General features: G+C 30.0%; 1 protein-coding gene across 1 annotated transcript; it reads right to left on the reverse strand.

Annotated features, from left to right (window-relative positions):
- Positions 1-12455: 12455 nt before the first annotated feature.
- Positions 12456-55183, reverse strand: LOC145327611 (uncharacterized). The gene is made up of 23 exons (XM_080171150.1): positions 54649-55183; positions 54245-54393; positions 27797-27817; positions 27602-27664; positions 27199-27255; positions 26719-26827; positions 25862-25929; positions 25696-25763; positions 25414-25442; positions 25219-25311; positions 24726-24757; positions 24324-24441; positions 21025-21231; positions 20896-20922; positions 20493-20553; positions 19647-19714; positions 18432-18551; positions 18187-18251; positions 16862-16931; positions 15213-15354; positions 14713-14839; positions 13117-13397; positions 12456-12504 (listed from the first exon to the last, which is right to left on the reverse strand). The coding sequence occupies exons 1-23, from the start codon at positions 55181-55183 to the stop codon at positions 12456-12458; spliced, it is 2559 nt and encodes an 852-aa protein (XP_080027276.1).
- Positions 55184-72089: the final 16906 nt, after the last annotated feature.

Here is a 72089-nt window from a genome sequence, read left to right on the forward strand (position 1 = left end):
CTACTCTGCCTATTTATTTTGGGCTGCGCCCTAGAGAGTTTTGTTGATATGGGCTTTTGCCATATCAACTAGAGGTTTAAGCAAAAAGATTTGATCCTTCCCCTAAGGGTTTCTAAATAGTATTTCTTGTATTGATTTTTATTTTATTTTCAATAGTATTTCACTTACATTGTTGACTAGTTCGTCAAGCCGTTGGGCGACAACGCTGGGTCACAAGAAAGAGAGTTTTTATTTAAAATTGAAGTCACAACTGAAGGATTTATTCTTTTACTTCATGTTCTTTAAAACATGAGGAATTTCGATAACATTTTATGAAAAATAACAAAGATTTTGTGACAAAAAGCAAGATTTTGTGAGAATAAGCAAATTTTTGTAAGAAATAACCAAGACTTTGAGAGAATTTAGCATATTTGTGAGAATAAGTGTGTAATTTTGAAAAATTTCTAGAAATAAAAAAAATGTAATAGTAATTAACAGTATAAGGTAACAGCAGGGATTTTGAGGGATAGTTAAAAACCAATAAATTGATACATATATGTACCTCTAATGATGGTACATAAAATTTTTCTTTCTGTATTTCACAATAAGTGGTTGAGATGTTTGGAAACTCAAATTAATAAATCAGACAACCAGTTTTTATTAAAAGTTGTATATTAATGAAATCAATCTTATTAATAGCAAGGATGACATTATGGATATCTATCGAAGCACAATTAAAACATGAATAAGAAAGCTAAAAAGAGATTTAGAGAGCATTTGTTGAAATTAAATAATAATGGATTTCTGGAGGAAAATTACGAAAACTCTTTCAATCATTTTCATAGTTTTTATATTTATATCTTGTATCATATCTGACTGAAAATCAATTTCTGGATAGTAACAAAAATTGTGAGTCAGATTAAAATCACCAAAGTTATGGAATAAAGACTGAAAAAATATAAATATAGCTCAAAACCTGCTAAAATTGCATCTACAAACACAAAAATCCCTTAAGTTGACAGGAAATTTATTTTTGATAATCTTATTCTAAAATTTAAGAATTGAATCAAGAAAAACCAATATTATGGGGGAAATATGTTGAAAAATACAAACAGGCGCCAATAACCTGCTAAGAGGTAATCTGACCGCTAGGATTGTTTATAATTGATTTGCTCTTTAATGACGGGAAATGTTATCAAAGTCTCAAAGAAGTTATGTTTTCCCTACCCATTTCTAACGGACAGACGGAAAGACAGTTGAAATAATATAGTATCTTCGATACTAAAAAGATTTAATCATTAATTTTACACATTATTTAGATTAGAAACTTTAAGGTTTTGATAACTGTAAAAACTATAAATTTTTATCTCATTTTAAAAGTTTCATGGCATAAATGTTAGAAAATAAATTGACGTTAAACAGTACAAAACTCTAGAAATTAATCTTGACTTCTGATCCAGCCAAGCTATAAATAACTCTGGAAATGTAAATCGCAAGAAAACTATCTAAGATTAAGATTAAAAATAAGCTAAAAAATCAATAAATTTTTGTTGTTTTATAAAATATTTGCAATACTTATTTTGGCAATGTAAAAATACATATATTCGCGCAGATTTTTGCGTGTGGAGATCTGAATGAACCAATGGGAGACCGAGAGTTAGAGGCAACACCCAAAGTTTCAAATTTTGAAGGCGGACACCATAGCGGACTTCATGGCAGTCCTAGTCCTGGAATACACAGTTGAGATTCAACAATTGACTTGACAAGACCTTCCTCACTCGTTCCCCCATTTGTTCCAACAGCATCTCAAAATAGTTTAAAATGCCTAATTAGTATATTTAAAATGTCTTAGTAAAAATAAAAGGAATTTGGCTAAAAATAGCTCTTTAACATATTTTTTTTTATGATAATTTTAATTTGTGTCTTAGTTGTTGATGAGTAGGTAATAGGATGTTTGATTAGTAGCTAAAGATTTCTCTCAAAAATAATATCAATATGTCTTGGGTTTCAAAGATTTGTAAGTAGCAGGATGTATGACTAGTAACTAAAGATCTCTACCAAAAATGACATCAATATGCCTTGGATGTCAAAGATTTTTCACAACAAAAAAATTAAGGTTTATTCATTCTGGTGAGAGATACACTAACCAGTGTATAGGATGAATAATAACCCAAAAATAGCCGTAGGATCTTAGGTGAGAGTGTCTGGAGGTAGCAGACAAGGATCTTATGATGCATGTGGTTCCGTTCCAAAAGGTAAGAATTTTTTTAGATTTTTTTCTTTTACTACTCTATTAGATTTTTTTCTCATTTAAAAAGGGTGAGGGCTTTTTGCAGCAATTTTATTTTTTAAACACCAATCCCCTCTCCAATCCAATCCTTTTTGTTACAGGATAACAAGTTAAAGTACAATAGTGTTTCTACAAAAACAAAATCTATGGAGTAGCAAAAAATAAAAATCACAACAAATTTATTTTAACTAAACCAGTAGACCTATCATTATTATTTTTATGTTATTCTCAACTCACAAAGCTATCTATAACATAATATAGTCATACGTCAAAAAATGGATAAAGATAATCCACCTTTTAATTCGTCCTACGGGACAACACTAGGGGCAAGAGCCCCTGAAAATAAAAATATTGAGTTAGTTCCAGCATAGGCTGGTCAAGAGTTGGTTGGGTAAACATTGATTTTTGAAGAACAAGCATATTTCTAAAATAGGGCACATTCGTCTATTTGATTAAATGATTATTGCATTTTTTGTTTTATTTTTCATAAACATATCCCCTCCTACCTTTTTTTTGCAAATTGTTCTTGAAATACCAGTATCTACTAATGGTGTGCTTACAGAGTATATAACAAGTTTTATAAAATAGTAGCAATTTTAAATCTATAAAATCTTTACCTATTTTTATTTCCTACCATTTAGACTTATTATAGTAACCATCCTCTTAGACTAATTAAAATTCATTAGCAAATTCACCAACTCAAAATTACCTAAAACTTAAGTCTTAAGTATGTCTGAAACTAGACTAAAATTAAAAGTACTTGCCTAATCTAAATCTCTATTTAGATAGAATAAGTGATTTTAAAAAACTTTTATGTGTTTCCCATGATTTGTTCAATTTCTCATGATATTTTAACTTTACTTGATAAATCAATATAAAATAATTATCTCCAGGAAAAAATATATGTCTATGTACATGAACACCTTTTTCTCAGACGCGCGTTGGCTTATGTGCAAGCGCTCGCCAGACTGGACTGGACACTTTTTGTACCAGGGATTAGGGATAGAAAAGAAAAATTAGTAAAATATCTTTTCATTAAAAATAATAAAATAAGTCAAAAAATTAAATAAAAAGCTTACCAAATAAGTAAGTCAAATGCCTAACATTATGGCAGTAGATTCCAGTTTTAAAGAAATTTAATCTTGTTTAATAGTTTTATAACTAATCAATCCAAAATTTAACTTGATTTATAATCCTCGTTGAATAATTTAAAGAAGCATGAAAATATCTCCAATTGACGTATCCCTGTATCCGTGTTTTTTATGGCAATAGGCTGCACAGATTTAAAAACACATACTTTGACATTGCAATACAAACACACATACACACATGCACAAACTCACAAACAAATAAATACAAAAAAACAACACACAAATAAAATAACATTTTTTTAGATTATTTTTTTAATTTTTACACATGAATTATTAAGAGATAACTTTTATAAATTCATCTCTTTGCTTGATATTTAGATAAACCATTTTTTAATCTATCACCTAATCTTGTTCATCTATCTATTATCTGTCCATTATACATATATCTACTAATCTGTCATCGAATCTTTCAAACAATCTATTTGTCTAGCTCTCGATTATCTGTCATTATAAATACTAATCGGTTTTCTAGTCTATCTATCAATCTGTTTGTTTATCTTTCTATTATTGAAATATCAAACTACAATATTCATCCAACTACTAGTTTTTTTTTGACTAAATACATATTAACCTTTAATCTATTAAGTTACCGTCCTAACTACGTGCTTATATTTTTGATTACCTATGTCTATCCAGTAATCTTTCTAGCCTTGTTTACCTCTTTGGCTATATATCCATTAAACTACAATATATCTTTCTAGCTATTTGTTTAACTTTTTGGTTGTCTATCCAAATTATCTAATTAGTCATCCTTTCATCTTTCCGTCATCCATCAATCGATATATCTATCAAGTTAACAAACTATCGATAAGTCTATCTATCTTTTAATTTATATAATATCTGCACACTTACCCATCTCATTTATTTTAAGTATGTTTGTAATCTATCTATTTAAACAATATCAGATTTAAAAACACATATCTTCACTTTTAGATATTTAGAATTAGAAGCTATTATCATACTATTAGTTGTGATTTTCTATTCTTTGATTTTGTGAGCAAAATTTTCATTAAAAAATAATTGGATTTTGATTCTAAACTAACGTGTTTAAATTTTTCAATAAATAGCTTTATTTGTTTGTATGTATATCAATTTAAAGTTCTTTATTTGAGTCATAATTAAATTTTCTAATAACATAAATGGTTTTACTTTCGTTTAAAATAACAATATGAGATATTTTGATAATAAAAAATGTGTTTTAAAGTTGCTACCACTCGGGTGAGAGACGAGTTTTTCGCCTTAAGCATTTAGATTTTTTTTGTTGATTCTTTTATAGAATTACTTTTTTCTATTACCTCAGTACGATAAAATTTTTCTTAGAACAATTTCACCTACTTTCAAATTAAAACAAAAATTTTGTTTTAACATAGTTATTTAAATAAAAGTATTCTATAGACTTAAAAGTTTTTTTGACAGTTTTATTCTTAAATATCCTATACCTTTATTATATCCATGTTTTAACCTTTCTGTATTCTTAAAATTAAGTTTATAGTAGCAAAGATTTTCTTCCATTCTAATCATTATAAACCCAAACAAATGTTTTTTATTCATAAAATAGTACGCACAGCTTAGAATGACCAAATTGATCATTATCTTTTGGACTAGACGGGAGAAATGGTTTTGGTTTAAATCATCAAATCAGGGATTAGGGGACAATACAATACATAAAAATTATCTTTTAAATTCATATATCTCTATATTCTTACTTTTAATTGTAAATTAGAGCACTTAAAAAATATTTTAAATATTTACTTTTTGTACTATCCCCAATATCCCTGATCGCAACAGTAGCAAATGTTTTTTTTTAGGCTATACAAGTCAAAACGTAGTTCAAGGAGTAAAGCAAATATTAAAATTATAATCTACTCTAAAAATATCTTTTACAACTTCTTATTCTTTCAATTATACCTAAACGTTTTAGAGTAACTTAAACAGTTAATTTTCTTACTTTATATTTCTATCTATCTAATAGTTTTTTCCTTTTCATATAATAGAAATATTTTTGTATGATTACATCTAACTATTTCTGCTACTATTTATATATCTAATTTTTGTCTATTTCTCATCTCTAGATCCAACTATCTATCTATCTTTTTATCTATCTAACTTTTAATCTATCTATCTATCTATCTACCGATCTATCTGATTCTATATATACTTTTATGCGTCTATCTATCTATCCATATTTTCGTATATCTAACTATTTATCTATCTATCTATAGATTTATCAAACTATTATCTATACTTCTTTACATCTATCTCTCTATCCATATTTTCGTTTAACTATGTACCTATCTTTTCATTGATCTATCTATCGATTTATCATTATATCTATCTATACTTATATACGTCTATACATCTCTCTTCGTATTTTCGTACATCTATCTATCTCTCCTTTTATCCATCTATCCATCTTTTTATCTACCCATCTCTCCTTTTATCTATCTGTCTTTTTATCTATATCGAATCATCAATCTATATGTCTATCCATCGAATTATCAATCTATATGTCTATCCATCGAATTATCAATCTATATGTCTATCCATCGAATTATTAATCTATATGTCTATCCATCGAATTATCAATCTATATGTCTATCCATCGAATTATTAATCTATATGTCTATCCATCGAATTATCAATCTATATGTCTATCCATCGAATTATCAATCTATATGTCTATCCATCGAATTATTAATCTATATGTCTATCCATCGAATTATCAATCTATATGTCTATCCATCGAATTATCAATCTATATGTCTATCCATCGAATTATTAATCTATATGTCTATCCATCGAATTATCAATCTATATGTCTATCTATCGATTTAACTATCTTTCTATTTTTTTATCGATCTATCTATACATCTATCTATAAACTATCTAAAGATTTGTTTCCTGTTTTAAATATCTGAATATCAATGGTCAATTTTATATTTTGTCTTTCTATATGTCAAACTTTTAGCAATTAATAATCGATTTTTCTCTCCAATTTTCAATATACAAGCCTATTTTACTGGTCTATCTAACTAAAATATAAAGCTATAATCCAACTATGATGAATATCTTAAAATTTGTCAGAAAAAAAAAAACTAACTATCTTTGGCTATAATCGACACAAAGAGGTTATTATATAAATGTTTTTCATGAGAAACTAAAATTTTGCACCTTTTTATCTAAAAGTGAGTCTAATTTTTTTTCTCGAGTATTTCTAGTAAAAAGTCTAAACTCTTTAAAAAGTAATATAATAGTAAGTTATATGCTTTCGATAAACTATTTTTTTCACTCAACAACAAGATCATAAACCAATAATAAGTCTCAAAAGTAAAGAAAATAATGTTCAGTTTTTACAATCATAATATCCTTCTTTTAAAAATAATTGATAACAATATAATCAAAAGATTTGAAAGTTTAAATACATGCTTTATAATTATGTAACTGTTGGGGAAAAATAGGGTTGTAGATTAAAGTTTCACTAGCGATTTACATTTCCAGAGTTATTTATAGCTTGGCTGGATCGGAAGTCAAGATTAATTTCTAGAGTTTTGTACTGTTTAACGTCAATTTATTTTCTAACATTTATGCCATGAAACTTTTAAAATGAGATAAAAATTTATAGTTTTTACAGTTATCAAAACCTTAAAGTTTCTAATCTAAATAATGTGTAAAATTAATGATTAAATCTTTTTAGTATCGAAGATACTATATTATTTCAACTGTCTTTCCGTCTGTCCGTTAGAAATGGGTAGGGAAAACATAACTTCTTTGAGACTTTGATAACATTTCCCGTCATTAAAGAGCAAATCAATTATAAACAATCCTAGCGGTCAGATTACCTCTTAGCAGGTTATTGGCGCCTGTTTGTATTTTTCAACATATTTCCCCCATAATATTGGTTTTTCTTGATTCAATTCTTAAATTTTAGAATAAGATTATCAAAAATAAATTTCCTGTCGACTTAAGGGATTTTTGTGTTTGTAGATGCAATTTTAGCAGGTTTTGAGCTATATTTATATTTTTTCAGTCTTTATTCCATAACTTTGGTGATTTTAATCTGACTCACAATTTTTGTTACTATTCAGAAATTAATTTTCAGTCAGATATGATACAAAATATAAATATAAAAACTATGAAAATGATTGAAAGAGTTTTCGTAATTTTCCTCCAGAAATCTATTATTAATTTCAACAAATGCTCTCTAAATCTCTTTTTTAACTTTCTTATTCATGTTTTAATTGTGCTTCGATAGATATCCATAATGTCATCCTTGTTATTAATAAGATTGATTTCATTAATATACAACTTTTAATAAAAACTGGTTGTCTGATTTATTAATTTGAGTTTCCAAACATCTCAACCACTTATTGTGAAATACAGAAAGAAAAATTTTATGTACCATCATTGAAGGTACATATATGTATCAATTTATTGGTTTTTAACTATCCCTCAAAATCCCTGCTGTTACCTTATACTATTAATTACATTATTACATTTTTTTTATTTCTGGAAATTTTTCAAAATTACACTTATTCTCACAAATATGCTAAATTCTCTCAAAGTCTTGGTTATTTCTTACAAAAATTTGCTTATTCTCACAAAATCTTGCTTTTTGTCACAAAATCTTTGTTATTTTTCATAAAATGTTATCGAAATTCCTCATGTTTTAAAGAACATGAAGTAAAAGAATAAATCCTTCAGTTGTGACTTCAATTTTAAATAAAAACTCTCTTTCTTGTGACCCAGCGTTGTCGCCCAACGGCTTGACGAACTAGTCAACAATGTAAGTGAAATACTATTGAAAATAAAAAAATCAATACAAGAAATACTATTTAGAAACCCTTAGGGGAAGGATCATATCTTTTTGCTTAAACCTCTAGTTGATATGGCAAAAGCCCATATCAACAAAATTCTCTAGGGCGTAGCCCAAAATAAATAGGCAGACTAGCTAACTGCTAATATAAAAAAAATGAAACAAACTGTGAGAGAAAAAAGTAAACTCATCACACTTGTTGGGAGGTATCCTATTCTGGAGCTATCCCGGGCCCACAAAATATATCTAAACAAAAACATATCAGGGATAAAACATAAATCCCGCATCATAAAATATATTCTTATCTTAAGCAAAAAATTCAGTATCTCCTCTATAAGGCTGATTTATCTTTTATCCTTTTGTTTTGAAACATGTATCAGATCCAAACTAGAATCAAATAACAAACAAATGAATCTAATCAAAATAAGTAATTCTAAGTTTGCGACATTCTTTTCTACATAAATTTTTAAAAATAAGCCAACTGATTTATATTTTACTAGTAAACATTATAATTTTTAGAGTAATAAAAGATTTTACTCCTTTTTTCACAGATAAACATTTCAAAAGTTAAGATTTTAATTACAAAATTTGGAATTAAATATACTGATCTTCAAAATTATGATAATATTTGTGGACAAACTCTCAACAATCACTTTTGAATTTTTAAGCAAACATTAGAAATTTTAAAATGACGGACGGAGAGGACCCGAAAAATTTTATTATAATTTAGAAAGCAACAGGTAACCAGACACGATGACCAACAGTCAACACCCTACAAAGATGAATGCCAACCATGCAAATGAATAAATATTCTGAGATATTTTTGGAGAACAAGATGGTTAATAACACTACATTTTATTATAGGAACTTTTAAGTATCTACTTAATTATTATAGAAATTAGAACTATAGTACAGGTATAATTTTTAAAAAAACAACCTAATCCATGGAAGTAATATTGGAACTACTATTATTGGAGTTCTGAGGGAAATAAAATAGAGAAACTATTGGCTGATTATGTCAATAATACTGCCTTGCGCGCCCTGCCATTATTGTGGTTGGGGGATAACCTCCCCGATTGGTGAAGGATGAGTATCAATACAGACTCAGCCATCAGAAAATCTAGTTTATTCCCTCAAATATTAAATTACCACAACAATAACAAATAACTAAGGTTTTTTTTCTGTTAAAAAATTTGGATAAATTTTTTTTATTTTAATATAGGATACTAGCGGCTACGCCCCTAGAAGCCTCTAGGGTCACTGCACTGGTAGGAAAAGTCCTATTTTCGAGTTTCCAAAGAGTAATAAAAATTATTTTTGGGGGGAGAGGGGGGTTAAGACACCCTCTCGAAAAATAGTTTAAAACCTTCCCAGGACCTATAAGAAGCTCCACTGTAAAGGATAACAATATCGGTTCAGCGGTTAGCGAGATCCTTCGGGACAGAAAAAAAACTTACTACTTTATATAATAGGATATATTCAATTAATTATGCATTCTACAAGTTGAGTAATATAAGTATTAATGGGATAACTATATTCTAGTTTTAAACATCTATTAGAGCGATAAAATTAAATATATTTTTTTTGCCTAAACTAAATTGTAACAAATAAGAGATAGTTGTCTAAACTCATATGATAATCATATAGGTTAAAAATATTTTTTTAGACAGCTATCCCTGAACCCCAACATTCATAAAAGAGAAAAATTTAAGAGAATAAGAGAAAATACTCTTATATAAATAAAATGAATTTTTGACAATTTTAATTGTTGATAAATAAAAAAAATAGCTGCCTAAAAAAGTCATGTGTGTGAGAAACATGCAGTAAGGCCTTTAGTAAACTGGGTAACTATTTTTTTTTAGCCCAAACATTCATAAAAGCGAAAAATATAAGAAAATAAGAGAAAATACTCTTATATAAAATGGATTAACACCATATCTATACAATGTCAATAAGTAAATAAAAGATTATATCATTAATAAGTAGCGAAAAAATGCAAAGAATGTGTGTTAAAATTAGATGTTGTTTTTGAGATAACACATACAAAATTTTCTGCTCAATTTTTATGCATTATTCCAAAAACAACATCAAAGGTTTCTTTTTCCAAAAAATCTCGACCCAGGGAGAAGGGAATAAGAAGGTTTGGGTCAAATGTGTGAGTGTTTTTACTAACTTTTAAGAGATGCCCATACTTTATTACCTCAAAAAAGCTATGTAAAAGAATACATGAACAATTATTTTTCTATGTTTTTATTTTTATTATTTTTAGTAACTAACCTAAAGAATTTTAAGTGACATATTGACTAAAAATATATAGATATAAATGTATGTATTTGTAAATGCTTTTCATTATTATAATTCTAGTTGTGAGTAACCAGAAAGCTACGGAATCCTGTGCCGGAAAACAGCACCTTTCCAATGGCCAACAACTGTACCATGTCCTCCGTCACGGGCGCCACAGAGTTTACCTGTATAGACTGCTATCCGCTGAGAGAGACCAGAGAGATTACCTGAAAAGAGTTGGCAAATACAACAGCCAACAAACAGCTGCCAATTATTCCTGGCACACCGTACCTGGATCAACTGTTACCTACTAGAACATGGGGGGTGGAAATGTACCGCCTCCTACAACATATCTTGTTATTGGAACAACATGGTGGAAAAATTACTCCCCCTACAACAGCGAGTTATACCTGTATCCATGATATTTCTACCTTAACATCACCTTTGAATATCATTTCCTCCTCTATGCTGCTGTTCTATCCACCATCCAAAAAGACCTGCAAAACGAAAATCCAACATTGCAGACTTATCTAAAGCACTAGAGGGATACAGTAACCAACAACATCCTAAATCCAGGACATGTATTTTTAAATTATACAATATACCTCTATTAAAACCATGAAATCTCTTTCTCATTAAGTTCACCAGCAGTATGTCTATTTCCTGAATTATTAATCCTGTGGCCGCGAAATGTACAACTGACATGGGGCTGTTAAAATAAGAATGAAAAACTCATGACTACAAAAGTGAAGAAAAAGAACAAAAAACATATTTTTATAAGTTAGTTATAGTAATCAATATTTCATACATTAATTTAGTGTTTTCATGATCTTTTATGTTTTTTTTCTTGGCAAATATAATTAAACCTTTTTAATTTCACTTTAAGTAATAAAAAGTAAAATTTCATAAAGTACTTCACAATTTTTCATTTCTATTTCTTAAGAAATTTTTAACTCAGCATTCAAAAATCTTAAAACAAAGACGACTTTAATTATCCTCATATTGATTTCTCTCTTCTATTATTAATGTTATTGGTTGTAATGATTACAGTACATAAAGTATTTCAAAAAAACTTTACAGAGCAGGAAAAAAAATCATTAAAATAGTAAAAGCAAAATAAAAAATACAAAAAATATTGAAAAGAAAAAATTTCATATCATTACAACCAATTATACCTTTAAGATATATATATATACATAAAAAGCCAAAAATATTCAGGGTGAAACAAAAGGCCACAATTTACTGGGAAATTGTGTCAATCATTTTAAAAGGGGGGAGCATGCTTTATAATTTGCGTTTTTTTCTTAATATGGGCATTTGAAGATTACGCAAACTATAAAGCATAATTTTAATAGTATAAGGCTAAATTTTAAATGTAAAGAGATACCTTTTTCTTTGTCTGTTTTAAGTTGATCAAAATAATCTCAATGTACTTAAAAAATGTCTGGTTTTAAATGAAGGGGCTTTGAAATGCTAAAATTTGTACCTTTATAAGAGTCAAGGCTAAAATGTAGACAAAAGATTTTGGTTAACCTATGATGGAACAGAGAAAAAATATAAAATCACTTTAAAGCAGTAAAGAAATATTTATTCAGTTTTATCAAAGTAAAAGTTTATTTTGGATTAAACTATACTCTTTTTGAATCTAAATTTTTTCTTTTAAAAAATAAATTCTGCATTTAACTATAACATGAAAATCTTTTAAGACATTTCTTCAAATCTCCATATCTTTCTCTTTTTGTAATTAAGATTCTCAAGAAAACTATCTAAGATTAAGATTAAAAATAAGCTAAAAAATCAATAAATTTTTGTTGTTTTATAAAATATTTGCAATACTTATTTTGGCAATGTAAAAATACATATATTCGCGCAGATTTTTGCGTGTGGAGATCTGAATGAACCAATGGGAGACCGAGAGTTAGAGGCAACACCCAAAGTTTCAAATTTTGAAGGCGGACACCATAGCGGACTTCATGGCAGTCCTAGTCCTGGAATACACAGTTGAGATTCAACAATTGACTTGACAAGACCTTCCTCACTCGTTCCCCCATTTGTTCCAACAGCATCTCAAAATAGTTTAAAATGCCTAATTAGTATATTTAAAATGTCTTAGTAAAAATAAAAGGAATTTGGCTAAAAATAGCTCTTTAACATATTTTTTTTTATGATAATTTTAATTTGTGTCTTAGTTGTTGATGAGTAGGTAATAGGATGTTTGATTAGTAGCTAAAGATTTCTCTCAAAAATAATATCAAAATGTCTTGGGTTTCAAAGATTTGTAAGTAGCAGGATGTTTGACTAGTAACTAAAGATCTCTACCAAAAATGACATCAATATGCCTTGGTTGTCATAGATTTTTCAAAACAAGAAATTAAGGTTTATTCATTCTGGTGAGAAATACACTAACCAGTGTATAGGATGAATAATAACCCAGAAATAGCCATAGGATCTTAGGTGAGAGTGTCTGGAGGTAGCAGACAAGGATCTTATGATGCATCTACCCTGATATTGATCCTCCAGGAGATCATGGTGGTGTGCATCTTGAACTATGCCCTAAACCTGGGAGGGTTCTTTCTGAGGGAGCTGGGGGACATAGTTACTGTTTGTTGGAGATGATGGTATGGATCAGTTGGGAGAGTCGCCCACACTCCCAATAAGTCAGTGGCCCCAGCCCTGCCAAGCCCGGGAAAGGCCCAGAGCCCCTCCCACCACCAGCAACTGAAAGCAAGATTTGCTCTCGCTGTACAATCAACTGTCTGGCCAAGGCAACTCTCATGAGGCCACTGTCAGCCACAGCCATTGACCCCATTTGTTCAGAGCTGACCGATGACCAGGATATGAGTAGCATGGAGTTGCTGGCCATTCCCATCAAGGTAGGGGCCTAGAAGGTGAAACTGGAAAACTGGACAGTGGCTATTGTAAGTTGTACATCCCCATTTTGTTCAAGGTGCCTCAAGGAGGCACGAACTACATAGGGCTGGGTTTACACATCAAACTGCCCCCCCCCCATGACAGAGATTGTGGTCAAGACAAGACTGTAATACCAGCGAAAGGGCCTGACTGTGGGAAACCAAGGTACAAATCCAACAAAAAGCTGACTCTAATGATCACAACAACAGCCAGGTTTAGCAGAGGGTATCCAAAGGGGCATCCATTGCCCAAGCCCAATATACAAATTACTGTCGTCATGCTGTAATATACAGCCATTCCATGTTGGATAGTTTTGGGAATGGGTTCGTATCATCACTTGTGTTAATACATTAAGGCACTTCCTATTAGAAACTCCAGGCAGTCTGTTTGGTCAGTGGAGCAAAGCTACTCTATTTTGAGGCTCTCCCATTACAATTACACTAAAATATTCAAAGAAGAGTGAAGTTTGTATCAAGTTATTTAGTGTAATTTTACTAAAATCTTAAAATGGCCATATCTGGCAAGAAGGAACGGCTAGGATTTTGTTCTCAACTGATTCTAACTACCACTTGGTCCTATTTGAACACCCAATTGTCCAAATGTTTGGGACATTTTTTAATATAAAGTTCGGTTGAGGAGGGGTGTGGCTATTAGTTCTGTTAAATAGTGTTGTAATAAGCACATTACTCTCAGAGAAAAATATGTATAATAAAAATATAGCCAGTTTTGTGTCATCTTTTCCTGTAGCAGGTACTCTGCTCTGGGATTAGACACGGACTAATTGTATTCTATAAAAGTTATCAAAGTGTAATATCTATTCATTATAATTAATACATTAAATTGTGCTTTATTCAATATATATCAAAGTAAATTAGACTTGTGTTAATACTCGGATTCGCAACAATAGAGTTATATGGAGACTACTAAAATAATTTGTTGGAAACTAGAGTTTTTTTTTAAATAACCACTGAACTTAGTTTTAAGTTAAGTGGTTAATTAAGTTTTCTTTTTTAATGAAGGATTAACAGATCCTATGCAGGTTTTAGCCTATTTTCAGGTTTAAGCCTTGGGATTGTTTTTGGCTATTTTTCTAACCCCTTCTAATACGATTGGATACAGGAGCCTATATGCTACGGACAAAGCTGCCAGCATTATGTATATATATAAGGTTTTACATCTGTTTCTTAAAATTTCTATTACTACTGAATTGTTGATTTCTTTATTGAAGGGAAACTTCACATAGGTCTTCTAAATTAGAATGAGAATAATTAGAATTCTTGTAATACCTTTATATCTCGTGTAGAACCTGGTACAGTTGGTAAGGTTGTAGAGGTCCATCCTGTAGCAGCTGTACCACAACGGCGGTTACCTGGAGCAGACTGGGCAAGCTTGGTCCCTGCAGGAGGGAGAAACCTAAGAAAAAATATTTAGTTGTAAACCTATAAAGAAGAATTTTAAATTAAAACATTGAAGGTAGGCCTTAAATCAGATTTTAATTTGTGTTTTAGTCTGAGTTTATTTTGACTTATTGGAGTCAACATTACTCCTAGTCTGGGATGATGCCATGAGAACTATTATTTTGTTGTTTCAGACTATTTAAAAAGCTTCTTAATACCTACTCCTATACTATCAAATATTCTCAGGGACCAGGAATTTAATTGTCTAAGTCAAATACTAAATTTGCTTTATATGGATGAGTTTAATATGACTTTTCCATTATTACTTGCAACACTATCCCCTGTCTCTTGTCTGACATTTAATGTCTAGATTACTAATACTCATATACCTGTACCAAGAGGCTCCTTTCCACATTGGGCTAATATCAGATCTTCCAGTTTGGTCACAATTATACTTATTATTAATAATTCCACTGGATATTCCACGGTCTGTTTCATTGAGAGTATTATATTCATAACACTCTTTTTTATCTTAATAAAAATTTGTTTAAAATGGGTAATTACACTATGTTGAACTACATTCTTGTAACTTATGCTAGCAATAATTTGTTTAAAGGAGCTAGGAAATCTTCTACAAATCCTCCTAGAATCAATTATATGAAAGAAGTGTTACAACAATTTTGTGAAATTTTATATAAAGATTTAATAAATTAAATTATCTTTTTTAAAAATAAGTTATTTTTATAGTTTTTTATAAAAAAAATTAATTGATTAATTTTAGGAAAAATCCGCCTTAAGATGTAAAATGTCATCTTTTTGTTGAGAAAACTTATTCTAATTCATCATAAGTGTCGCTATTCTTTTTTTATATAAATATTTCTATATTCATATTATAGAAAAAAATGGTAAAATTTCATCCGTGCGTTAAAAGAATGTTTTATGTTTGTGATTTGTTTTTAGAAATATGGCCATAATAGTATTAGAATTTTGGCAACATTGACCCAATAAATGATTCTTTTGGTTATATTGATTAATGCTTACTACACTCTTTCATAAAAGCGTTTGGGGAAAACTTAAGTAGAAATTTTATTAGTTTTTGATGATATTTAGGGTATTTTAGATCTAAAAACAATAAAATTGAGTTTTTACAATATTTTCCTTTAAAGTGCCTAAACAAAAACGTTTGTAAGCCCGTACTTCAGTGTCTGCATACAATGGAAGTCAAGATTAATAAGGGAATACTTTTGAAAAGGGTTTTAAAATACCTAAGCCTTAAATTATAAAATAACACATGGGAAATATTTAAAGGGTGATGTTGATGTCAAATAATTATTGTTAACTGCTGCAAAATTTTCAAGTTAAAAATATGGGTTATTATTGTTTAAGCCTTGGATTTGTGTTCTTCGTTTAAAACTTATTACATCTATTGTGAAATTAAATAAAAGGGGTGTTAATTTAGTTTAGTTGAAAACTTAATTGCAGTGAAAGAAATAACAGAAGACTAAAATTTTAAATGTTTTTAAAATTAAATTGAAAATTTTGATCTTCAAAATTAAAATACTTTCCTAAGAAGACATATACATAATTAGTATTGCTCTTTCGGCGGTTTTGATCAAAAATATCTAAAGCTTTTTTCAGATTGCGCAAAATTGTCTAAATGTGTCGATAAAATTTTTTTAAACGTTATTTTAGATATCTACATAGAAAATTTCTTCACTATATTGTACAAACATACAAGCAGGGATAAGGGATTTGTAGAAGATTTCCTAGGTCCTTTGTAACTTTAACCTACCCAAACTAAATATTTTTGGATGTTACTCCAAAATCATCTAGTAATGGTAATAACATATTCTACAAAAAACACTCCAAGTGAAAGACACTTCATAATTCTTTTTGTCTGTCTGTCTGTTATTCTGTAAAGCTATTTTGAAAATGCAATGCTTTGTGAGTAAATCAATATTTATCCATATTAAACATGTCAAAGGTTTTGTGATTACTTCCAATATACTTTGTTACTTATATTATGATCTTTTATTACCGTTTTTAACACACAGTGCAGGCCTTGTATCCGAACATGGGGTGTCCCACCATTTATAAGGGCTTAGAGTCTAAAATGATATACTAATTGTGGAAAAAAACAAAGAATTGGGCTTTGTCGCATTTTCATATTAGCTTAGAAAGGTTAATTTAGGTTAGATAAATGTTAATGATTGCCCTGCAGGGTTAGAGCCGCTTGCAGAGGCTAGAAACTGGATAGAATACAACAAAAGCTACTACTTTCTTTACATTATCCAAATTTTACATTACTTTTCATAGGAGAAAGAGACACTAGACAATATATTATATTGATATCCAAAAGCAAAGTGTTCCTGAATTTGTAATTTTTAAAACAATATGGTAACAATTTATAAATCTTTTTGAAAAAATCCTAAAATATGTCAAAATTAATTCAAAATTCATAAATAAACTTAAATTCTTTAGTCTCAAAAATTCTCTCATTTTATTGAATTTGTTTGTTTGCAGAGTCTAAACCTGATATACAGGGTATTTCTTTTAAAGGTATATCAATTTATCATCTCTAAAATTGTTATTTTAAAATAGAAATAGCCAAATAATGCAAACTTGCATTTGATGGATAACAATTGGCTGATTTTGTCATGTAACCTTGTAAAATTGGTGTGCAATGAAATAAACTGTGAACCAAAAAAAATAGGCAAATTAAAATTTTCAGAATAGCAGCTTTATTATTCAATTTTGATAATTTTTCTGTAAATATGAAATGTAGATGTCTCTTTTGGTTACAAGTTTCCACCATTGATTAATTTCTACCCTATACAATCTTTCATAATAACTAATGCATAAATCCCTTTAAAAACCATTAATTTATCAGAATCAATCTTTAAAAGAGAAGAAAAGTGAAAAAAAAATCACTTTTCTGTTGATTTGTTTTGGATTTACATATCTTTTTGGTTCACTAGTTTTTCCCTTAAACGCTATTTTGAGATCTTGTGCATCATTGGTGCTGATTGATGAAAAATTAACGGTGTATTTACATTTCATATTACAGTAAAATCATCCTAAATGAATAATAAAGCTGCTATTCTGAAAATTCAGATTTGCCTATCTTTTTGGTTTGCAGTTTAATATATTTAGTTAGGATTTACAGATAGTATAATTTGTAGTTTAATTACTATTATCAAGTAGGTTTAAAAAATAAATTTGGCATTTCTGAAAATGCCTGTAATATATAAGGCATTAAAGATTCAACTCTAAATAATCAGGTTTCTCAGAGAGAAAAGAATATCATATCAGATAGACAAAAGGACTGTCAATTTTTTAACAAACATAAATAAAACTTCTAACTTGTTGGGTTCCACATCTTTCCACATCTTCACTAGGTTCTCCAGGTATCCAATTAATATAAGTAACTTAAATAGAACAGAATGACTCATTGACAAACATTCACATTGAGTAGCTGTACTACTTGCAAGGTAATTATTACTTGAACTTGAATTGACAAAAAAATTATGATAATTCTAATTTGGACATTACACCTGGTTTAAATTTTGAGAGATTATTAATTTCTTTCCCATTGTTCATTTAATTACCTGGAAACTTAGCAGACCATTCATAATTTTTATTATCTCCCACAGTATTTTTTAGTCCAATCCAAACCCCGCATTTATTGTACAAGTATAAACCAGGACAAGATCTGGTCTGCAGAAAATCTAAAAAATCAAATAGTTTGATACAGACTTGTGGAAGAATGAATTGATAATTCTATATCGTAGTTTTAAAAAAATTTAAAACTCTTAGAAACATGAAGTCATACTTGGAAATTTTTTATAATATGAGTTGGAAAGCATGATTTTATGCAAATATAGAAATTAATTGGGGGGGGGGGGATCCTGCAGACATAAACAAGGAATAGAATGATAAGAGGGCAGCTAACCAATTTTAGGTAAGTCCTAATTTTCTAATGAAATTAAATATTTAGAGTTAGATAGGTTTAAGATCACAGACAAAAAGAAATAGCAAATACATTGAACATTCCTTTTTGAAATTTAACCATGCTTGCTGAGATACCCCACACCACTACACATTATAAAGAATAATTACACCCCAGAATTGAATATAGTGTATACATTCTACCCCTAGATGAAATCCAAGTTTTTCAATTAATTACTAGTTGTAAACCTAAACCTAGTAAAGATATCATTGATATCGCAACAAAACCTTTTATTCAATTTGCAGCTAATTTAGTTAGGCGCCTCAGACACGTTTATTACTTGAGTTTTAGTATAAGTAAGTTCCCACATAAAATTAACATTGTTATTTATAAGTCTGGTCAATTAGGAGAAAGATAGGTGAAATTATACAAAGAGAAAAAGGCTGGTAAAAAGCTGTTTAAAGAAAACACACAAAAGATGTTATATTCTTAACTCTGTTTCATGATAGGAATGTGTAAAAATCAGACATCTAGTTTTGATAGTAGCTGAGTAAATACCATTTCCTCCAGTATAACAGAAGTATAACAGAAGTACAGACATACAAAAGGATTCAAAATGCAAGGACATATATTTTTTAACTCTTATTTTATACATCTTAATTGGAACTGATGATCTATTTAATAGTAAAACAATTGTATTCCATCAATAAAAAGTTAAAGAAATAAACTGTGTTTATATATATAATAACATAGTAAATTATAGTGTAACTTACTACTTTATATAAAGAATAATATAATAATAATATAATATATTTGTTGATATAGGGCAAACACTGAAGTTTTTAGCTATCATTGAATATTTAAAAATACTTACTTGTTATGATGAATTCTTGTTCTTGTTGGTTTCTGATATAAGCCAAATCAGCTTCTTCATCCTCATTTCTTCATGTAATATAAAAGAAGCTCAAGTACAAGAAAATTGTTTTTATATAATAACTTTGAATACAGCTTGCTGCCAAACAGTCTATGTCTTAATATTAGATTGAATCAGAAAGTTTTAAAAAACATCGAATATTTATTTACTTTTAACTTAAAAGAATAACAATTCTAGCATTTTTTTTGTGTTGTGCACATCCTGTGTTTCTTTTTGGTAATTGGATATTCCAGAATTTTTAGAGCATTAGATTGTAGTTCTATTAGTTAGTGAACAAAGAATGTTCTGCCTGCCTTTTGGCAGCTACCTACCAGCATATAAAGTTATTTTGTTGAAACAAAATATTTGTATTTTAAAAATCAACCTGTTTGGAAAACTTTTTTTGATGCATATTTTGTCAAGGGTAAATGGTTAATAGTAATAAATTGAATGAAATTTGTAGAAACCTTGGATTTTCAGGGAAGTTTTAAAATCAAATTGTAAATTAAGCTAAATTAATGTTTATAATGTTATGAAAACTACAAATCTCAAACTCTAATGTAAAGTTAATAAAAACATTAAGCCATATCTATGAACATCACAATTTCTCCATAGGTTTAAACATGATGACAAGCAAATGGGCCACATGTTATATTACATTTATGGGTTTTATTATTAGATGTTAATGGTGAATTTTTAAGAATATGAAAAATAATCAATAAATGGTATACTTCTATACTATGTAGATTTCAAACATAACAAAAAAACTTTGCAAAGACCTGTGGAATAAAGAAAAAAAAGAACAACCTGCAAGCATTCCCAGCTTGATCCCATGTCAAGTCATTCTCAATCATTACATAACAAAGTCCTACAAAAAGTATTCTATCATTTGAATCATTGAAAATGATTGTGGTCAGTTTGACCTATTTTCTAATAGCAGCAGGATTCTTTTTTCAACTAGAGATCCCAAGGGCATCAACCACTTGTGATGGGATGCACCACTGTATTAACCACTAGTGGATATTATGTTAAGTAACATCCAACAAACAAACAACCATTTTATAGCATAACCTTTGTCTTGGAAGTCCCAACTGTACATTGTAATGAACTGTACATGTTTATGGTCCAAGACATTCACCATAATCTAACTAGTTATGTCGCCTACCTGACATAGCAGTAGTAGGATCCATCTTTAACATAATATTATTACCTGCATCTGGATTTCTAATCCAACCACCTAAAAAAGTGTTATCATTATTGCTTTTATTAAATAATCTAGAGATTTTTTAATTCCCTAAGTTGATATTGTAAATTTATTTTGTAAATTTAATATCATTACTTGGACAATATGGCAGTGGAGTTTTCGTTGTAGTAGTAGTTTTTGTTGTTGTTATTGTAGATGTTATTGGTGAACTGGTTACAGTAGAAACAGATTTGGTAGATATGGTAGCAGTAGTTAATGGTTCAAGTTTAGCACAATATTTGTAACCTGATATTCTCTTAGGATACTTATACATTTCATCATAGTAATTTAGAAGAACACATTCTGGAAAAAAAATATTTATATTATCTAATTAATGTCTAATTAAATGATATGTAACAATATATCATTGATATAGACAGATGTTTCTACTTTAAAATGTCAAGAAAAATAAGAAATGTTGTCATAAATCTGTAATTTAAAATCCAAGAACACCTCAAATTGCATCTTAAAATAACATGTATTTTTTACGTTTAAAGGTTTTTCTAACTTGGGGCTACGAGGTGCGAAAAGTTATTTAGGCCCTGATTAAATTCAAGTATTCATAATTCAAGATTAGTTCATAATTCTGGGCACCAAATAGCCCGAAATTAGAAATTCAGCTTCAAAAACAGAGGGTAGAAGGCTTTATTAATAAATAATTCTCTATAAAAATATGCATCGAAATTGTTAATATCTCTGAAAATAACGGCGCATTTTAAAGCATAAATATTTCAAAAGATGCGTATGATGCTTTTTTCTGGTAGAATTTTGTGCCTTAAGGTTGGTTTTCAAAAATTTATTTACTTGAAAACAACATCTTAATACGGCCAATACGATTTTCTACCAATTACACTAAAAATTCCTTTTAAAATTCTCTCACTGAAAACAAATATTCAGTTTTTCTTGTTGTATACTTAAGAAACATGACCTTAAAAATTGCTCATGTTCGTAAATCCCCACCTTTCATTTATTCCTATAATCCTTTAATTTGATTGACAGGTTAAGATATAAACTCATAATTTATCCATAATTTGTAATTAAATGCTTTAATAAAAAAAATTCAAACTTCAGTAACATTTTTGTCTTTAGAGATTTTTTTGTCAAATAAAAAGGAGTTTTTTTCCTTTTACTATAACCTACGTTTTTAAAGAAGATTCTTTTACTACAAATGCATCACAATCAAGAAATGTGAAAAATTGACAAATTGCAGTTTCTTAAAAATGCTTTTGTGAGGAGCTAAAAAACATGTCACCTTTAAAACTCATTAAGGTACTTTTCTTATACCTTTTTCTAACTTAATATTGAAATTCTACGATTTTTTTTATACATAACAGAAGAGTTATTTTAATTTTTCTTGCACAATATTTTTCACATAAAGCATTTTTGGAAACTATGTACCTATCATAGAGGCCGTATTTTTAGAGATAATGAAAAACATCTTTTATAAATTTGATGTACTTTTTTACAGAGAATAAGGACATATAATCGTTTTTTCTTTATTCCATATGGTTGTGTCGGAAAAACGGAAAACGCAGTTTTTTCTGAAATACCGTGTATATAAATAAGTCTTGACAAAATTTTGCCTAAATTTGTTGCAAAAGTTCTTAAATATAAAATACTGTTTAAGGATATACGGACATTGTAAGGAATTGATTATAAAGATGCTTCGCTTATAATATTGTACTTATAATATAAGTTAAAATTCAACATAAACGTATGGACATTCTGGTAATGATTATAGGGTTGATACGCTTTCCAAATCGTACAGAACTAATACAGGAATCAATAGACCAATTCTAACATGCCTAAGTTAACGAAAAAGCTAACGTTACGGACGCAGGGACGTACGGACAGACCCTAATTATAGAAAAGCTTCGCTGTAATTTTAGAAAGACAGCTCTTTTTTTGGGGGGGAGAGAGTAAAGATTTACCTCATTGATGGTAATCTACACTATGTGAAACTAACGTCTGAGCCCCTAGCATCTAGGGTATTCGAAGGGATATAGAATTAGAGAAAAATAGCTTAAAACAATAAAAATGAAATAGCCTAAAACCATCCTATAAGAAGCTTCCCTCTAAAGAAGAACGATATCAGTTCAGTGGTGAGTGAGATCCTTCGCTACACACAAAAAAGCTTTATATTATAGGATATACTGAAAATATATATACAATAATTATTATTAATTGTTTTAGGAACAAAGCTGCTCAATTTTTATAAATAGGTGTATGTCTTCCTTTCTGTTTTTCTGAAACATTTGAATTAAATTTTATTTATAAGCCACTATTTTTTATGTCAGTCCTTTAACTTGTTTAACTCTGTTTAAAATACTTGATTAATATTGTTCTTTCCTTTCAATGGCCTTGGTTTCTAAATTTAATACTAGTCCATGAATCCACATTCATTTACTGTAGGTATTACTTAAACTCTCCATCCAACTATTAAAATTTGAAAATAACAAGAATGACAACATCCATTAAAGCAAAGCTCTGAAACGGTGGGACAAACGAACATTAACACTTATAAATTGTCATAACTAAATAATCAGAACATAAATGTATAAAAGTTTAACAGAATTGTAAGTAAATTTGTTGAAAAACTGAATAATTACAGGATAATTTTTAAGGACATTGTAAAAGGGCTTGGCAGCCTGTATACCTCAGGCAAACCTTTTACAATTTTAAATATCAACTAAAAGGTCAAACCTGACCCAAGTATGACAATCCCTCTTATCAAAGATCTTTTAAAGCATCAAAATGGGTTAAAATATCACGTCTAGCAACATTTTACTTTTAACTGCACTAGATCCAAAATCTCAACATCTTATTCATCTCAGGGATAAGGTAGAACAGTTCATATGATTTTCTGAGCTGCTGTCGAGCCCTGTATACTTTTTATTGAAAGCATATAATATGTATATTAATTATATATGTACATCTTAAAAACTCTCCAAAAGCTTTAATTGAGGTCTAAGTCGATGTTAAAAAACTTTTTCTTTTTAACAGAATAATATAAGAAATTTCGAATTTTTACCCATATGAGTAGATTAGTTCTAGGGACATTTTTCTTATTAAAATCACAATAATATGTATATAATATGTTATATTACATAAGCTATAACCTGTATATGAAAGGTTTTAACTTTATTTTTACATAGAATAAGCTTTTGTTGGCATTTGTGACTCATAAAGTTAAAAAATCCCCAAATCAGCCAAAAAACCCACTGTGCCCCCCCCTGACCATTAAGGGTTAAATATTCTTTGTAGGTTTTGTTTGTATGATATTTTAGTGCAAAGTGTAAACTATGAAACCAGGTTTGAAAACTGTAATTTTAACTTAAACTTTTATATCCGTTCAATTTAGAAACTAGCACTCTTTCAAATAAAAATGTACTTACTGTTGCCATTATCTGGTTTAAACAACCAGGCTAAACATTTATCATTGTTCTTGCAGAAAAGATAACACTCATCGACATTGGAATAGTATTTATAATCAGCTGTCCTGCCACCTCCCTCCTTGGATAAGAAAAGTATGTATATATTATCAAGTATTAACTCTTAGTAATTAAAACCATTTTTATAAAAAGAACAATATATAATCTTAATCTTTAATAATTGACAAGATCTAGCAGGCATATTGGTTCACACCATAACCATGGAGTTAAATTGGCAACTTTTTTTTTAGATTATGTTTTCTATGGATTTCTATTTTCTATTTGTAACATTCCTTGACCTTACAAGAAGTTTATGAAATCCTTGTAACATTCAGACTAACACCATACCCCCTTTACTTACTGTACCAAAAAACTGACATCAGAAAAACTACAGTCAACTAAACACATTATTATTGATTAAAACATACATTTTATTCGGTATTATCCTCTTAGAAATTTTTTTTTCAATATTAAAAATTTGAGTATCCCCCCCCCCCCCCTCCCCAATAGCAAACTATAAACTCTGGTCGCAGCGCTCAGCTCCCTAGCCTGCCTAGCCGCAGCACTCGGCCCCATTGCCTGCCTAGCCGCAGCGCTCGGCCCCTAGCCTGCCTAGCCGCAGTGCTTGGCTCCCTATATAGCCTAAAACCTAACCTAACCTAAAATAGTTGTTCGTCGGTAGTCGAGGGGGGGGGGAGGGATACAAAATTGAAAAAAAAAATTTCTAAGAAGATAATGCTTATTATTCAATTTCAAAATATAAAGATAATTATGTAATTCATTCATGTTAAAGCAATTTAAAAATTTGGCTTTATTGCAATTAAAATTTTTCCATCCTAAAAATAAAAAAAATGTTTACCAGAAAACTTAGCAGTTACAGAAGCACAAGATTTCTTTGAACTTGGGGTAGCATATTCAGGAAAGTTTATGAGTTGATTTGATGCAAATAAGGCTAAATATTTTTAAAAATATAAATATATATGTGCACTAGTTTTTTTTACCTTTAATATATTTCAAAGAATATTTATAATTATTTTTCAATAATAAACATTACCACTGTTCCCCTCAATCATCCATCCCTCTCTGAAATATGACATTAAACATAAAAAAGTGCAAAATAAACTTGCAACCTTAAAAATGTCAAATGGTTCCTCCAAGGATTTTTCTTTGTGAAATTTTCTTTCTTTAATATTCAACAATTTCAGTTGTAATGATTTCTCATGCTTTGTTTTAGGAGTTATTTGGAAGGCTAAAATTTTTTACCACTTTTACTTAAATGTATTTGAGACTCTACATTTAAATAAAACACAGTTTGCAATAATTATTTTTAACTTACTTTCCAACTTTCAGCTTAGTATCTGGCTCCTCCAAAGAATAAAATGTTCGAGATCTGTACATATTAGACTGAAAAAAGAAAATACATGTATTAGTTCATGCTATTGAAATTACTATGAATTATCAAGAAGAGAAATTTCAAAACTAACCACAAGTTAGTTACCAACCTCTTGGATATAACCCTGATCTGACCAGGTGTCTACAGCAAACAGATGGTCACCTACAGTTATTATTCCTGTAACAATAAAGAAATTAAAATATGCATTCTTAAGATTATTAAAGGGGTAGTTTCACGAAATGCATTTGAACTTAATTTAGTGAACCGCATATTTTATCCTGGTTAAATGGGTAAACTACATTTATATGGCATATATTTGAAATGAATTCAATTTTCTACCACGTAGTTTTTAAAATATCAAGACCTTAAAATTGTCTTTTTTGTGATATATGCAATTTAAAAAGACGATTTTCAAGTCTTGACATTTTAAAAACTATGTGGTAGAAAATTGAAATTTTTTCAAATATATGCCATATAAATGTAGTTTAACCATTTAACCAGGATAAAATATGCGGTTCACTAAATTAAGTTTAAATGCATTTCGTGAAACTACCCCTTTAAAGCTTCAAACTTCCTATATCTACCACCTTTGATTGAAAGACTTTCATAAAACATATCTAAAAAACAATGCCAGGTAATCAATGGAATGAAAATTCATGCATAAATTTTCAAAAATCTTAATCTTTCTCTTGATGTTAAATAGGTCAGTTAAGCTTTTATGAAACATTTGTGAGGATAATTTTATTAGTATTATAATGTATAACTAACTATATAGAATATGTTACATTAAATTTACAAAACTAGGTTTTTACAATTTTACCTGCTTCTAAAACTAACTATGGAGAAAATATAAGAGTGTAACAACTTTTATTCTTTAACAAAAAAAATCATTGTACCTAGTTTTACTAAAACTTCAGAAGAAAGGCTTCATTAACTTTTAATCTGCTTTTAAGGAAAGAAACTTACTGCTTCTGCAATCTTTGCTGAAGATTGGTTCTGTGACTTTTGCAGGATCAGCTCCTCCACAAAATATTGTTTTTAACTGACACCTTCCTGTTTCAGCTGCTTCTGAAGACTTCATTAAAAATAAATTAGAACACAACCCAACTTCACATAACCTTATAAGGTGCATAGCCACTAAGATTGCCCGCAAAATATGCATTTTCTGAGACCTTTTTTATTGATAAATATTTAAATTTAGCTATGAATTTAATTATCTTTAATATAATTTTGGTTCAATCTTTCCATTGTATAATACCCAGGTTTCTAATGGTATAGTAATTAAAAAAAATTTAGTTTTGGCTATAGAACTTCTCTTTACAATATGTAGATTTATATATTACATTCATGTTTAACTAAAATCCTTACATATAATCAGGATTAAATGTCTTGTGAAGCATTTTACAAAATCTAAAACTTTTTAAAAAATCCAACAACAATTCTTACTGTTAAAGTGAATCCATCACATCCTGGTTCCCTTATACACTTAAAGCTGCAACTCATCTTATAAATATATTGATGATAAGATAAATTAAAGAATAGAAATTATAAAAATTATTATTTTTGTTTTTAGATATTTCAGATATGTTTTTATTCTCTGAATGGCCAAGAAAAGTACTCATGTGTCATATTTTTATAATTGTGTATCCAAATAATAATTTGTACAACTTTCTTTACTATAACTACATAACTTTTGCAATCAAATTTTGAAAGTATGTTGCTTTAATAAGATTTGTTGAGGCAATTAGAAAAATATCTTCAATCATCATCAAATATTACATTTAACTCACAGTTATTCGGTGTGAGCTCAAATATGAATATGAGATGAATATAATTTAGTTAAAATTACCTGATTAAAGCCATCTCCAATCTGAACTAAATCAGTTACAGAAGATAACAAAAACTGTTGTTTCTGAAAGCAAAATCTTAGTTATGAGTGTGTATCAGGTCAAAAGGATGTAATACATTCATAAGTTTGATATTGATCGTTGTTCTAATAAAAGATCTTTTGATCTTTCCAAAATGCTGGAAATAGTCAAATTACCTCATATTGTGCATACTTGACCTTCAAACAAAATTTGATAATTAAAATTTTTTTACAAGACTTTCTTTCTGAAACTATGAACCAAAGTTCTATCTACTAGTCCAAATTGAAAAATGAATGTCCAGTTTTACTTGATTTGGCTGTATTTTTTTGCTATTTTTGTGAGCATGACACATGATACCACTATTCAAGCATTCTTTATTACATTACAAAAGAATAAGTACAGGCAACCTGAGTAACAGACTAATAGTGCCTTTAGAAGAAGATCTACCCACTTACCCTAAGAGATCTTCAATTTCATGATGAAAACAGATGCAAGTAAAAGTATTTCTTGCATAATAGACATAGAAAAGTTATCTAGGACATTAGTAACATACTTATCTTAATTTAAGAATCAGGATCTACTGCAGTTCATGGTAAAATATTGCTGGTAAGCAATATTTCTAAAAATCTAGGAATTTTAAAGGCTGCTAGCTACCAAACGGCTGAACGTACAGATCATGCCCACACACTGTTTTAAGCAGCATACAAAGGCCTACAAATAATCTGGAATAGCCATAAATCAATAATGCATAATTATCTCGCAGTGCAGAGAAATGCGCGAAAAAGACCTATTTTACACGGTTTTTTCTTCATTGAAGCTTTCCCTGTGCATAATTGGATCTACATAATTGCTATTTCAGATTATTTGTAGGCCTTCTTATGCCGCTTAAAATGGTGTGCGGGTATGATCTGTACGTTCAGCCATTTGGCAGCTAGCAGCCTTTAAAATTTATAGATTTGTGGAAATATTGCTTACCAGCAATATTTTACCGTGAACTGCAGTAGATCCAAGAATCAATAAATTGAAAGGGATAAATATGATGAAAGAATTATCAGATTTTTGTTCCTGAGAATTTGCCAATGAGAATGCTAAGAACAGCAGAAATTTGAACATTGTTAACCTAAAAATAGGGATCATTTATTTATTCATAATAAAAATCTTTCCGTAAATAACAGTTATTTAGATAACATTAAAGTGACACATGTTATTTAGGTGCCTAAGGTTTAATATTACTAATATTTCTTACCTTCTTTTCAAAGTTGTAATGACCAACTAACTTAGTTCATACTTAAAAAGTCAATACATCAATATTAATCATATGAAAAATTTATGCATTAGGAGTGGTGATTTATCAAACTAGTCTGTTTTACCATCAGAAAATGTTATAATACATTTTATTTTGTTAATTTTTACAGAAAATCTTAATGAAAAAGGAATCTATACAGCCAATTTTCAGATTGATAATAAATATTTAAAGTCTTATTTTAGTCACATGAGCAGGATTTCAAATTTGAAATAAATAATTTTTCTTGGGATTACATGCTGTATAATTTGTAAATTATCATATCATAGGAATAATATTTTTGTGAAATATTAAAATCATATTCATCTATATTAAGATTATACCCCTAATTTAATTTCGACTTTTAATAAATTGGAACAAATTTATATGTCCATATTAACATGCCTTTCTTAAACAGGTCATTTATATTCAAACAAATTAGATATGATTAATAATGCCAATTTTTAACGATGATGTTAATCATAAGAATCATTATTTTTATAAATTCATATAAATTTATTTTACCCCACATTCTTTACTGCTATGTATCATATTAAAGATTTATAATCTATCAAAATTTAAATGGCTAAATTTTATGTTATTTTAAATGCACCTAGCAATAAAATCAAGGACCCTAGTGTGAAATGTAATAATGAAATTTCAATAGAACTTAAATACATACACACTTTAGTCAAAACCTATTATCATTATATTTATTGTTATTTTTACTTCACTTGAACAGCAAGTATTTTAAGTTAAATTGATTAGTCTTTAAAATTTTTGCAATTATTAGATCTCAAATTTAAGTGTATTATGATTATTCATAATTAATCTTGGCAGGATTAATCACATAAAATTCCTTAGAAATTTTGTTTAAAATTAAGATTAATGGACAGTTATTTATTTTAAGCTAAGAAAAATTTTCTGAAATATATCAGAAATAAAAGGATAGGTCAATGATAAATTTTTTTCTTTTATCCAAATCTTAAATTTCCTAGGCTATGGGTTTCTTATCCTTTCAAAGAACATAGAAGAATTTGTGAGATTAGGAAAAGTGCAAGTGAAAATAATTTTAAAAGATGATATTATTTTTAATGTATTACTCTTATTTTTTTTTCTTTTGACTCTAGGGGCGTGGTGATGCTTCAGGCACAAGTCCTCTCCACGTCACCATTGAACATACACTGCATTTTAAATTGCAGTGTAATACGCTCAATTGTTTAGGGTATCAACACCCCCAGACAACTAACCCTTGAACGACCTTTGTCTGAGAAGACCTACCTGTGCATGGTAATGAGTTGTGTCTGTTTTGGGCCATGGCATTCCCCGTACTCTAACTATTTATGTTGTGCATATGACATAGTAGCAATGGGAACCATTTTTAATGTCTTTAGTTATGAGGCGGTGTCAAACTGAGATTCAAACCTATCACCATCCTGACAACGAGCAGTTGTGCTACATGTTGAGCCATGGTTGCGGGTTGTCACTCATATTTAAAAGGACAAATTTAAAAGTCAGGAATCTTAAAACCAATTTTTTTCAGGGAAAAGAGTGCTCCATAAAAAAAAATCTAATTTTGATTGATTTTCCACTACAGTGTCCATTTCTCTCTGAATTTGAAAAAAAATATCATATTTATCACTATCAATATGGTAAAATTATATATAAATCATCCTTAAAACACTATTAACATATAATTAGGAAATACCATTCTTGTCCACTGTTTTATATATTGGTTACTGGTATATATTAAGGTCTGGCCGGATTTCCGGCAATATTCAATATCTCGCTGGATACCGGATATCCAGCAATATAATCTTTTATATTTTACAACGTAAATCTCTGCTTTTTAAAAAATTTCAAATGGCTGTAATTTTATTATTATTAAAGCTAGAAGAACACTATTTTTTTATTAGAAATATCAAAACATAAATTTTGGGGATGGCAGCTGTACTTGGCAGCTGCCAGCCGCAGCAACTTCATTTGTATTGTATGACGTCATGCTTCTAAATTTTCATATTGAAACCTATTAGAGCACATCAATTAGATTTTGTCTGAGTCTTCAATTAAAAAAAATAGTTTTATTGCAATAATTTAAAAAAATATCTTATATTTATGTTAGAAACACCCAGCGATCTAAGGGGATAAGACAATGGCCGATTAATGTACATACCCAATGATGATACACAAAATAACCTCGTCTGTAGATTACAATTAGTGGTTGTAACACTATGACACTCAACTTATTCAACTAACTCAAATCAAAATCCAATAAAAGTCAACAATGTTGTTAAGAAAATGAATGAGAAAGCGTTATTATAAAACTTTGGGGACTATTGTAATAACTCATCCCCAGTGTCAAACTATTCAGAGGTTTTGTGATTCTGTCCAGGGACCATAGGGATAAGACAATAGACGAAAAGTTAATGTAAACCCCTTACTAAGATAGATAAAGTTATCTTTTTTATGGATTATTATCATTGGGTGATAAGTTTGGCCACAACAAAGCAACATTACATTGCAACAAAACCAAGCAATCAGACACACATTCATTTTTTAATTTTTGAAAGATTCAGGACATTAAACTAGTCCCCAAAGTTTTCTTATTAGTTGGCTTAAAAACTTTGGGGTCTTTAGTGAAAATTGATTGTTTGCTTCAAGTGTTCAAACAATTAAGCCAGTAATGTTATGCTACATAAAGAGTAATTTTGTGTATCATAAGAAATAAATCATAAAAAATATTTAGGGGGCAAATATAGAGGTCGTCAATTTTACTATATGTTGCATTCCAACGACAGTTGAAAACAATGTATAGGTTTGGTGATTTAAAAAAAATTTATTTCGTTATTGGTATAAGGTGACTAAATATGCTGCTGTTTTTCTAAAATATTTCTAGTACCGAATCTACTCTAAATTCGAAGAGTTCGTCTTTCTGTATATTTGGTGTTTTCAAAGTTTTGAGGTTAATAGTATCAAGATTAATTTCCTTTGTTCTGAGCATCAAGTATGTAATTAACTTTGACCGTTAGTCTGTCAGTCATCATACAAAATATGATATAAAAATATATATGAGGTTTTATGATTTTTTTCTCTCCAATAAATCTATTCTTGATTTTGATAAATGATCTTTAAATATCCTCCATCCGAATTCTTATCCATGATAATTTTATTCTTTGCTACTAATGGATGTTGTCATCCTTGATTTTTAGAATTTAGAATTTTTTATTTTCTTTAGAATTATTTGCAAATGACAGAAATAAATAATAAAAATAACATCTGTATCTTAATTAATTCCAATTAGGTCAATCCAAAATTGCAGTTATAAAAAAATAGATAATATCATCCATAAAAGCAAAGCTTAACAAATCAGAAAGTCAGACAAACGAACAGTAACAAACTTTAAAATATTTTGAACATTTGCATGTACTGTCCTTTCAAACTATTGAATATTTAGAATATTTCTATGTACTGTCCTTTAGAACTATTGAACATTTAAAATATTCAAATATACTGTCCTTTTAAACAATTGAATATTTGATTTGGACTGTTCTTTTGAACTATCAAATATTGAATATTTAGAATCATTAAATGAACCGCCTTTTTAACTATTGAATATTTAAATCTATTGTCCTTTTTAACGATTGAATAATTAGAACATATGAAATTACTGTACCTTTTAACAATTGAATATTCAGAATATTTGAAATTACTGTCCTTTTATATTATTTAATATTCAGAATTTTTACATGTACTGTCCTTTTAAAATATTGAATATTTACAATATTTTCATATACTGTCCTTTTGAACTATTGAAGCATTGAATTTGAAGGTAATGTAAAAGCAATATATCTGAATACACATAAGTATTATCAGAGAGATCTGAAGGAAAAAGACAATGGGCAATAATTTAATGTGCATCCCCAATGAAAATATATAAATGTATGTCTATAGATTTCAATAAGTGGTTGAAATGTTTGGACACTTAATTTAATGAACCGGGCAATTAAAATTCAACTAAAGTCCCCATAGTTTGTTAGCAATGAATAAGAAAACTGTGTTTTAAAACTTTGGGGGCTAGTTTAATAAACAGACCAATGTCCCCCTCCCCCTCCCTGCTTTTAACCACATATAGTTCACAGTACAGTTTAAAGTATGTATATTGTGTAAGTATGTAATTTAGTGGTTACGCCCCTAGTAGTAGAGTTTCTTTAGAAAAATGTTAAAGTGCAGATGTGAATTTGACAGTAAAACTTTGTTTATGACAGTCAAATCAATGTGTTTATGACGGTAGTATCACTGTATTTTTTCTAGTGGTAAATCTGCCATGTACCCGTTTTTAAGGGTGTATTTTCTTAGGGGCGGTGGTCTTAGCGAGATCATTCGGTGCACACAAAAAGACATACTGTTACTTTTATATATGGATAATAATATCTCATTTATATTTTATATTTTATCTATCAATATATTAAATTTATTGTATGCATCTATTTAAATTGTATCTGTGTATATATATATTGAGTTTAAAACATGTTCATGTGTAAGTATATTTTATTTCTAGAGTGATACAAAAATATAAAAGGATAACAGCATTTATAAAAGCGAAGCTTTAAAACGGTAGGATAAATGAAAAATAACACTTGTAGAGTGTCATAAATTAATAAAAAGAATATGAATGTAAGAGTTGAATCAATATTTTAATTAAATTTATTGCAAAACTGCTTAATTACTGGATACTGTCTAAGGCCATACTTACATTTTTAGGACAAGTTATAGAGATGCTTCATTTTACCTTGTTTTTATAGAAATCAGTATTCCAAAATCAGATGAATAGAATAATTATAAAAGAAAATTTAAAATCAACATGTTTTAAATGGACTACAGACATAATGTTAACAATTATAGATTTGCTACATTTTCTAAATCTTTTACAGGAATCACCATGTCAATTGTTATATGCTAAAAATAATGATAAAAGCTCTAGTTACGGACTTTTAATTTTAATAATCGTGGAAAATAGTCTTTAATACAATGCTTTGCATGATTATTTAGTAAGGCTACTGAGAACTGGATCTAATACATTGGATATTAATCGGTTTTAATGCCATGCTGGTAATATAATTTTGAAGCACCCCCAATAGTCCATTTTGTGTTTATGGGTTTCCTATAAAATTACATTTTCTATAAGCTTTACATACACATGGCCTTTAGTGCATTGCTAAAATAGAGCAGGGATTTAAAGGGATAAGCCAATCATGATTCACAAAATTACCCCATCTGTAGATTAGAATTAGTGTTTGAAACGTTTAATGACTGAACTTAATAAACCAACCAATCAAAATTCCATAAAAGTCCCCAAAGTTATTGATCCAACAAATATGAACATTTTATCAAACTTTGGGGACTAGTTTTATAAACATTCTAATGTCCACCCTCTCCCTGACATTGCTCAAATAAAAGTGAGGAGGGAAGGGAGGGGCTATTGGAATTAAAATTACACTGGTCCCCTAAGTCATATTAACATGCTATTTTTTTTGTTGGCTGAAAACTTTAAAATTTGAATATTTTTTTAGGTTGATTTAAATTAGAAGTGTCCAAACTTTTCAACCAATAATTTAATCTACCAGAGGTAGCAGTTTGTTTATTAGCATTGGTAATTATCGTTAATTGTCTTTTTCTTTAAGATCCCTAAAAAGAGAACTTTATTGTCAAATAATAATAATAATAGACAATAAATTGATGTAAATTTTCAATGATGATGCACAAAAATACCTCTTTAGACGGTCAAAAAAAATGTAAGACTAGTTGCACATATATCTTAGGAATGTTCACTGAAATTTAAGCTGTATCTTTAATAGCAGCCTAGAAAATTACATTTTCCCTAAAGCATTACAGACTAACTGACGGACAAAGTAAAATAGAGAAATAAAAGTTTCAAATTGAATAATTCCTTTCCTAAATGAATAAGATTAAGTTCTTTGAAAATGAAAAAAAAGTTATTTCCTGGCGGCTCAACTCAAAATTATCCAATCAAACTTTTGTTTTGATGTTTCAGACGTTTTTGAAATAAAACAAGGATGACATTGTCATAAGACAGCAATTCATATTTGAAAAAAAGATGGAAAGGAAAATAGTCTGTTTATTACATTAGTCCCCAAAGTTTTATAATTACCTTTTTATTGACTTATCAACTTTGGGAACTGTTAATGGTTGATTCATTAAGTTGAGTGTACAAACGGATTCAAACATTAATTGTAACCTACAGAAGTAACCCGCGACCGTGGCTCAACACGTAGCGCATCCGCTCGTCGTCGGAAAGGTGATAGGTTCGAATCTCGGTCCGACACCGCGTCATAACTAAAGACGTTAAAAATGGTTCCCACTGCTACTATGTCAGATGCGTGACGTATATAGTTAGAGTGGGGGGGAGTCTTTAACTCTTTAACCTACAGAAGTGGTAATTTTGTTAATCATCATTGGAAAAAATACAGCAACTTATAGGACATTGTCTTAGGAAAAATTTTTTGAGGCTTTTGAAATATAACAAGGATGAAACTCTTCAAAGAAGTGAATAAAGATTTTCCTCTGAATAGCGCAGCAAGAATAAGATGTTAATGAAATGACAGATACTAGTAAATAAATGGCACAAATATGAAACTTTACTTGAAATTTTTGATGCAATAATTTTTGGCCCCACCAAACATCCATCTTTATCCAGGTAATATTATTAACCCTTACAGATCGGGCCCCAATTCCCACCTTAATAGATCGGGGGGGGGGGGGGGGCTAATTTAGATCCCCCCCCCTCTATCTCGGCTCTTGTTAGAGATAGAGACGTAAAATTTTTTTCTGGTGGTTCATGTGTATTTTAATATTAGAGAAAATTACTTTTCTAGTCAGAGCGGCCAGACCGCTCCTTAGCCACTTTTTAGCGGCCAGCCGCTTAATATTAAAACAGCTGTAGAGCGGCCAATTTTAAAGCTAGGATAACCAAATTTTAGGACAAACTTTTATTTTTCATAACAAAAATCGTCGAAAAACGGAAAATAACAGAAACAGCCATTTTCGGCGGTTGCGGCAGTAAAACGGCGGTTGGCGGCGCCAATTAATATTTTTATCTGTTTCTTATCATAATAAAAGACTAGATAAAAAATTTGGCTGGCCTAGAGCTGTTTTGAAATTCGGCGGCTGGCAGCTTGAAAACTACAGGTAGGAAATAGAAAATCAGTAAAAATTGGTCAAGGAGTGGTCAAGGAGTGGTCAAACGGTCATAACTTTACTATTCACGGAAGTTCATTATTACTCAAGGACAAAAAATCGCTCATAAAATCGGTCATGGAGCGGTCAAATGGTCAAACGGTCATAACACCACTTTTCTCAGATGTTCATTGATATCCAAGTATTCACCCAAAAAAATTTTAGGTCTCTACCTCATACACAAAAATCATAATGTAAAAATTAAGATTTTTTTAATAATTTTATCTAATTTTGATGCCACCTAACTGACTTTGACTGGACACCACGACCGACACAGACCAGAAATCCTTATAAAATCAACTCTTGCCGACGTATAATTACTAAACTTAAAAAGGCATGAAGTCACAGCTCTCTATCTTACCTACAAAAAAAATGACATTGAAAAAAACTAAATCTAAATCAGCCTCCCCCCCCCCCCCCCCCCGATCTGTAAGGGTTAAAGGTGCAAAAAATACTAAACAACATTCTTTTTACTCCAAACTGAAAATAACATTGAAAATAAGTCTTTTTTACCTTAAAAAGGCCTTGACAGGAATACTTTATACAGTCTGCTAACTTTGAATTAGGTTAAATAAGAAATTTTGCTTTATATTTTTTAAAGTGAAGCTTTTCTATAATTAGGGTCGGTCTATACGTTCTTCTGTACGTACATCCGTCCAGAACGGATAGCTTTTGTCGTTAATTTAGAATGTTGAAATTGCTCTATCGATTTTAGACTTTGCAGGATGATTCTATAATCATTACCAGAACGTCCATTTTAAACAAGTTGATTTTTTTTTACTTATTAACAACAAAATTTTATGTGATTTAATTATTAGATTGATCTGATTTTTGTTATACTGATTCATGAGACAACAAAGTACAGTATTATAAGCGAAACAGCTCTATAATCAAGTATGTCCATTTTCAACAAGCAGTTTTTCGACTCTTATACATTTATATTCTGATTATTCAGTTACGACACTATACAAGTGTTAATGTCCGTTTGTCATAACGTTTCACTTTTATGGATGTTGCCATCCTTGTTTAAAGAAAAATATTAAATGCTCATATGTAAAGATTATAAGGTAGTAGTAGCTACGCTCCTAAAAAATATATATGCACAAAACCGCCTACATGACGTCAAAAACACTCATCCTCCCCAAGGATCTAAAGGGATAAGACAATGGCCAATATACTGATGTTCATCCCCAATGTTCATACACAAAATGACCCCTTCTGTAGATTTAATTTAGTAGGTGAAACGTTTAGACACTTAACTTAATGAACCAAGGAATCAAAATCAAAAGTCCTCGAGGTTGTTCAGCCAACAAATAAAAAAACATTATTATAAGACTTTGGGGACTAGTGTAATAAACAGTTTAAAGTTCCCTTCCTCCCAAAATTTTGTAACATTTCCGTTGGTAAATGCAGGGATAAGACAATGGACGATCACTTGATTTTCACTTCCAAAAATTGTTAATGTTGCTTATATCATTCTCCTTTACAGTGTAGCTTCTCATAGGTCCTGGGACGGTTTTTGGCCATTTTTGGGAAGCCTACCATCATGCATCACCCCCTCTCTACATTTTTCCTTATTTTGTATTTTCATTGCAATAGATGGGTTTTGGGAGGGATAAACCATCTAAAATCATTTTGTAACACTTTACTGTTCTTAAATCTTTTCAAATCAAATTCCCCTTTGTAGCTTATGCAAAACTTGATCTTTTCTAGGGGGGAAGAGACATTGGACTATAAATTACTTTGGTACCCAAAGTTTTATACTGTCCGTTGAATTTTGATTAGCTGGTTCAAAAATACTAGTGCTTAAACTTTTCAAGCAATAAATTTGATGTTTAGAAGATGTAATTTTGAGTATCATTATTGGGTACATACATTAATTTATAGGCCATTGTCTTATCCCTTTAGATCCCTGTTCATTTTCCCAAGATATTGCGAGTACACAAATTTGATATTTGTAAGTTGATTAAAGATCTTTATCTCAAAGAAATACGTTGTCAATTTAATTTTGAAATCATATTATTTTCTCGTAGAAACAAAGATGACAGCATCCATAAAAGCGAAGCTCTATAATCAGAAGGAAGGACAAACGAACTTAATAGGCAGAATATTAATCTATATAAGTCTAAACAAAATTGTTCTTGAATTTGTTGCTAGATTGCATAAATACAGAAAACAGTAAAAGGAAATACTTTTACTGTTTAAGATTTGGATAGAGATGCCTAACTTATAATATTGTACCTTGTTGTCCTAGGAATCATTTTTTCTAAAAATCAGATAAAAAGGGTATTTATATCATACGAAAAGTTGTTGTAAAAAAATCTGCATGTTTTAGACGGACTTTATGTAACGATTATAGAGTTGCTATCCTCTCGAAATCGGACCTAACTGTTGTAGGAATCATCAATTTAGATTCGATAAGACAATACTAACATGTATTAATTAATTAGTACAGACGGACAAGGCCTTATTATAAAAAAGCTTTGCTTTTAAAAACCTATAATTTTGTTGTAAAATATGTCTTAGTCACAGATTTATTGATAGATAAATATACTCTTTCATCGTAAAAGACAAAATATGTTTTATTGATCTGTAGCGAAATCTACTCTAATACGTTTTCTGTATGTACGTCAGTAACAGTAACAAGCCCTTTCAACTCCACAGGGGGAGCATAGGCCGCTGACAATTTGTCAGTGTTTCTGTATGTGGCTCTTTTATGGATATGGGATATGGGTTGTCTACCCTAAGCCCTATGATTAAGCTGTAAATTGTTCATTTGCCCATCAGACAACCAACCCTTTGAATGCACGAACTTTCTTTGAGAAGTCATGGCAGTGAGTTGTGCCTGGTTTGGGCCAAGGCATTTCTCCTACTCTAACTATTTATGTCGATTACCTGACATAGCAGCAGTAGGAACGACGACCCGACGAGCGGATGCGCTATGTATTGAGCCACGGTCGTACCCTTCCCAAAAATAGCTATAAACCTTCCCAGACTTATAAGAAGCTATATTGTAAAATTATTGGTTCAGCGGTTAGCGATGACCTTCGTTACAGACAAAGATCGTGTTACTTTTATATTTTAGAATAAGTAACCTTTTAATCAAAGAGATAGGGGACAATGGGGTGCTTATTACACTAGTCACCAAAGTGTTATATTAATTTTATTTTTATTCTTTGGCTTAACAACTTTGTGGAATTTATTAGATTTTGATTGCTTGGTTCATTAAGTTGAGTGTCAACCCTAAAAAAGGGGTAATTTTTGTATCATCAATGGGGATGTAAATTAATTTATCGGCTATTGTCTTATCCCTTTAGATCCCTGGTTGTTACTCCACTTTTATGGATATTGTTATTCTAGTTATAAAACCTATTAGGACCTTCGTCATGAGAAGCTACATTGTAAAGGGGATCCATATCGGTTCAGCGATTTGCGAAATCCTTCAGGACAGACGCCTACTACTTTATATGATAGGATTGTCAAATAGTAAAAATGAAATAATCAGGTAGGGAGGGGACAATGGGCTGATTATTACGCTGGTCCTCAAGGATTTTAAAATAATGTTTTCTTATTAACATTATCAACTTTGAGGACTTTTATTAAATTTTGATTGCTTAGTTAATTTGAGTGTCAACCATTAAAAAAAGGGGGTATTTTTTATCATCAATGGGGATATACAACAATTTATTAGCCCTTGTCATATCCCTTTAGATCCCTGGTTGTTACTTCACTTTTATGGATGTTGTTATTCTAGTTATGAATCATCTCGGGACCTATGAGAAGCTTCATTGTAACGAAGGTCCATATCGGTTGAGCGATTAGCGAGATCCTTCGGTACACACAGACACATACATACAAACACAGATCCTGTTACTTTTATACAAGGATAGCCAAATAGGTCTAAAAAATAAAATAATCTTTTAGAATAAAAGTAACCTTCGAATACCCAAACTTCTACTAAGTCTTTAAAGTTATATCATCATTAAACTTTTCTTTTTAAAAAGCGAAGCTTTTCTATAATTAGGGTTGGTCCTTCTGTCAATAATGAAAAGCTCTTATTTAATTTTTTAGCATGTTAGAATAATCCTATCGATTAAAAATTTGGCATGACAATTCCTGTAACATTTAGGGATGATTTATTAGGTATAATATTTATTGTCCTATAATGATTCCTAGGACACCAAGGTGTAATATTATACGCAAAGCATCTATATATAATCAAGTCCTAAAAATGTAAGTTTGTCCTTTAACAGTATCCTGTATTTTAGCAATTTTGCATTCCAATTTATATACAATTCTAAATTTGAAACTCAACATGTGTTAATGTTCGTTTGTCCTACAGTCCGATTTAACAGCCTTGCTTTTATGAATTTTGTCATCCTTGTTATATTATATTAAGTTCTTACTTCTTACACAATTAAAGTTTGAAGAAAAGAAAAAACCTCTGAAATTTGGCCGCGTACTCCAACCTATAAGATTAAACTTTCACAAGGACTATACTTTCTAGAATGGCTGAGAAACCGATTTAATATCCGCTGGATCAGAACCGTTGATTATACTAAAATATCATGTATTGTATCGTATTATAGACAATTTTTCACAAATATTAAATAAAAGTAATACCAGTTTTGTTAAACCGGGACTATGGCCCGTCAATGCTAACAAGACTGGTTTAAATCTTATAATTTTTATTTTAATATCTGCGGAGAACGATACAATTCGATAATTAACTATACAAAGTAGCGCAGCAACAAGAAATGGCCGATGAATTGGTGTACATCCCATTCTCGTATTTTGTTTTATTTATTATTTTAGATCAGGTAAGGTTATATTGGGTACTGGGTAGCCTTGCAGGGTTTTAACGCTGCAGATTTAAATCATACAAGGTTTGGTTCTCCCACATGGGTTAGGTAAATAGAAAAAAATAACACCCAACTTTATCTATCTTTAATTAATTTAAAAATAAGGGGGATTGTTATATGTATCATTTTATAGATGGTTAATTACTATCAAAAAAGATAATTTATTCTATCATATAACAGTAGTAAGGTTTTTTGGATGTAGCTAAAGATTTTGAAAACTTCTCAACTGATTAGGTTCTTCATGATGGGAAAGCTTCAAATTGATCACGGAACGGTTCTTTTAATTTAATATTTATATTAAAGCCTACGTATGGTTTTATGCCATTTTCTCTCTCTCCCTCTCCCTAAGCACCTTAATGTTAGAAGCGCAGCCGCTAGTACTTATATCAAAGTAAGAAGGGATGTACGGACATACATGCCCTGAATAAAGAATAGCTTTGCTTCTAAAATTTCTACTTCTATTCAAGTTTCTGTTAGCATTTTTAAGGCCTAAGTTCTTAGATATACATTTGGGAAGTTTAGCAAAAAAACTCAGAATTTGGCTGGCCTAGTTAAAACATTGAAATGGCCTTTAAACAAGGATGACAATATCCCATAATAGAATATAATAAATGTGTAGAATTTAAGCGTTAATTGTTAGAAAAGGAAGGACTAACGAAACAGAATATGAATTAAAAAGTCTAAACAAAATTGTACATAAATTTTTGCAAAACTATGTTTTAAATGGACGTACAGACGTAGAATTTCTGGTAACGATTATAGATTTGCTACGCTTTCTAAATCGTAGCTACTTTTATAGGAATCATCATCTAAGTTTGAATTTAATTGGATAATTCTAACATGTATAGATTAACAAAAAGAGCCAGCTACTAAAAAAATTACAATTTTTTTTATAAAAATGATCGTTTTGATTTACATTATAGATACATGCCAAAAATGGACATATTTACTTTTGTGTATAGGTACAGAATTGTACCTATCTGTTACAGGAATCGTCATGTAAAATTTAAATTTTCAAATGTATGGCTTCTTACTCATATTATATAACTTGGAAAAAAACGTTCGAACATTAATGTAATGTAATTCGAGGGGGCATAAGCTATATGACCCTGTCCTGATTTTGTATTAGCTAATAGTGTCGCAAATATAAACATAGGTCCCTCCAAAAGAATTAAAGGATATTTTCTAGCAGACAAAGAAAGTAAACACTAATAGGGCCAGTTAGTTGTTTTGATTATACATCTATACTTATACATTCATTGGTCGGACACATATCTTAACAAAGATAAAAAGTTGAACTAATTTAAACTTTTCACCTCTCTCTCTCTCTCTCTCTCTCTCTCTCTCTCTCTCTCTCTCTCTCTCTCTCTCTCTCTCTGTCTCTCTCTCTATATATATATATATATCTCTCTCTCTCTCACTCACTCTCTCTTCCTCTCCTTATTTCAACAAGGATGAAATCATTCATAAAAACGAAGCTTAACAATTTAGACGGACTTACGAACATTGTTAAATATTTATTTTACTATTGTTATTATAATTTTATATGAAATCAGCAAAGGAAAAAATAGATACATAATTTGAAACTAACAAAACTAGTATCAATCTTATGATTTTAATTTTAGTATTCGTAGAAAAATACAAAATACAATGCTATGGGTATGGGTAAGAACCAGTTCTAATCCTGTGGATATGAATCGGTTTCGAAGACATACAGGAAAAGCTATTACTAATATATCTATCTATTTCATTTCTAATTTTCTTTCATCTTAATTTTTACAAGAATTTGTTTAAAGTTGGCTGCCCTAAGCTACAAGTTTAAACCAAAAGTTCCACGAATATTTTCTCAGGGATCTAAAGGGATAAGACAATGGCCAATATATTGATGTACATCTTCAATGATGATGTTTATTCTCTAGATAACACTTATTGGTTGAAGCGTTTGGACACTCAACTTAATGAACTAACCAATTAAAATACAAAAATGTTCCCAATTTTCTCCATCTAGTAAGATGTTATGAAAATACTTTACATACTACAATTTCACTGCATCATAAAAGAAATACGTTAAAAAAACGATGTACATTCCCAATTTGAAAAAACAAATTTACAAATTTATGTAAGTTATTATTTGGAAACTGTTGGCCCATATAAAATGAAAATATCCAAATTTTTAAAGCTAGCAAATAAGCGAAAATGTTTTAAAAGTTTGGTTACCTGTAATATTTAAAGTCGAATGTCCCATCTCTCCTAGGAAAGTATGGAGGGCCAATACCAAAATTTATTTTCAAGTCACCACTTCCATTTACAATATTTTGCAGGGTTCGGCAGACGCGCATCTGCTCTCTGTAGGCCGCAAATCAACATTTTACAATTTTAAAAATCAGCTGAAATTCTAAACCTGAATTTATTATTGCAATAATACCTCTTTGCAAAAAAATGTAGGCACTCAAACGGGTAAATTTAAATCTTTGTCGCGGCTGACGCACGGCTGCCGAGCCTTGGAATATTTTGTTGAAATTCTATATGAAAACACATCCTGTTTTTATAGAATTAATGTAGATATTATCCATATTATTAACACAAAGGAACAAAAATATGTTTATTAAAACCAGCAACAAAAAAAGAACTATTAAAAAGTATAATATACAGGGAGAGAGGGGACATTGGGCTGTTTATTACACTAGTCCCCAAAGTCCTATAACAATGTACATCAATTTATCGGCCATTGGATTATCCCTTCAGATCCCTGATCATATGTAAGAATGATTATAGAATACATATTATGAAAGGAGAAATTTTGTCATCAACTTTAGGTTGCTACAATGATCCTCATTTATTGGTCACTTCGGTTATCCTGTAGGGGATTCAACCATCTTATTTTCTCAATAGCTTGCTAACGGAAACATTGTTTTAAATCGTAGCTTCGCTACTAAAAATATTTTCTATAATTTGAGAAAATATATTGCAAATATACTTCTGATGGTTCATCAATATTTAAATTCATGGGGAACTTTTATTTTATATTTTACATAACACAAAACTTGTTGGTTTTTTATTATATACCTTTTTAGTATGAGGATATTTTAATACTTTTTATTCCTTAACCCTTAACGGTCGGAGGGGGGGGGGGGCGTTAAAATTTCATGCAGATCCGCCGCCGTTTTCCCACCTACCGCCGACTGCGGCGGCTGGCAGCTGCCAAGTACAGCTGCGGCCGCTGAAATTTATATTTTGATATTTATAATGTGAAATTTACATAAAGATAAACATTATCTGAAGAAAAAAAATTGTTCTTCTAGCTTCAAAAATAAGAAAATTACAGCCGTTTGAAATTTTTAAGTAAAAAAGACCTAAAAACAAAGGTTGTTGAATAAAAGGGTGAAGGAAGCGAAAATTGACTTAGACTAAAGGGTCGAAAATGCATTATCAAACCGGGGACTTGCACAAAAAAATTTAGCCCTCTAGCTCTAATAGGAACTGAGATAATAGGGGGAGGGCGTTGAACGCCCCCACCCTTAACCGATTAAGGTGCGGCAATGGGCCCGACTGTAAAGGATTAAAGTTAATAAATTATCGGTTCATTCATTAAAGAAATTTAAATATACATCTCATAGTTTACAAAGTTTAAAAATAACGCTTTATTATTCGTTGGTTTAACACCTTTAGGGACTTTAATTGATTTTTTTGATTGGTTGGTTTCTGAAGTTAAGTGTCTAAACATTTCAACTACTAATTGTTATTTACAAAAAGGGTTAATTGTGTAACTTATCATTGGAGATCAATTTATTGGCCATTGACTTTCCCCTGAATCGAACTATTTTATAATTTTTAAATAATTTAATGTTAAATGTTTTGTTTCAGTCTAACAAACATTAATTCAAAATTGTAAAATAGTTATTTAATGCAATGTATTATAGACAGCTTTCCGCGGATATCTAATTTAAAAATTATAAGATTAAAACCAGTTTTATATGCTCCGAGGGACAGAAGGCCCGTTGTAACAAAACTGGTAATAATACTATGATATTTATTTTAGTATTCGTTGAAAATTGTCTGTAATACAATGCTAAACATGATTTTCCTGTATGGTTTACAACCGGTCCTAATCCTGCGGATATTAATCGGTTACAAATCAATACTAGAAAACGATATTTCAATTTCACAGTTTCAACATTATCTATTTATTAAAATATTAAAAAGGTTTTTTAACTAGTTATTCAAGATCTCATTAATTACTGAACCGATCAAATCCTCTATTCTGGAAACTAGGGGAGAAGCTAAAAGTATTACAAATAGTATAATCATAGAAATAATGAAAATAATTAGATATTTATTTTACCATCTAAATAAGCAGGTGCCCTCTAAGGACAATAGATTAACTCAATATGAAATATAATATTATTACATTTAAAGGGACATATGTTTCATATTATTTGTTATTTACTAATATATAACCAGGATGACATTTTTACAAGTAAAGCTCAACAAATTAGATAGTACGACAAAAAAACGGTAACAAATACACAGTTTAAATATAGCATTCAATATATGGAAAAATTTAGTTTTCCTATATGCAATATGCATTGCTTATAAAATTGTACCTAATAATACTAGGAATTATTATAGAATAATCAATGGAACCTTACTGTTACAAGAATCATCGTTTAAAGTTTAAAAATGTTAGAACGATTTAGACATTCCCAAATACCCAATAACAACTATCATTACAAACGTGCTAACCCTAAATTTAGAAAATTATCTAAATGATAATTGCAAAATAAACTTACAACCATTTTTATTTTATCTAAGAGACTCAAATGTTTTAGCCGTTTTCAAGATCTAAAGAAACAGACAGACATCTTACTTATCATGTTCTTTTATCTTGAAAGACATGAAATGCCAGGGATCTAAAGGGATAAGACAAAGGCCGATAAATTGATGAACATCCCAAATTATGATACACAAAATTAGATCTTCTTTTGATTTTTAATTATTGGTTGAAACGTTTAAACACTCAATTTAAGTCTCAAAAATTGTTAAGAAAATGAATATGAAATCGCTTCTATAAAATTTTGTGGACTAGTGTAATAAACAGCACATTGTCCCCTCTCTCTCTTTCTAAAATAAGAACTGTAATTAAGAAAAGAAATTATGTGATGTGTAAAAAATTCTAAACAACAATTCAACTTTTCTCTTTGAATTTATATTTGTTTGACAAGTGTTAAATCAAAATAGCAAATAAGGGGTAATTTTGTCAACTATCATAGAAGTTTCAAATTATTTTATTGACCGTTGTCTTATCCCTTAAAGTCCTTAAATAACTAGTGATAATCTATATTAACATATTTTGTAAATGTTTCAGACAATTTTGATTGAACCTTGGGGTAGGTTACTGTTTTAGAACATTTAGAGTATTTCTGACTGTATGTGTATTGAAAAAATATTGAAAAAAAAAACAAGGATGACATTGTCTATAATAATGAAGCTCTATACATAGAAGGAAGGACAAACTAACATTAATCTTTGTAGAGTGTCAGAACTTAAAAAGCAGAACTTAAATTTGAAAGTCTAAACAAAATTTTGGATACAATTTATTGCAAAATTGTATTAATACAGGATACAGGAAAAGTAACCATACCTAACTCTTATAGAAATCATCATGCATAGTTTGAAATTAATAGGACAATTATAACAAGTTAAAATTACTGAAAAGAGCTAACCGTTTCGGACGGGGGAAATATTCTAATTTAAATACTTCTTTTATTTGTATGGCAAAACATATCTTTTGTTGATTTAACAGAACATTTTAAAATGTAAGAATTTGAAGGGTAAAAGTTTAGAATTCATTGCAAAGCTCAAAGCTTAATTCTCTTCAAACTAAAAAAGTTAGTTTTTAAAAAACAAACTTTTTTTCTAAGAAATATTTTTAGAAATATTATAACAAAGAATTTTTTTTTGTAGTCATATCTTTATCAATGTAAGTAGAATTATCCAAGGAAGGAAGGGATTGGGCTCTTTATTTTAGTAGTCCCCAAAGTTTTATAATATTGTCTTTCCGTTCGTTGGCTTGACAACTTTTGGGACTTTTTTTAAAATTTTGATTGGTTGGTTTATTGATTTATCACCGAAACATTTCAACCTCGAATTGTAATCAACCGAAGGGATAATTTGCATATCATAATTGATGACGGACAATAATTTATCGGCCATTGTCATTTCCCTAATAAATATACAGCTTAAAATAACATATAAAGGGGGGTTATAAAAGTCTCTCCTCTCTAAATGAAAATCCCCCCACCTTAAAATAGAGTTAAATAAATAATATGTTTTTATAGAGAAATGGAAATTATTCCATCTTTTACCTTATTGTATAAGCTTCAAAAGATAATTTTAGATAGATAAAATAAAGAGAAATATTTTTTACTGTATATTGTCATAGCCCTGAAAAGGAAATTCAAAGGAAAATTAGGCTGTAAATTAATCTGGTCCCCAAAGTTGTATAGATGTTTTGCTGGCTAAAAAACTTTATGTACGTTTATTATATCTTGTTTGTGTTATTCAAACTGACTAATCACCAATGATTTTTGCTTCATGTAATCTATCATGCATTGTCTTATCCCTTAAGATCCCTGACAATATCCCCTTGCTACCCATATTTTAAGTGGATTATATATTTTGATATTGTGATGCAGTGCTTTAGGGAAAGGTTAATAGAGAATTATCTAATTTCACTTTAAAAACTCATTTTACTTCTATATATATAGTAGTAAGTATTTTTTTTATTTTGTTAACGCTTTAAGATCTTTAACGATCTCGCTAACCACTGAACATTAAGTGCAGTCAATATTCTCTAAAATGACTAAAACATTTGGAATGATAGTGCAGCTATTACCTTCTATGATACAAATAAGGATTTTAATTGCCAATTATCTGAAAAGTTTATGTCCTTGATATGAAATTTGTTTGAAATTTTATAACTCTGTGAACCCAAAATCTTCATGCGGTTTTTAATATCTTTGTTATGATTCAATCCACGCATATAAGGATTGCTTTAATCGTTTTCCAGGTCCCATAACTGTTCCAGGTCAGGAACAAAGCCTAAAACCAACCCTAAGACATTTATAAACTTTCCCTTAAAAGTGTAACCAAATTGGAACAGTATTAGCAAGCTGTTTTGTTATTGGCTGGCCGGAAATCAGCCGATTTCAGCCAGATTCGGCCGATTAAAATAATCGGCCCACATTTATTTCATGTTAAGTTTAAAAATATCGTAGTCGGCTATTCCTTGGCCGATTTAGTCGTCCAAGGTGGCAAAAAAATAGTCCTGGTCGTAATAAATTCAAATCCGTTGACCAATCTAAAATCGGTCCAGTGGTTGTCTCGTAACGATGATTTTAAAGTTGTTATAAATGCTGCGCATATTATAAATATAATAATGTTGTCTTTGAAACAAAAATTTTACGCTAGTGATTTTTTAAACTTCTCTTGTGATTAATATGGATTTTTTACCATAAAATTACTTTTTCATAAACTAATTATTTTTTAACTACCTTTTTTAAAGTAGCTGCACTAATTTTCCACCAAAAAAAAATTATTGACTGCACTTACTGAACATATTAAATTTTCCATTTTAATGAAGCTTAAATCTTATAGATTGTTTATGACTATTATTAAATTCTGTTAGAATTCATTTTATGGAACCGGTTATCAGACATAGAAAAAAAATAGAGACAGACAATTTTCAACGAATATTATAATTGAAATAATAAAATTAACATCAGTTTTGTTAGCCAAAGCCTTCGGGGCTAACAAATTTAATATAATTTAATTTTAATATCCGCAGAAACCTGTCTATAATACGATGTAATATATTTACCTAACACAGTATCCCTGTTAAATTTTAGACCATGATATCGCCTTTCATATGTAAATTGGTCAGTTTATACAATATCTACTAGCCTGTCCTAAAAATACTGAAATCTAAGAATTTTATATTTTCTTTGTTGTTTAATTTATTAGGTTCTAGTGGGCCCCTGTATTCGAAGATTGAAATAATAAAACCATCCCAAGACTTAAACATGAAAATTAAAATATCCTAATACAATCCTATGAGAAGCTTCCCAAAAATGAAGAACTAATTCAGTTCAGTAGTCATTGAAATCTTCAACTTCAAACAAAAAGAATACTACTTTTATCGAAAATTCGGCTTTTGCCTTTCCTGAAAATTTTCATCAAATTTTCGAATTTGATATTTTTTGTCAAAATCCCTTTTTGTGTCAGGCTAACATAAATAATGCAAATCGTAAGAGCAACACACATAGAAAAATATACAATAGAACAGATTTAATGTTTTATACCTCCCCCCTCCTTAAACCAAGAAGGGAGGGGACATTGGGCTGTTTATTACACTAGTCCCCAATGTTCTATAGTAATTTTCTTATTCATCGGCTCAACAACTTTTATTGGTTGGTTCATTAAGATGAATTTCCAAACGTTTTAACCACTACGGAAGGGATAATTTTGTGTATCATTTTTGGGAATGTATATCAATTTATCGGCCATTGGCCTATCCCTGTAGATCCCTGCCACCAAAGAGAATATTGAATACAAAAGATTATTTGTTTTTCTATTTTTCATTTACCTTTAATACATTTCAATATTGTTTGTTTATGGCCATTTCAGTTTATTTTTGTAGTAGCGAAACTACTCTATTGTTAACTTAGTTTAGACATGCTAGAATTGTTCTATCGATTTCAAACTTTGCATAATGATTCGTATAACAGTTAGGTATGTATAAGGAAGCGTAATAATTCTATAATCGTTGCAAGAAAGACCGTACGTCCATTTTAAAAATGCAGATTTTTAAATTTTTTGACAACAAATAATTATTCCATTCATATAATTTTTGGTAATGATTCCTAATTCAACAAGGTACAATAATACAAACTAGGAATAAACAAATTAATAACTGCTTTAAGTTCTGACAAGAGTTATTGTCCCTTTATCCTTTCTTTTGATTTTAGAGCTTCGCTTTTATGAGTGTTGTTATCCTTGTTTTCATTTTTTTTCTATTTCATATTCAATAGACTATCTATCGATTTAAATATTTTATTATATATCTATTTAACTTTTTTTGTAGGTTTCCCTCCCATGTTATAATAGTTATTTTAAGGCATCGTATTATAGACAGCTTTCTAAGAAGTTTTTAGGACAACGAATAAAGGAATTATTCAGAAAACTTTAAGATATTTTATTTCAATATCGACTACCTTCCTGGTAAGTTCAATAAATTATATATTAGCTGCGCTATTTAGAAATATAAGATATGCCCATTTAGTGAACAACAAGGATTTAAGGGATAGGTCAATGACCGATAAATTTATGTACATCCACAATGATGATACAAAATTACCTCTTCTATAGACTTCTACACCAAACATAGTGAACGAACCAATCAAAGTTCAATAAAAGTACCCAAAGTTGATAAGAAAACGAATATAAAAACCTTATCATAAAACTTTGGGGACTAGTGTAATAAACAGCCTAATGTCCTATCCCTAATTGTTGTATGTACATAAGGAATTACTACTTCTGTAAATTTGGACACCAAACATAGTGAACCAACTTATCTAAATCAAACAGAAGTCCCCAAAGTTGATAAGAAAACGAATATAAAAACCTGTTTATAAAACATTGTGGACTAGTGTAATAAACAGCCCAATGTCCCCTTCCTTCCCTCCCTGAAGATATTCCCATGTTGTGATCCATCACAGATCATTATTTGATAATGAGTATTATTACAGAATACACTCTCACACTCTTCCCAGGGAGGGAGGGTACCTAAAGTTTTATAAACAACTTTCTTGGTTATTTTATTATATTTTAATTGGTTGGTTTAAACTAACAGTGTCCAAACATTTTAATCAATTACACAAGAGGGGTATTTTTAAATATGATTATTAATTCATCGTCCATTGTCTTATTCCTTAAATTTCCTGGCATTTTTACAGAATACTCTCAAACCCATCCCAGAGAAAGAAGGGAAGAGACATTAGCCTTTAAATTATACTGGTACTCAAAGTTTTATAAAGTATAAACTAGATTTCTTATTTGTTGTCACAAAATTGTGGTTATTTTATTAATTTTTATTAGTTGGTTCAAACTACCAATATCCGAACTTTTTGATTTATAATTTAATTCCACAGAAGGGGCAATTTTGTTCATAATCAATGAATATGTTTATCAATTCATCGTCTATTGTCTTATTCCTTTAGATCCCTTGTATTATGATAGAAAACTCACACCCACTCCAAGGAAGGGTGGACATAGGACTGTGAATTATACTGGAACCCAAAGTTTTCTTATTTGTTTGTGTTCTATCTAGCAGTATCCAAACTTTAAATGCAAGGTTAATTTGTCTATCATCATTGGAATGGACTTCAATTTATCATCAAATTATCCCTGAAGATCCCTTTCAATTATCTATACTTCTATTTACCTATCCCTGAATGTGAAATGATGTAAATGATTATTATTCGTAGCACTCCTTGTCCATTCTTTGTTAATTGATATCATGTGTGATACATCATATATGTAATTCCCAGGTTGTTAGAAGTATAGTTAAAAAACAAATTGTGTAAAAAAAATTATTTATTTTGAACTTTAAAAAGATTGTATTTTGTATTTGTTATAATATAGGACTCTTTTTTTTGGTAAAAATAAAAAGTTGATAACCCTTTGAAATTATACGAATGATTATTATTCATGGCACTTCTTGTCTATTCTTTGTTAATTGATATCATGTGTGATACATCATATATGTAATTCCCAGGTTGTTAGAAGTATAGTTAAAAAACAAATTGTGTAAAAAAAATTATTTATTTTGAACTTTAAAAAGATTGTATTTTGTATTTGTTATAATATAGGACTCTTTTTTTGGTAAAAATAAAAAGTTGATAACCCTTTGAAATTATACGAATGATTATTATTCATAGCACTTCTTGTCTATTCTTTGTTAATTGATATAATGTGATACATTATATATGCAATTTGTGGAGTAGCCTAGCAATATATTACTGGGGTTCATTTGTACCTTTTTAATGTATAAAAGTACTTCAGTATTGACAGAATTTAAATACAAAAACTAAAAAATGATTATGAATCATTTTTATTATAAATTCATAATATGTGACTGTTCTGATCATAAAATATTTTTTGCATTTTTTTTCATATTTTTTCATACCAAATCTTTTCTATGCATTTTGATTCATGACCAAAATATTTTTGAGTTTCTAAATTTATAAGAACCTTTTCAGTGTCATTATTTAAAATACAGAAATGTTAATAAAAACCAAGAGGTTTGAAAAAAAGCTACATTTATTGACATCCAGATATTTTTATCAAAAAAACAATAAAGATATATTAAACATAATGAGATTGAAATTGGTTGATCTTTCTACAAGAATAGTTTAGCCTAGCAGGAGAAAATCATATTTATAAGCAACATATTTTTTCTGTGATTCATCCTTTAATTTTGAATCCATATTTGTTGACAAAACCAGACAAAGATCTGAAGATATCCACAAAGCCATCAAACATCCCCAAGACTGATAGACCCAACCATAATCCTATGAATTTAAAGAAAAAATTAGTTAGACTTATTTTGATTAAAAGATATTTTGATGAATTTAAACCCAGGGAACTAAAGGGATAAAACAATGGCTGATAAATTGATATACATCCCCAATGATAATACACAAAACTACCTCTTCTTTAGATGACATTTAGTTGTTGAAATGTTGGGACACTACATAATTAGTTAACCAATTAAAATTTAATATAAGTTCCCAAAAGTGTTGAGCCAATGAATAAGAAACCTTTATTATAAACTTTGGGGACTATGGTGATAACCAGCCCAATGTCCCCTCCTTCCCTGAGTTAAACTATTACCTAGAGCACTTCCAAGGTCAACAAGTAGACTAAAGAAATCATAAACATACATAGCTTTGTATTGGTCAACCTAGAATGTATATATAATTTTAAAATAAAAAAAAAATAAGAAGAATTATATTACAATTTCCAATATTTAAAATACATTACAGTTATAAATACTAATAAATTCCAATGGCTCCTCAAGTAAAATTAGTATATTATAAAACTTCATGTTATACTTTGACCCACAACATTTTCAATCTCATCCCAATAATGTGTCATAATTAAGGATGTTAAAAATGGTTCCTATTGCTGCTGTGTCAGTTGCACAACATAAATAGTTAGATTAGGAGAAATTGTTGATTCCAATGCACAATTAGGACTTCCAAAGTCATACAATCAAAAAGATGGTTGTCTGAAGGGTATTTAGCAGACTTTAGTACAAAGATACACCAAAAAAAGATATTGTGGTGTATCTGTCCTCTATACTCTATCTGTAGTTATTCATATCAAAATCTAAGCAACTTTAATCATTAGTGTTGCAAGTACAATTGATCACTGAATGAGCAACTAAAATAAACCTGATCTGATTTCCAAATTGCAATTCCTGATTGAGATGCCAAACTGAATCCTGCACTTATAGTTTTTATTTGTATATTCATGGTGGTGCATGGCTTGGGACAGTCTTTGGGTTGAGTAGCATACACATCAAGAGTTTGAAGACTTGAATACAAATTTATCAGGTCATTAAGGGCTGTTGCATTCAGTTGTTTGATAGAATTATCTGTTTCACAGGTTAGATTTTTTCTTGTCTTAAACCAAGGAGCTGTACATCCATAAATTGAATGGAACATTTCCTATATTGTAAAACATACCATAAACTGATGAAAACAGTAATTTAGGACTGCTAAACCAAACTATCCACATAACTTTCTGTTTTAGTAAAGAATATCTAAATTGAGTGTATGATTCACCTATGCTTTTTAGCAAAGTAAATACACTGTTAACAGTGATAAAAAATGGTATTTTAAGACTGCTGAACCAAATTAATTTTGTAAGAGATATCTAAATTTAATATTTGATTCAGCTTTGTAGTGCTTTTTCACAAAGCAAATAAAAACTAAAAATTCAACATTAAAAGATATAGAAATTCTAAAAATATAGGGGTATGCAATAAAATTATTGTGTTGACACCTGTAGTTCTCTTTTTACAAGCTTTTATCTTAAATGTAATACTTATAAAATGGTATACATAAATTACTACAAATTATCTGCAAATTGAAACTAAACACCTGCAAAAAGCCCATAACACAGTGTCCATATGTTGAATTAATCCTAGCATAATTCCTACATTCAACTCCATCTAGGATTGATTGATCAGTAATGCTGTATTCAATCATTACATCTGCGCCATCATACAAGCCATTATCTAAGAGATTACCTGTAGAAAAATAGAATAGGTAAATAGACAGGTAGAATAATAGCTATAAATACAGACAAGACTGGCAGAAATACAATGGATAGATAGATAAGTCTTGGACAAAAAACTGCCATACACATACATTTTTAAGGTTGAAAAATCACCAGGCGCATGAGCGCATTACATCACAATTAATTGATGAAGGGTATGTTCAAAATGGCATTTCTTGAAGTAGCACCTCACCTCCAAGAGGCATTTTTATAGGTAAATGATTACCTGTTGAGGAAACTGCATTGATATCATAGTTGATCCTGAGGTCATTTTGGGTAAACGGATCCACTGCAACCAACAGTGCTTTTTTGTTTGTTTCAAATGTAGGCCATTTGTTGAATTGAACATCTACCAGCTCCTTGCACATTCCAAGATTAAGACTAAAAAGGTCTCTGCCGAGTTTTCCATGTGTCATTTTTACTACAGAATAATCATAATCATATAATTCCCCGATCAGTGTGACAAAACTTTTATTTCCATCTTTTCCTTTCCATGACAATTTCTTGTTACCATCTAGAGTGAGAATTCCTGCCCAGAAGCTTGCCATCCAGGCATAACCAATACTACTGCTGAGGTTAAAATTGAATTGACCTGGTTGACAGACAAACAGAACAGGTTCCGGGATCAGTTCCATGTGGTTGACTTTAGTAATAGAAACTGGACTAACAATATATTTTTGAATTGACTGATTCATTTGATATACAAAGAAACTGAAGGCAAGGATTTGAAACCCAAACCTAAGTTGTGTTACTTCAACCATGTTGAACTAACAACTAAAACTTTAATGATAGTGTAAAGAAAAGAAAGAAAACTAATGTTCAACCATTATCAATTTTCCAATTATATAATTTGGAGCAATACAATAAACTGAATAAAATTGCTGTACATACATTAATTGCAAAACTAATGAAATAATGACGGTAGTTATTCATAGAAAACTTTTAACAAATTATCTTTAAATTCCCTATATCAAATTAAAAATGTATGATGATTGTTTGAATCATGTATTTTAAATGAAATGGAAAAAATATTTAATTATGTCTTTTATTACATCATTAATATTAAGTAAAACTTATTTTGAAAAACATCATAAAACTACAGTTTTGAATTATAATCTAACTTATTAAAAATATTGAAAGTATTTTTAAATCATTTAAAAAAAGCTGTAATTATGATTCAGGTATTGCTTTGATATTTATAATTTATATACATATTTGTATCTGTAAGAAAGATTGTTAGACACAAATAATGTTGTAGGATTGAATAATTGTAAAAGAAATCTTACTTTAATCAATTAGAAAAGTTAGGTAAACTTTTCAGAAAGTTTGAATCTCTAAATTAAGTTCTCTCTGTCTTCTAAATATCAATCCACCTATCTATTTGAATTTTTATATTTTTTTTTTTTCTGAGAAATTCACAAAGCAATAATCTTAACTTTTGATAAAAATTTTTTACATTTTTAATAATGTGTAATGTTTTTTTTTATAATTGTATAAGTATATATGTATAATCCAGACAACTACCTGGCCCAAGTTATAGAGACCCATTTTGTGTGCTAGCAAATTGCTGTCTTTATATTTCTGACGATGTTAACTGATTAAAAAGAGCCAATACAAAATTAGAATAGGGTCTCTTCCATATGGGCATAGGTTCATATAGTTCTTTGTTCTTTTACTTTAAGCTTCAGTTCATTTTTTTGTTATAAACAGTGTTAAACATATAAAAATCCATATCAAATTCTCTATTCTTTCTATAAAATATATTATTAAAAACTCATCTTTTATGTTCTGTTTGCCATTAACTATAAAATTTATTGCCATGTATAAACTATGTATCCAAAATAAAGGTATGAAATTCCAGGGATCTAAATGTATAATGACCAATAAATTTATGTACATCTCCAATAATGATAAACAAAATTACCCCTTCTGTAGATTAAGATTAGTGTTTTAAACATTTAAACACATAACTTAATTAACAACCAATCACATTTCAGTCAAGTACCCAAAGATGTAAAGCAAACGAATAAGGAAAGGTTATTATATAAGTTAGGGGACTAGTGTAATAAACTGCCTATTGTCCCATCTCTCTGATAACATTCTGTTTAAGAAATTAGTCATTAGTCATTTGTATAGGGAATCTAACCAAATTCAGCTATCCTGAATAGAAGCTAAAAAATCACATTTCCCCCATAGCATTACAGACTGACTGAGGAACTGACAAAGCAACAAACTGACGAATGGACAGACAAAGTGATTTATAGGGTTGCTTTGCTACTAAAAAAATATTTTATAGTTAAACTTCTATTTCTAGTAGTTGTATTGTATTAAAAAGGAGACCTGGGTAAATGTTTTCCTCTTGTATAGATAATCCATCTTTTTGTCTTTAACTAATGGACCTTTAAAAACAAGATCCCTACCCTCTTCCAGAGAAAGGTAGGGGACAATGGCTGTTTATTTCACTAGTCCCCAAAGTTTTATATTAACGTATTCTTATTTGTAGACTTCAATGGGTTGAGTGTTCTAACGTTTCCACTACTACTTTTAATTTACAGAAGGGGAATTTTGTGTATCATCACGGAGGATGTACATCAATTTATCGGCCATTGTCTTATCCCTTTAGATCCCTGACCCTCTCTTCTCTTTCAACAAATCTGTAAATAAAACTTTGCAACTTTGCTCCCCTTCTAAAAGTTATCTAAGAAACTATTTACATATATTTGTTAAGGATATAAGACAATTGTATTTCATTGGCCTTCAGATATATTTATTTGATTGAAGTTACCAAATTCAAAGTGAAAGTACTAATTTTTTATATATATTATGTATCAATTTAACCCTGGGATGGAGTGGATATTGGGCTGTTTAAAACAATAGTCCCCAAACTTTTATAACTAGGATTTCTTATTTGTTAGCTTAACAACTTTGGGGACTTTAATAGCATTTTAATTTGTTGGTTCATTAAGTTGAGTGTCCACACTTTTTAACCACTAATTGTATGATACAGAAGAGGTGACCTTTTTATCATAATTAGGTACAAAAATCAATTTATCAGCCATTGTCTTATCCCTTTAGATTCCTAATAGTATGTATTAATTTAACCTCAACCTTTTTAAGTAAAGGTTATACAGTGTGTTTTTTTTATGAGCACTTTTTTGAAAGCAATTTTACCCCACTTATAGTTATCAGAATTTAATGATTAATGGCCTATTTTCTTCGTTTTTTAAGGGAAATTATGAAACAACCAAAAAAAATTACAGTTTTTGTTGAAAAAGTACAGTAAAGTTGAAAATTAAAAACTTAGGTGTCAACATCTAAAAATGGTTTTAGCGCATTTTTCTTATGTTCAAATATTCTACCTTTTGCAAGAATGGCTGCAAAAAAGTTGAGATATAGAGCTATAAATTTATACAGATACTATTGGGGACATGTACTAGAATAGGTCAAAGTTTGAAGGCCATATCTCAATCAGGGAGAAAGTACTGGCCCCCCAAAGTCGACTACTGAAAATCCAATTTTGAGCATAAGAAAAATGCGCTAAAACCATTTTTAGATGTTGTCACCTAAGTTTTTAATTTTCAACTTTACTGTACTTTTTCAACAAAAACTGTAATTTTTGTTGGTTGTTTCATAATTTCCCTTAAAAAACGAAGAAAATAAGCCATTAATCATTAAATTCTGATAACTATAAGTGGGGTAAAATTGCTTTCAAAAAAGTGCTCATAAAAAAAAACACACTGTACAATTAATTAATGTAGTTTTAACATTTGTACAACATTTGATAATTGTTTATTGAACCTAGGATCTAAAGGGATAAGACAGTGGCTGATAAATCGATGTACATCCCCGATAAAGATACCAAAAAATACACCTTCATTAGAATTTGGACACTCAACCAGCGAATCAAAATTTAACAAAAGTCACCAACGAATGAGCGAACGTTATTATAAAACTTTGGGGACTAGTGTAATAGGACAGCCCAATGTCCCCTACTTCCCTGATATTGAAAAATTAAGAATTTCTAAAGAATAATGAAATGGTACTTATACTGACTGAATGGAAATGAACACCTACAATTATGACATACAAAATTGGTATCACTGTAAATTATAATTCTTTAGAAATTTTAGACACAGCTAGATTGTACTACTGTATCAACATTCAACTGTAGTTTTTAAGCCAATAAATGAGAGAATATGATTTTATATTGCAAGAAATAGTACATGCAAAATAGGTATTGTAGATTTTAATAAAACAGTTTAGTTCATGTAAGGATTGTTTATATTGTGCTTACTGCGTTTATGATAGGAAAAAAGCACTCCTATCTAAAATAACAGAGCAAGGGGGGTATGTGCTTAACAGGTGCTTTTAAGGAAAACACCAAAAAATCTTCATTTAGAAAAAAAACTAGAATTGTATAAGAAAAGACGTTTGTGTGGAAATTCTAATCCATTTTATTGTTCCACTTAATCTCTACAAGCTTACATACATACATTATACCCATCCATCTATCTATCTATCTATGTCCATTTATCTATGTATGTCCATCTATCTATGTCTATCTATCTATATATCTGTATATCTATGTCCATCTGTCTATCTATCTATCTATAATATTTTATTGTTCCACTTAATCTCTACAAGCTTACATACATACATTATACCTATCCATCTGTGACGTTTTCCGGTGAGTAATCAACAATTTATTAAAGTAATTTTAAACTTGTATTTCTATTCTTAAGTCTTAATATCAACTTACTCATAATTATTCTATAAAATAATAACATCACAATACAAATAACACTTGTTACAAAAGAAAGAATGGAAATCCTAGTTTATTTTACAAATTCTGGTGCAATTTTGCACATAAATGTTTCATATTGATTTTTACTTGTAAATTTGCTCTTAATTAAAATAATTTCTATTTTTTTATACTTAAAAACAATTTATTAAGGTAACAAATAATTACAGGCAGTTACACATCTATCTATCTAGATCTATATATCTATCTAATCTATCTGTCTATCTATATCTATCTATTTCTCTACCTATTTCTTTATGTCTATCTGCAATATTTATAGTTTTTTAACCCTTAACTGTCGGGAGGGGGGGGGGGGTGTTGAACGCCCCCCCTTCCGGTTTTTTCTATCTCATTTTCTGTGTGTGAAAGATAAAGAGCTCAAACTGCTTGTCTATTTAAGTATGGGTATGACACATAACTGAGAGTTGGAATTTTTTGAATATCTCCATCCTGGCCGGCACAGGATGCCAGCAAATCTGGCAGGGTAATCCAGGTAAAGAGCAAAAATACTAAAAAATCCTCTAGTAGTACATCCTTATATGAAATACAGGTGTTCAAGTCACTTTCAGGTCCCAGATCCTGCAGGTCCTGATCCTCCAGGTCTCCAGAAATCTTTAAAAGGCTCCTGTGGCCGCAATTTTTGACTTAGAGACTTAAAATTTTAAACTTAAGCTTTTCTTACATAACGTATTAAAATGAAGATTCATACATGAAGATCCGCCGCCGTTTTCCGCAGACCGCAGACTGCGGCGGCTGTTAGCTGCCAAGTACAGCTGCGGCTGCTGAAATTTATATTTTGATATTTCTAATGTAAAATTTACATAAAGATACACATTTTCTGGAAAAAAATTTTACTTCTAGCTTCAAAAATAAGAAAATTACAGCCGTTGGAAATTTTTAAGTAAAAAAAGACCTGAAAACCAAAGTTGTTAAATAAAAGGGTGAAGGAAGCGAAAATTGACTTAGACTTATAAAAGGTCGGAAATTTATTATCAAACAGTGGACTTGCACAAAAAAACAAATTAGCCCTCTAGCTCTAATAGGAACTGAGATAATAAGGGGGGGGGGTGCGTTGAACGCCCCCCCCCCCCCCGACCGATTAAGGTGCGGCAAGGGGCCCGACTGTAAAGGGTTAATAAATTGTATGTATTAAAAAGTATTAGGATGTTTAATTATATGACTGTACATATGTCCCTATACTTAAGGTATTTCTAATTGTTTAACTAATATGGTTCTCCTATACAGCTTTTTTAGTAGCGAAGCTACTCTATAATTCACAATGTCCGTCTGTCCGTCTGTCCGTCCGTCTGTCCGTCCGTCCGTAATTAATGAATTGGGGGAAACGTGATTTTCTCGGCTCCTATAAAAGATAGAGAGCTGAAATTTTTTGACAACGTTCCCATCATTAAGGAGCACAATTAACTATAAAACATCAATGGCGGTCGGACTGCTTTTTAGCAGGTTTTAGGCTATTTTTTTCCAAATTTTCCCCATATCTTTGGTGTTTATGGTCCGATTTTAAAAATTTTTTCAATTTAAGATATCAAAATTAAATTTCCCGTCATTTGAAGAAAACAACAATGACGGTCAGACTGCCTTTTTGCAGGTTTTTGGCTATTTTTATATTTTTCACATTTTTCCCCATATCTTTATGTTTATGGTCCGATTTTCGAAATTTTTTCAGTTAAAGAGATCAAAATTAAATTTCCTTTCGTAAAATTAAATTTCCCGTAATTTGAAGAAAACAACAATGACAGTCAGACTGCCTTTTTGCAGGTTTTTGGCTATTTTTATATTTTTCACATTTTTCCCCATATCTTTGGTGTTTATGGTCCGATTTTCGAAATTTATTCAGTTTAAGAGATCAAAATTAAATTTCCTTTCGTTTGAAGAAAACAACAATGACAGTCAGACTGCCTTTTTGCAGGTTTTTGGCTATTTTTAATTTTTTTTACATTTTTACCCATATCTTTGGTGTTTATGGTCCAATTTTCAAAAATTATTCAGTTAACTATATTAAAATTAAATTTCTGGCGTTTTAAGAAAAGAAACAATGACGGTCAAACTGCCTTTTAGCAGGTTTTGGGCTTTTTTTATATGATTGACATATTTCCCCATATCTTTGGTATTTTTGGTCCAATTTTAAAACTGTTTTGCATTAACAGTTTCAAAATATTTTTTCTCATTGTTATGTGCATCTAGTATGTAATTTACTTTAACCGTCTTCATCATACAAAATAAAACAAGGTTTCGTGTTTATTTTCTCCAATAAATCTATTCTTGATTTTAATAAATACACTTTAAATCTACTTCTACGTATTCGCATCCACAATTTTTTGTGCTTCGCTACTTATGGATGTTGTCATCCTTGTTTCTCTTAGAATCCCCTGAGTTCTCAATTGAGTAGAAATTTCAAATTGGTCAAGGAATTGTTTTTGGTTAATTTATTTTACAATATTAGGTCTTTTTAAATGGCTTTTAAATATATTTCTCCTTCCCCCCAAAACACACACACTTTAAATACATATATTCTAGATGCTAGGGACAAAGCCTTTAATAAAAATTATATTGGCTTTAGAAAAGATGACAAAAAGAATAACAAAAAGTAAAAAAAAAGAAAGTTTGCTGATAACCTTTCATTGGGGATTACTCAAGGATATAAAACACCAGAAACTTTATTTATCTATCTTTTTAGAAGCGGGGCTTTCCTATAATTAGGGTCGGTCGGTCCGTCTGTATAACGGTGAAAGCTTTTCCCGTTAACCCTTACAGATCGGGGGGGGGGGCTCCAAGAGCCCCCCCCCCCCTCTAGGTTTTTCAATCTCATTTTTTGTAGGTAAGATAGAGGGCTGTTACTTCATGACTTTTTAAGTTTAGTAATTATACGTCGGCAAGAGTTGATTTTATTAGGATATCTGGTCTGTGTCGGTCGTGGTGTCCGGTCAAAGTCGGTTGGGTAGCAAAAAAAATTAGAAAAAATTCGAAATAAATCTTAATTTCTACATTATGACTTTTGTGTATAAGGTAGAAACCTAATACCTAGATATCAATGATCTTCTGAGAAAAGTGGTGTTATGACCGTTTGACCGCTCCCTGACCGACTTTAAGACCGATTTTTGTCCGGCTTTTACTACAGACATATATCATGAATATCATGGCTTCTATTACAGCTTGAGCAATAATAAACAGATAAAAATATTAATTTGCGCCGCCAACCGCCGTTTTACCGCCGTAACCGCCGAAAATGGCGGTTTCCGTTATTTGCCGTTTTTCGGCGATGATCAGAAAAAGTATTTTTTTTGTTATGAAAAATAAAAGTTCGTCCTAAAATTTGGTCATCCTAGCTTCAAATTGGCCGCTCTACAGCTGTTTTAAAATTTAGCGACTGGCCGCTAAAAAGCGGCTAAGGAGCGGTCTGACTGCTATGACTAGAAAAAGTAATTTTCTCTAAAAATGCACATGAAACACCAGAAAAAAATTTTACGTCTTTATCTGTACCAGGAGCCGAGATAGAGGGGGGGGCTCTTTGCCCCCCCGATCTATTAAGGTGGGAATTGGGGCCCGATCTGTAAGGGTTAATTTAGGCTTGTTAGAAATGTCCTATCGATTTCAAACTTTGCATGATGATTCTTGTACTTGTTAGGTACGATTTAGCAAGCGGAGCAACTCTATAATCGTTACCAGAATGTATGTACGTTCATTTTAAACATGTTGATTTTTATTTTTTTTAAAACAACAACATTTTATGTGATAAAATCATCCGATTTTTCTGATTTGGGAATAATGATTCCTGGGACAACAAAATACGATGTTATTGGCGAAGCCTCTCTATAATAAAGTGTTAATATGTCCTTAAAAATTATCCTGTATTTAAGCAGTTTTTAGACCAAATTTACTAACAATTTTGTTTCTACTTTTGTTCATTTATATTCTGATATTTCAGTTCTGACACTCTACAAGTGTTAATGTTTGTTAGTGCTACTGTTTTAGAGCTTCGCTTTTATGGATGTTGTCATCGTTGTTTAAATATCTATCTATCTATCTGTCTATATATGTATTTATCTATCTATTTATCACCCTATTATTACTAGATAATGAAAGGTATGAAATGTTATAAATTATAGATAACCTCTTTGATTGTATATTAATCTATCTGTCTATCCCTCCATCCATCTATCTATCTATGTTTTTATTTATCTATCTCTCAATCTGTCTATCTATCTATCTATCTAACTATAAATCTATCTATCTATCTACCTATCTATCTATCTCTCAGCCTATTATTACTAGTTAATGAAGTGTATGAAATGTTATAAAGTATAGATAACCTCTTCACAGCAAGACACATCATATCAATACAGGGCTCTCAATGGATAATACAATGGCCGATAAATTAATGTACATCCCAAAAATTTCTCCTTATGTGAAAACAATTAGTTGTTGAAAAGTTTGTACCCTTAACTTAATGCACCAACCAACTTTCACAGCAAGACACATTTTATCAATACAGGAATCTCAAGGGATAAGACAATACCCATATGTAGATTAGAATTAGTGGTTAACACGTTTGGACACTCAACTTAATGCACCAACCAACTCTCATTGCAAGACACATTGTATCAATACAGGAATCTCAAGGGATAAGACAATGGTCGATAAATTAATGTACATCCCCAATACTGATACCCATATGTAGATTACAATTGGGGGTTAACACATTTGGACTCTCAATTTAATTTACCAACCAATCAAAATCAATCTATAAAAGTTCCCAAAGTTGTTGAACCAACGGTTAAGTAAATGTTTATAAAACTTTGGGGATTAGTGTAATACACATCCTATTGACCACTCCCTCCCTGCAATATATCAATACAAAAGATAATATTAGGTTTCTAGAGAAGCTATAATCAGCAATATAACAGTATACTTTGACATAGTTTAGACAAATATCATACTGTAATAGCATGATATAAAATAAACTTAAATATATACAAGAATGACAACATCCATAATTAGCAATGCAAAAAAAATGGAAGGAACAAACAGACAGATAAGTTATAAAGCAGATGTTTAGTTTTCATAACAAAGAAAAAAAAGAGAGTATATATTAAAAACCCCAAGAAAATTACAAAATCCATGAAAAAAAACGTTTACATTCATAAGCATGACAAGCAGACGGACAACAGAATTTATAGATAAGACATAGTATAACATAGTATAACTGTACTGAAGAACGAGCGGACAGACAAGGGGAATCATAGAGTAGCTTACTAGGTGATTCATACATGTTATCTACTGATCTTAAGGGATAAGACTATGGGTGATGTACACCCTCAAATAAAATTGACATAAAAACATCTTAAGTAAAATAATTATTATTTGTCCACACAGTTTTATGTCTGTCACTACTTGAGGATCTGGCTAGCCGCCAAACTGATTTTGTTCTATTTTAAAATGTAGCTTCTTATACAGAAACGTCAAAGGGGGGTAAAGGAATGATTACCCCCCCCCCCCCCCAAAGAAAAAAATATAAATTAGTTTAACAAGGTCACTAAGCCAACGAAAAAGTAAACGTTATCATAAAAATTTGTGGGCTAGTATAATAAACAGCCCATTGTTCTCTCCCTCACTTACAAGCATAAATAAAGATACATAGATGAATTAACAATGAATGATAGATAGAAGGATAGTTAGATAAAAGTTGCAAAAATTTTGTAACTAAGATTCTATGGTAGAATAACATTTCATTTTTAGATATATAGATAGATAAATAAAAAGATAGATAGATATTTAGATAGATAAAATAAACAATAAATGTATAAAGAATTTTGTAATTAAGATTCTATGGTAGAATAACATTTCATTCTTATTTGTTGTAAGAAAAAGAGTGTTTTAACAAACTAGAGGTTAAAACAGGTTTAAATTAGCGTAATTATTTCCCTTCAGGCGGGGTTTTATGAAGAACTTTATGAAAGCAAACTTGTTCAAAATTTTAGATAAATAATATTTCCTTTTCTTGTCATGATTATGCGGTAACTTCTCGGGGATGAAAATTTAGCGTTAAATTTTCTAATCTAAAATTCTCAAAAAGGCCTCATTTTAAGATTTTCGTTTTTCCACCACATTTAAATGTTCATTGGGACATTTTAGAAACAGTTGGCCTGATGTCTGGGATTTTTTTTTTCTCCCCTTGTTGCTTCGAGTGAACTGTGACATAGCGATTGTTGAGTTGTCATGCTTTCTAAATCGTACTACTACAGGAATCACCTTGTCAAGTTTGATATCGATAGGACAATTCTAACATGTCTAAATTAACAATACGAGTTACCCGTTGCGGACGGACGGACCGACCTTAATCATAGATTTCAAAATACAGAAAACTTGGTTGGAGTGTAAAAAGTATTCCATTCTTATTTGTAGTGAAAAATACTTGAGTGTTCTTTTTATCCTAATCCATAGAAATTGAGATATTTTTGCTCTGCAGCATGTTAAACTTTACTTTTATTATATTATTCAGGGAAGTAAAGGGATAAGACAATTACCAATAAATTGATGTAGCAAAATTACGCATTCTATAGATTACAATAAAAGCCCCAAAGTTGTTAAGCCAACAAATAAAAAAAGTTTACTTATATTCTATCCTATAGTGTTTCAATTTTGTTGCAGTCAAAAGGGAAAAGACAATGATCAATAATTTGATGAACACTGTAAATCCCAATGATGATACAAAAAACCATACTGTAGATTATAATTAGTTTTTGTGACATCTAGACACTCAACTCTATGAACTAACTAATCATGTCAACTAATAAGAAAACGTTATTTTACAACTTTTGGGACTAGTGTAATAATCATCCCAATGTTCGTCCCAGGTAATCATTTAAATTATGCCACAGTAAATTATATTGGTCCCCACAATATTTCATTCATTGGCAAAAATCGGTTATCAAATCTTGATGTGGTATTTAGAAGTCAAACTTTCATCTACAGAAGGTGTAATATAGTTTATTGTATTTGTGAGTTTATGCCAATTTTTATTTGCAGTTCAATTGATTTAAGTATTCCTGAATTTAAGTTTTTAAACAAATTCTAAATGACAGCTCTCTTCTTGTTTATTTTTAAGGTTATATTATTACTTGGATGTTGCATCAGATTTGCATGTAATCTAATAATATCTGCTTGCTAAAATAACGCTTCCCCCTTTAGCCCATCTCCTCCCCTTCTACTGGATTAAAGAACAAACCATTAAATGAGGTCCATATAAGCAAGTTAAATTAACGATGTATAACATAAATCTATTTCTTCAGGTTTTTACTTAATTTTTTTGTATGGCTAAAATGTATAAATACTAAAATAGTATCTAACTAATTTCAGAATGAAAGATTTATATTCTATAAATCAAATCTTATTATAAAAAGTAGTAAAGATTATTTTATAAAAGTAACAGGATCTGTTTGATTGTGTGTGTATATATAGAAGAACCATATCGGTTCAGCAATTACATAGATACTTTGGTACAGACAGACAAACACACTGACATAGACACAGATCCTGTTAATTTTACATAGGAGTTGATAACTAAAGAATATATGTCTGTGTCTCTGACTAATTTGAAGAAAAACTTCCATTATCCCGTTGAATACAATAGCGCGGCACATTGTTTCCTTTTTGCCAGCAATGATGGACCTTTTTTTTACTATTACATCCTAGGGATCTATAGGGATAGGATAGACGATAATTGATGTACATCCCCAATGATGATACACAAAATTACCCCGTTGAGTACCATAGCGGCACATTGTTTCCTTTTTGCCAGCAATGATGGACCTTTTTTATCATTATTTACCAGAGATCTAAAGAGATAAGACAATAGGCTGTAAATTACACTAGTACCCAAACTTTTGTAACCACATAATCTTATTCGTTTGCTAGAAAACCTTGGGTACTTTTACTAATTGTTTCCTTGCAGCAAGCAATGATGGACCTTTTTTTACTATTATATCCCAGGGATCTAAAGAGATAAGATAATGGCCGTTAAATTGTTCAATATCACCAATAATGATACACAAAATTACCCCGTTGAGTACCATAACGGCACATTGTTTCCTTTTTGCCAGCAATGATGGACCTTTTTTTTACTATTATATCCTAGGGATCTATAGGGATAGGATAGACAATAATTGATGTACATCCCCAATGATGATACACAAAATTACCCCGTTGAATACAATAGCGGCACATTGTTTCCTTTTTGCCAGCAATGATGGACCTTTTTTTACTATTATTTAACTGGGATCTATAGGGATAGGATAGACGATAATTGATGTACATCCCCAATGATGATACACAAAATTACCCCGTTGAGTACAATAGCGGCACATTGTTTCCTTTTTGCAAGCTATGATAGTCCATTTTTACTATCATTTATAACAGAGAGGGAGGAGACATTGGACTGTAAATTACACTGGTACTCATTAGGTCCTCTAATATTTATCTGTTGGCGGCACATTGTTTCCTTTTTGCAAGCAATGATGGACCTTTTTTTACTATTATTTCCAGAGAGGGAGGAGACATTGGACTGTAAATTACACTGGTACCAAAACTTTTGTAATCACATAATCTTATTCGTTGGCTAGAAATCCTTGGGTACTTTTATTAATTGTTTCCTTGCAGCAAGCAATGATGGACCTTTTTTACTATTTTATCCAAGGGATCTAAAGAGATAAGACAATTGCCGATAAATTGTTCTATATCCCCATTGATGATACACAGAATTACCCCGTTGAATACAATAGCGGCACGTTGTTTCCTTTTTGCCAGCAATGACCTTTTTTACTATTAGTTCCCAGGGATCTAAAGGGATAAGACAATGGGCTGTAAATTACACTGGTACCCAAAGTTTTTTATTTATTTTTTAGGTCCTTTTAGAATATTTTTGCAAGCAATGATGAACCATTTTTACTATTACATTCCAGGGATCTAAAGAGATAAGACAATGGACTATAAATTACACTGGTACCCAAACTTTTGTAACCACAGTATCGTATTCGTTGGCTAGAAAACCTTAAGTACTTTTATTAATTGTTTCCTTGCAGCAAGCATTGATGAAACTTTTTTACTATTTTATCCCAGGAATCTAAAGGGATAAGACAATGGACAATAAATTAATGTGAAATGATAAAAAACACAAAATAATTCTTATTGTAGATTACAATTAGTGATTGAAACGTTTCAACACTCAGAACTAATCAAAATTCAAATAGAGTTCCTAAAGTGGTTCAGCCTAAAAAAAAATATAATAAAACTTTGTGAACCATTGTAATAAACAGCCTATTTTACTGTATTTCAGTTTACTGTTCTACTTTATAACAAAAAAAAATAAATGATTTTTTAGTAAAAATGTTATTTGTATTAAATCATTATTTCTTACGAATAGATTTTCAATTTCTACAAAAATTTCATCAGAATTGAACAAGGATGACAACATCCATAAGTATGGATGAGAATACGGAGATTCACAAAGCGTTTGGTAAAATCAAAATTTCAAAACCCTATATCACATCACGATACCTTTCTAACATATTTTTATATCATCTAATATTTATATTTGTGGCATAACTAACAGAACAACATAGAAAGTAAATTACATACTGGTATAAAAAATCTATTTTAAAATATCTGCCGTTTTTCGTGAATAACCATAGCGTTACGGACTGACGGAAAGTCAGACTGACACTGACAGTTGGGCTAACTTACTTGCGGGCAGACTGACTGACGGACAGACAACATTAATTATAGAGTAACTTCGTTACTAAAAACAGAGGTTTCTAAAAACATCAATAACATAGAATTTAAATATTCTTATTCCAATAAGTTACTAAGGTTTTATGTTTTTAACCCACATACTTCTCCATTTATACTAAGATCTAAGAATGATTTTAGGCTTTTTTTATTCCCCTTTTATTTAAAAACAAAACTACTGAATCAAGGAGTCCTACATTTTAGGAAAGCTTTTAGGCTTTTTAAAAGCGAAGCTTTTCTATAATTAGGGTCGGTCCGTCCGTACGTCCGTCCGTCCGTACGTCCGTAACGGATAGCATTTTCGTTAATTTAGGCATGTTAGAATTGTCATATCGATTTCAAATTTTGTATGATGATTCCTTTAATAGTTAGGTACGATTTAGAAAGCGTAGCAACTCTATAATCATCACCAAAATGTCCGTACGTCCATTTTAAACATGTTGATTTTTTTACTTTTTTAACACCAATTTTTATGTGATTTAATCATCCGATTGATCAGATTTTTGGTATATTGATTCCTGGGACAACAAAGTATAATGTAATAAGGGAAATAACTCTATAATCAAGTTCTAAAAATGTAAGTTTGACCATAAACATTATCGTAAATCAAGCAGTTTTTCAACAAATTTACTTACAATTTTGCTTTGACTCTTATACATTTATATTATGATTATTCAGTTCTGACACTATACAATTGTTAATGTCTGTTTGTCCTACCGTTTCAGTGCTTCGCTTTTATGGATGTTGTCATCCTTGTTATTTTTAGAATTAAGACTTATACTGGATTTAGGCTATCTTTCTACAAACTTTTTCCTCGTTGTCGAACACTAATACGCTAAATACTAGGGGTGGAGTCGCTAGTATAATTATAGTAGTACCTTTTGTTTTAGTCTAAAGCTAAAGATCTCATAAAATGCTCTTATGACTTGTTTGTTCTTTTTAGGTAAACTTTGTATATATAACTTGGATAGTTTTAAGCTATTTTACGGACCATACTTCCTCTTCTCTAGAGGAATATATTATATTGGTATATTAAGAGTAATATAAATAAAATAAAATTATCATTTGAAACTAGTTATAGCAAGTATTAGAGAAATAAAAAGTTGTTAAATGCATAGCATCTCTATAACTATTCATATTTTGTAAATAAAAGACCACAGAACGATGAAAAAACAAAGCATTATATGAAAGTAACAAGATATTTGAGGGTGTCGTGTGTAGTGTATGTGTTGGTACCGAGGGATCTCCCTGACTGCTAAACCAAAATGGTTGACTTTGCAATGTAGCTTCTCATAGGTCCTGGGAAGGTTAAAACTATTTTGGGGAAGGGTACCACCCCACTTCCCAAGAGATATGGCAAAAAAGCTTGTTTAATACGTAAACTACTAAAATATTCTCAATATGATCGAAATAAAATTTAATCTATAATACAAAATATAACGATGTCTGTTTGAAGCTTAATATATCATTAACTGCTAAACCAATTGGGCTCTCCTCTGTACGAAATATAGCTACTGGTCCTAAAGTGGTTTTAAGCTATTTTCATTGAAGGTAGGGCACACCAAATAAAATAAAAATAGCCTACAAAAAGTATGAATTTTGTAGCTGTGGATTTATTTGTTCCTGACTCTGTACAAATAAAAAGAAAAGTTCTCCATATTTTAAAATGAGATAAAATTGAATATAAGTTCAAATATGCACTTTTAGTTGAAAATTAGGCAGTTTCCTTTATTTTTCCTTTAGTACATTGGAATAGCTTAAAACCTCTCAGAAACTCTCCTTTAGCCTCTTTTTAATAGATTTAATTTAAAGAAAGATGGGTTTAGGGGAAATATAATTTACTCCACTTCTATTCAAGATAGAAAACGTTATTTTTTAGATTGCAGTTGCCACTTAACTATCAGACTAAAGCTTATTTTGTCTCTAGGCAAAGTTTCAAAAAATGATGTTATCCTTGGTTTAGATAAATTAAAGAAGGAGGTGGGGGGATAAAATCTAATACTATTATGGATAAAAAGAAAATGCCTTAAACTAGATAATTCTATTGAAACTAAAGAGGGAATAAAATGTAGAATGTACCTACATTCTATATACTATACCTATGAATCTAAAGTCAAGGTTTTTTTTAAAAAGCAAAGCTTCTAAATATATAATCAACTCTAAAAGGATTAGTAAAAAAATCAGTTAGTCCTCTGTAAATTAAATTATTTTTTATCTTATTACATTACATTTTAATAGTAGAGGTGGGGGGGGGGGGGATTATCTAGGAAATATCCACCTGCTTAAAATCAATTATAAACCTCTAGTTGGCCTATAGGAAGTTTCACTATAAAGGCGAACCATATCGGTCAAGCAGATTCTCTTTTACATAAAACAGACAGACATCCTGGTACATTTACATATAGGATTTCGCTTTTATATGGATTTTGCCATTCTTGTATTACATTAAGTAAGTTCATTCAAATGTTTAAAGGTTACCTGATGATTTAAATAATTCTAATGCACATTGAATTTTGTAATTCGATCAAATACATAAAAATAGTTTTTCATTTTAGGAAAGCTACACATTGAATGATTTTAGGCCATTAGATTTTCAGATTTTTCCTACCCCTAGTTGTTTATATACCATTATCATTTACAAGTTTTTGAGGAAAATTGAGTAGAAAATAAAACACATATTTATGGGGATAGAATAGTTATTCTAAAAACCAAGAAATTTTCGCTGTCTATCTTAAATAGGAGTCGAGAAAATAACGTTTCCCCTATACCATATTTAACGATAGGACAGAAGGACGGACGGACATTTCGAATTAGAAAGTGGCTTTACTGATAATAATCATAGTTTAATATTATTAGTCAATCTATATTGTTTTATCAAATTCAAAAAGATTGTGAAAACTTCCTTCTCATGTAGGGGCGAAGCCCCAAAAAGGCTAATGGCTAATTAAAAATTAAAAATTAAAGAAATTTAAAAAACAATAAAAATAAGAAAAATTCAAAGGTTTAAAATAATATAAATCAATATAAATAAATATAAAAAGATATAAAGAGTTATAAAATGTTAT

This window comes from Acartia tonsa, chromosome 9 (assembly GCF_053477335.1).
Source record: "Acartia tonsa isolate MP-2025a chromosome 9, ASM5347733v1, whole genome shotgun sequence".
NCBI lineage: Eukaryota > Metazoa > Arthropoda > Copepoda > Calanoida > Acartiidae > Acartia > Acartia tonsa.

Bases quoted from the DNA above. Each gene is read 5' to 3' on its own strand.
- LOC145327611 (XM_080171150.1), bottom strand. From the start codon at position 55,183: ATGGTTGAAGTAACACAACTTAGGTTTGGGTTTCAAATCCTTGCCTTC. The intron at 27,665-27,796 runs GTAATTTGACTA...TTTTGCTTTCAG, and splicing joins TCAAGTATGCACAATATGAG to AAACAACAGTTTTTGTTATC. The intron at 20,923-21,024 runs GTAATGATATTA...ACACTTTTTTAG, and splicing joins TCCACTGCCATATTGTCCAA to GTGGTTGGATTAGAAATCCA.